Here is a 68,537-nt window from a genome sequence, read left to right on the forward strand (position 1 = left end):
TCACTATCAGTCGCAACAGTGATTCAATCAATGGGTCAAAGGTTGATGTAATCCAAGTTTGTCCTTTATTGGAATGAATAATGAATGGTAATGAAAGATGGAGCTTTAAACCAGACACCACTTTTAGAGTACGATTATAAGAACCGTTTTGGAATCCCCATTCTATGTAATATCAGCAGAACTTTTGTGGTCCAGCAGGAAATCTGAATCACTCTTATACTCTCTGGCCTCAGGGAGTAATTGAGCAAGACAAATTCTTTTAATTCAATAGGTGCTTTGTATAATGAAAAACCACTTGTGGCACAAGGTGGGCAGCAGGCACCATCAATTTCTAACATGTTGGAAATTTTCACTTCAAATATATATTTTTTTAAATGACTGTATTTTCCAAGGCACATAACATATTTCTCAAAAATACTTAGCTGTTAAAATAACTTTGTCTCATACACGTGTGAAATAGCTAGAAAATCTTGAATTTTCTGTAGTATTGGGTCCTATTCAGTGTCATGATAAATGTTTGCTCAATCAAATTTATCAAAGAGACAATTCTAGGGTGAAAAAGAAAATCAATTCCTTAACTTTATGTGAAACAAAACTGTTGCTCTATGTATAACATGATAAAGAGGAGCTTCAGACCAATGTGCTGCTGAGCAGACTCTAGAAGATATCATTAAAAAGCAACACAGGAAAGAAAATAGAATGATGAATTTCAAGGTGATCAAGGTTTATAGGTAATCATATATTAGCAGTAGATGCACATGGTAAAGCTAATGTTGATGGCAGATAGGTGTCTCCATCTATTTCATTTCAAATAGGAACATGGCAGTATTAGCCTCTCCTCCTACTAATTTCCCACAATTTTGCCAAGAATTCTATTCAATAGAGTTAGAAAAGGAGTACCAGCAAAAACCAAACAAATCTACGTTTGAAGGGGGATGAAAGTAAGTGTAGAACTGTATTCATGAAATGTGTTATTTAATCTTTACTGCTCTTCAATCAATCCACTGGATAAACAGTGGTCAGTGTTAGTAAAGAGGCCATTTTTACATCAGTCATTATTTAGACTAAACATGGATTATTAGGACTCAAGAATCTCCTTGACAATATAGGAAAGACAGTGAGCGATTTTATTTCCTATTTTTTATTTCTTACATGACTGTTCTACTAGTGTTGAAGCTTCATAATTAATCACATGTGAAAGACTTCTCTATGATTCAGTTGGCCTATTGAAGAAGGAAGAATCAAAAAAAAAATTTTCACTAAATGAACTTTCAAACATCAAGTTTATTGCTGGTTTTGCAGCATATAGTTCAAGAATGTTAGTAAATTGCTTCTGAAATGGAGTAAAATATGGCTTCATATTTCTATGAAAACTGTCTCCCCTTGTTTCTTTTCCACTCTCTTATGTATATAGATATTTAATTTACAAATAAAACTCTTCCTATTCTTCTCTTAGTGTGGCTTTAATGGCCTTTAAAAAAAAAATCCTTAGAAGGTAATACTGGCATTTGAAGACTGGGAAATAAAATTGATTCATTTTGAACTCTCTCAAAAGCCTCCCAATTCCTCATTTATACTTCTAGTTTTAGCAAGAAAATCTGAATCCTGTGCTTAGGTAAATTCCATCCAGGTGATGAAAAATGAAATTAATATATTAGGCAAATTGTGACTAGTTCTGGGCATTAAGTCAATCCTATCATGACTTCTATTATGTCCTTTAAAGAAAAGTGTGATCAGTGACTTCCTTGAGGTCTCTAGGGCCTTTCTTTTTGAGAAGTGAAAAAGACCTTAGTCATTGCACTTATATATTGAGAATGATCTGACCTAAGCATAGTGCTGTGGGGAAGCTGTGTTTTACTTAAAGTGGTGGGTTATTTTTTCAATAATTTCAGTGAACTTGCAGAGAAATTCTATATTGAATTTAATTATAAGCTGACAAATATTTCCATTAGTGAATTAAATAGGATGATGGAAACATGATTTTGATCCTGTTTTAGTTACAGAGAAATCAAATATTTGCTACTTCAGATTCTTTTTATCACTTGCTAATGACATTGGGAATTTGTTCTAGTGACTCCACGGAGTTTACAGGGAGACATGCCCTGTATTCTGGAAGTAAGTGACCTATGGTCTTCTCATGTAGTCCAGCGGTTTCAGTGACTTGGAGCACATAAGTAGGTAGGTACCACTGACAGCTATCAGTAGTCCAAAGAAAAAGAGTCCTTTGTTTATCACCTGTAAAAAAAGAGCAAGAACTTTCATTCTATTTGTGTAGAGATTAAAATCTTGTGAAAGACTTCATTCTTAAATGACACTGTATACAATTTCCTTTTTGTTCTTTAACCTGTAATAGTGATTTAATTGCATGACCACTAGGTGAAGTCCTGCAGTGGCTGGTAAACTCAAGAATTTGGAGCTTCCTGCCTCCCTCTCTCCCTTCCCTCTCTCTTCGCAGAAACTCCTGAGTCCATGTGTTCTGTATAAAGAATTCTTAGCAATCAGCCTTTGTTCAGCCATAAAAAAAAAATTCACAGTTGAGAAAAAAGAACTATGAACTCTGTCTTGGAAGAAGCCACAAATGATTTAGTCACTGCTCAGACATTGCACAAAGTGTCCCTGAGAAGAGTGATGAGTACAGTGGCCTCTGTGACTTGGAAGACGCACATTCAAAGACTTAAACATGCATCTTCACCACCTACAGTCTATCAACCACATAAACCGAGGCTCAATCTAATCTGGGTTGCGTGCACTCCCGTATCATCTGGCCTCTATCACTGCACTAATAAGTCCTACATTCTAACTGCCTATCACTGTCTCTTTCCCCTCAGGACTTTTAGCTCCTTGAGGGTAGGAACCTTATTTTATTCATCTGTGTATGAATAAAGCTTGATTCACTCCAATCTAGCCTCTACACAGCAAAGTAATCTTTCTAAAATCCACACCTGAGACTATGAGCCGCCTTCGTCTTCCTGTTTTCCTCAGAATAATATTCAAGATGCTTCAGGTCCTGCTTACTATTCCAGCTTCACTTCTAGCCATTCTCACACATATGTGCTTCTTCCAGCTCCACTGAAATAACTTGCCATTCCCACTCTGAATGTGTGAGAGGTTTCTTCAACCTCCACACCCCCCTCCCTGGGCCCATGCCTATTCTCCTCCAGGGCAGTGCCTCTGCACTGCAGGTGTCCATTTTGGCCACTAGTCTCTGAGCCATGCAAAGGACAGGGGCTACATCACCATGCCCAGCTCAGTGTCTACATACTAAATAGAACTATTTATTTAGTGAATGAAGTTGTAAAATCTCCACAGTGGAAGATCAGGAATCTGAATCTCCAGTTAATGGCATCTGTGAATCAGTTGCCCAAAATTAATGTGGTATAGCCTTATATCGGAATTAGATCGTGTTTTATAAGTGATTTGATTCTGTCTAATTTTATAAATTAAACCCATAAGAGTCTTGCATGAAGCAAAAGTCAATTGCTAAATAAAAGGAAAAGGTCATATTGCTAAAATAAGGTAGAAAGTTTAGAAATGTTAGCATAAATTTATTTTTTGAATTTCTTCTCTTCAAGAGTTGCCTCTTCTTTGTAATTTTGTTCATGAGGCATTCTGCCACCTGTGTACCCAGGATTTTTTTTTTATTTGGAAGACAAACATTTTGTGTCTGTTGCATTATTTCCTTATTTGCCTGAGGTAAACATAACCATAATGCTGTGAACTTTGACACATCAGATTAAAAATGTGTAATCTCTTCCAACCTTTTTTTGCCAATGCCAACGCAGCACTGCTTCATGGTACCTTATTCTGGAAAATGTGACCTGTAAGAAAGTTTTTAAAGTATTTTTGTGTATTCTTTAATGGCTAAACAGAAGATCAAAATGAGGAAAAGTCTTAAATCCAGGCCTTACCATGGTGTAAAGAGGAATAAAGGTAGATGGCATAATAGCATGAAGAAATCTCTCTATGTTCTTTTGGAAGATGAACCACCTTGAGTTGACATGTGCTCGCATCTGCAATAATGTAAGGCATCTCAAAGAAGACCTTGAGCAAATGACTTTTAATTGTTTACTACAACATATTATCACACTTCATTGCCATTCGCCACAAAGCCAGACTCAAAGTAGTCAAATAAATTCTCATTTACAATCCTTTTCAGTCATTTCCAATCCTTTTCAGTCAAGGTCAGAGGACAATAACTTGAAAAGGTAGAGCAATTACGCAGAACCTGTTAGAGAACTCTATTTGCTCGGGGGTATTTCAGCAAGGGTTTGTGTGTATGGATCTGTGAGTAGTCTGTGAGCCCACAGATTTGACTAATTCCTGTTACTTCCTGGTCAGTTTGGAACACTATCTATGGCAAGAAGAGATCTGTTTAAAGCTATGCCTGTCTTGATCTGTACTTGTTTTTAAAGGCAAGATACGTCAATGAGATTTCCAGTATCTTATAGAAATTACTTCACCACATATGAAATAATTCTGCTCAAGTTGAAGTCTACTTTATTTCTTTCTGTCTTCAGGAGAGATGGAAAACAGCTATACTCTTTTAAAATTTTTTATCTTGTAAATTGTTTCATTTGAGTATTTAAAAGCTATAACCATAACCATTTACTGTGAGCTTTTCATGTGACTGGCTAAAAATGGAATTGTGTTTTTCTTCTGAGTATTAATCTACCGACTGAATTTCCTTGGTATTACATATTTCTTTCAGTGCAAAAAACCCCAAAGGATAGTCAATGCTATTTTAAGTTTGTAACTTACAGTGTGACGAATGGAAAGGTTATTCAATGGGTCTTAAATTTTCCAAATATGTTAACACATATCAAAAATATTTTTTCATTAAAATAGCATATTACTAATTCTACTAAATGTCTCAGGCTTGAACCAATGAATTATCAGATATTGAAACCAGACATTTTGTCATTTTTGTTACCTCCTAAATGTCCCTGAAACATAGATGGAGTTATTGTGTGAGGGTCATTATCACTGTCTTTATAGTCACAGTTCAACCCTGTGTAAGGAATGCTCTGTGTGTGTGTGTGTGTGTCTTCTTTTGGCACCTATTCTTATGCAGCATGCATGAAATGGGACTGGAACAAAGAAACATTAAAGAAAAGAATGTTTGTTAGAATATCAGTGCATGACCTCATTGAATAGAATCCAGCCTTCTTATTTACCTCTATGTAATTGTACATGGATAGGTCTGAAATCGCATGGTCATCTGGAATTCTTAATCTTGAGAATTCAGGAAGACACATACCTAGAAACCAAGTTAAATAATATATCTTTTCCAAAACAGCCTGTAAACAACGTGCTAGACCCTACACAGTTCAAATTAAATGCTGTATTCTCTACCAATGTTCTCTCTAACCTTTTAAAACTATGAACAGCAAGGTTGTATGACCAACAATCTATGAAAACTGAGCAATAACACATGGGTATTTCCCATTGCCTATGATTTAATAAAACTTATGATAAAGTTATCATAATATATACTAGATTAGTAAATCATTATTTTTTTATTTCACAAATGGAAAGCAGTTCATATAAATGACTGTAAATGACCCCAGATTCTGAGAATTTGCCACTCCCCTTTTTGTTCTTCCTTTTGACCACATGTACATTTGTTTCATTTGTACCGAAGTCACCTTATTAACTTAAACATCAGCTCCCCCGTTATTCTGTTATCTCCCAGAGGCAAGCCTCATATTTTATTCATGTTTGAAAACTTAACCTGGTATATGATAGATACTGAATAAATATTTGATAAGTTAATGACTAATATAACTTCACAGGGCTAAACAACTCTAGTTTTGGGGAAGCCATTTCTAAAGTCAGAGAACATGGGTGCATGTCCCAGCTTCACCACTTTCTAGCTACGTGACTTAGGGCAGATTACTTAACCATCTAATCTTAAATTTCCTGTCGTAAAATAGGGACAAGAATAGTACCTCTGCCCCATGTTTTCCATGAGATAATGTGTTAAAAAACATAGCAAGATACCTAACACATATTACATGTTCAGTGATGTTAGTGGTTATTATTGTCATAATTATTGTTTTATCTTCATTCTCTTGTAACTAAAACCAGTATTGACAGTATGTTCTGTTATATGAGCCCTCCATCTATCTCCACCATTGTCATCACATGCTAACCAATCACATGAGGGCTAAGAAGGGAGGAAACAAAACACCTCTGGATCCTGAGCATCTTAGTGAGATAACTGGAAAAGAAAGGAAGAAAACCAGTAGAAATTTACCCTGGAACCTATAATTTCTTCAGATTCAGACACCACAGTGTTCACTGACTCCCTATAACACTATAAAACAAAATTTACTTTGTTCTAGGATTTTTTTTTAACTTTTTTTTCTTGAGGTATAGTTGATATACAATATTATATGAGTTATGAGTGTACAACATAGTGATTCACAGTTTTTAAAGGTTATACTCCACTTATAGTTATAAAATATTGGCTATATTCCCTGTTGTACAATATACCCTTGTAGCTTATTTATATTTTACCTCATAGTTTGTAACTCTTAATCTCCTTCCCCTATCTGGCCCCTTTCCGCATCCTTCTACCCACTGCTAACCACTAGTTTATATCTGTGAGTTAGGCTTTTTTTTTTTTTTAAAGCTTTACACAAATCATTTAATTTAACCTTCACAACTCTCTGAAGTTGGTATTATCCCCAGCTTATTGATGGAAAAAAAATCTGAGACTTTAAAAAGATAAAGTGATTTGTTCAAGGTCACAGGGCTAATAAGTTGGCAAGTCAAGGATGGAATCTGGGTATAGATTCAAAGCTGGTTCTCTAAGTCTATGCCTTACCTGAAACAGGTTTAAATTCAGAGGTGACCTTTGAGAATGTGTGATGCTGAGAAGCAGTAAAAGTTATCCAGTTCTCAGGCTACTGTTTCCAATTTCTTTTACAGATGAAAATTATGTACATTTAATTTAACTTACTTTCAGAATTATATATAAAATTTAAAACTTCAATATTTGTAAAATTATATTTGTGGAATTAATTTTAATCAAAAGGCAAATGGAAATATCAGATATAAACTTTGATAAGGTAACAAGCAAGAAAATGCTGGAGCTTCTAAAAGTGTTTCTGAGGGCATGCTGTAGGGGATGTAGGCATGGGTGTTAACCAGGTTGTGAGGGAAAGAAAGGAGTATATCTCTGCCAAACTGTGGTACTCAGAAATTTTATCTTTGTATAGATCGCTGCATAGACCTCCACGTAAAAATTTAAACCATCTTTTCCTCTCTGGGTGTTCCTTGTCTGATATGGGCAACAACAGTGGCATAGACTGTTAATAGAAAAGTTTATTATCATGCACAGGAAATATGCCTCATGGTTTGTACTCTTCCAGAATCAGAAACAGGTGTACAATTACTCAGCAAGGCTAGTCCATGTTCAATTGGGAAATTTTACTTACTAAGGTCATTACTGAATTTATCCATTAACTCATCAAACACCAAGCAGTCTTCAAATCCCTAAAACAAGAAAAAAATGGGAAAAAATAAACTGGAAATAATAGATGCTTCTTAGCGATTTTGAATAGACCTTTCATTGGTGTGTATAATTCACAGGATGTGTACCCTCAACCAGCACATAACAGCTGAATAGTTACACTTGGCATTGAATTCTGATTAAAAAGACCACTGTCTGCATGTTTGATGGTTTTGTCTTTGCCCAATTTATTATATATATAATTTAGAATATGATCAAAATTTTAAATTACTTGTAATTTTGACAATTCCATTGCTTCTTCAAGAAGCAAAAATAATCATATTCTTCCATGAGCATTAGAACAATATTTAAACTATTCAGGGCTTTAAGACTCACATTTAGAGCAATTTAATGACAGGATAGAACTCTCATATTAACTTACTTTCTATAAACCAAGATTAAAGCAGATTTCCAATCAACAAATCCACAAAATTAGTAATGTACTATGCTAAATGCAGTAGGGAGAAGACAATAAAAAACTATGTTTCCTACATTCTAGGAATTAAAACTATGGTTTTAAGACAATATAAAAATATGTAAAGGTTAATAAATACAATATTTCTTTATCAGTTATACATATTATACTTGAAGCAAATAAATTTGTCAGTTATATAGGCTGTTAATGCTATAGAAATTTAGAAATGAGAGGTACCATATAGGGATGAGATACTCTTAAATTCTTTAATTGATTCATTTATTTCTGGAGAATTCCTATGAAATAGGTACTATTAAAATCTGAATTTTAGATTCACTTCCTTTAGATAAGGAAGTAAAGATAAGTTAGTTGCATGAGAACATATTCTAATAAATCATGAAGCCAGGCTTTGAACCAGGGAGTTCTGATGCCAGAGTCTAGGCATTTATCCACTATGCTAAAACTGATGTTTTCTTATTTTTTAAAAAATTTAATTATAGTTGACTTACAATATTATATTTGTTTCAGGTATACAACATAATGATTTGATATTTTTATAGACTATACTCCATATAAAGTTATTATAAAATATAGGCTATATACCCTGTGCTGTATATTACATCCTTGTATCTTACTTATTTTATTCCTCATAGTTTGTACCTCTTAATCCCCTTCCTCTATCTTGCCCCTCCCCCAACCCGTCTACCCACTGGTAACAACCAGTTTGTTCTCTGTATCTGTGAGTCTGCTTCTGTTTTGTTGTATTTGTTCATTTGCTTTATTTTTTAGATTCCAGATATAAGTGAAAATACACAGTATTTGTCTTTCTTTGTCTGACTTATTTCACTAACCATAATACCATCCAAGTCCATCTACATTGTTGCAAATGGCAAAATTTCATTTTTTTTAATGGTTGAAAATATTCTATTTTATATACTTACCACTTCTTCTTTATCCATCCAATTGTTAATGGACACTTAGGTTGCTTCCATATCTCGGCTCTTGTAAATAATGCTGATATGAACATGGGGTGCATATATCTTTTCAAATTAGCATTTTCATTTTCTTTGGATATATACCATGAGTGGAATTGCTAGATCATATGGTAGTTCTATTTTTAATTTTTTGAGTAACCTCCATACTGTTTTCCATAGTGGCAGCACCAATTTACATTCCCAACAACAGTGTACTGAGAATTCCCTTTTCTCCACATCCTTGACAACCCTTGTTCTTTGTTGTCTTTTTGACGATAGCATTCTGACAACTATGAGGTGATATCTCATGGTGGTTTTGATTTGCATTTCCCTGATGATTAGTGATGTTGAGCATCTTTTCATATACCTGTTGGCCATCTGTATGTCTTCTTTGGAAAAATGCCTATTCAGGTCTTCTGCCCATGTCTTTAACCAGATTGTTTGTCTTCTTGATATTGAGTTCCATGAGTTTTTAATATTTTTGGATATTAACCCCTTACCAGACATCACATTTGCAAAGATCTCCCAATCAGTAGGTTGCATTTTCCTTTTGTTGATGGTTTCCTACACTATGCAAAAGCTTTTAAGTTTGATTAGGTCCCACTTGTTTATTTTGCTTTTGTTTCTCTTGCTTGAGGAGACAGATCCAAAAATATATCACTAAGACCTTGGAGAGAGTGTTCGGCCTTGTTTTTTCCTAAGAGTTTTATGGTTTCATATCCTACACTTAAATCTTTAATCCATTTTGAGGTTTTTTTGTATATAGTATGAGAAAATATTCTAATTTCATTCTTTTACATGTAGCTGCCCATTTTTGCCAACACCACTTATTGAAGAGACTGTCATTTCCCCAGTGTATATTTGTCTCCTTTGTCATAGATTAATTGACCATATGGGCATGAGTTTATTTCTGGGCTCTCTGTTCCATTGATCTATGCATCTGTTTTTGTGCCATTACCATACTGCTTTGATTATTATAGCTTTGTAGTATAGCCTGAAGTCAGGGACCATGATACCTCCAGCTTTCTTCTTTTCTCTAAAGATTGCTTTGGCTGTTAGGGGGTCTTTTGTAGTTTCTTACAAATTTTAGGATTTTTTTTCTAGTTCTGTGGAAAATGTCATGAATATTTCTATAGGAATTAAATTTGTAGATTGCTTTGGGTAGTATGGACATTTTAACAACATTAATTCTTCCAATTTATGAACACACCATATCTTTCTATTTATTTTTATCCTCTTTAATTTTCTTTATCAGTGTCTTATAGTTTTCAGAGTATAAGTCTTTCACCACCTTGGTTAAATTCATTTCTATGTGTTTTATTATTTTGGGTGCAATTCTAGTGGTCTTATTTTCTTGCTTTCTCTTTCTAATTGTTCATTATTAGTGCATAGAAAAGCAACAGATTTCTGTATATTAATCTTGTATCCTGCAACTTTACTGAATTCATTTATTAGTTCTAATATTTTTTTGGTGAAAACTTTAGGGTTTTCTATATATAATATGTCATCAGCAAATAGTGACAGTTTTACTTCTTCCTTTCCAATTTGGATGCCTTTTATCTCTTCTACTCGTCTGATTGCTATGGCTAGGGTTAAATAGAAATGATGAGTGTGGACATCTTTGTCCTATTCCTGATCTTAGAGAAAAGCTTTCAGTTTCTCACTGCTGAGTATGATGTTATGTGTGGGTTTGTCATAAATGGCCTTTATTATGTTGAGATATGTCCCCTCTATACAAAATTTGTTCAGAGTTTTTATCAGAATGGATGTTTAATTTTGTCAAATGCCTTCTCTACATCTACTGAGATGGTCATGTGATTTTTATCCTTTGTTTTGGTAATGTCATTTATCACACTGGTTGATTTGCAGACATTGAACCATACTTGTATTACAGGGTTAAATCCCAGTTTATCATAGTATATGATTTTTTTTAATTTATTGTTGAATTTAGTTTGCTAATATTTTGTTGAAAATTTTTGCATCTATATTCATCAGAGATATTGGTCTGTAATTTTCTTTTTTTTTTTTTTTGTAGTGTCTTTGTATATTTTGGTATCAGGGTAATGCTGGTCTCAGAATGAATTTGGGAGTGTTCCCTCCTCTTCAATTTTTTGGAAAATGTTTGGTAGAATTCATCTGTGAAGTTATCAGTTCTGGACTTTTGTTTGTTGGGTGTTTTTGATTATTGATTTAGTTTCATTACTAATAATCAGTCTGTTCAGATTACCTATTTCTTCCTGATTCAGTCTTGGGAGATTGTATGCTTCTAGAAATCTGTCTCTTTCTTTCATGTTGTCCAATCTGTTGGCATATTCATAGTATTCTCCTATGATTGTATTTCTCTGATAATGGTTATAACTTCTCCTCTTTCATTTATTATTTTTTCTATTTGGATCCGTTCTCTTTTTTTCTTAGTGAGCCTGGATAAAGGTTTATCAATTTTGTTTATCTTTTTAAAAAACCAGCCCTTGTTTTCATTGATATTTTCTATTGTTTTTTATTTGGTGGGGGGGGTCTCTATTTCATTTACTTCAACTCTGATCTTTTTTGTTTCCTTCTTTCTGCTGACTTTTGACTTTGTTTTTTCTTCTTTTTCTAATTCCTTCAGATGGTAAGATAGGCTGTTTGAGACCTTTCTTTCTTTCTTTCCTTCTTTCTTTCTCTCTTTCTTTTTTTTGAGGTAGGCCTGAATTGCTATAAACTTCCCTTTTAGAACTTCTTTTGCTGTCCTGCAGATTTCTATTAAGTCCCCTGGTTTAATGTGTCATTTAAGGCCACTGTTTCCTTATAGATTTTCTGTCTGGATGATACATCCACTGAGGTAAGTGGAATGTTAAAGTCCCCTACTATTATTGTATTACTGTCAGCTTCTCCCTTTATGTCTGTAAATATTCACTTTATATATTTAGGTGCTCCTATATTAGGTGCATATATGTTTACAATTTTTATATCATCTTCCTGTATTGACCCTTTATCATTATATAATGCTCTTCTTTGTCTTTTATTATAGACTTTGTTTTAAAATTTACTTTGTCTGATACGAGTATTGCTGCCCAGCTTTCCTTTTGTTTCCATCCCCTTGCTTTCAATCTGTGTGTGTGTCTTTAGCTCTGAAGTGAGTCTCTTGTAGGCAGTATACAGATGGATCTTGTTTTTTAATCCAATTAGCCATCCTATGTCTTCTGACTAGAGCATTTAATCCAATGACATTTAATATGATTATTAATAGGTACATACTTATTGCCATTTTATTACTTGTTTTCTGGTAGTTCTTCTTTGTTCTTTTCTTCTTTTTTGGTCCCTTCCTTTGTGGTTTGATTAGTTTGTGTTATGTTTGTGTCCCTTTCTCTCTAATTTTTGTGTATCTATTGTAGATTTTTGATATGTGGTTACCATGGAGTCCATACATGTTGACCTATAACTATACCTATTTGTTTTAAACCGATAGTCATTTAAGTTCAAACATTCTAAAAAAGCTATATTTTTTTACTCCTCCCCCCATGTTTTGTGTTTTTGATGTTATATTTTACATCTTCAGGCCTATCCTTTAACTGTTTACTGTAATTATACTTGATTTTATAGTTTTGTCTTTTAATCTTTGTACTAGCTTATTTAAGTGATTGATCTACTGCTTTTACCATACACCTGCCTTTACCAGTGGGATTTTTCCCTTCTTATGTTTTCTTATTTCTTTTTACAGCCTTTTCCTTTTTATTTAAAGATGACCCTTTAACATTTCTTGTAAGGTCAATTTAGTAATGATGAACTCTTTTAGTTTTTACTTGCCTGGGAAACTATCCTTCAATTCTGAACAATAACCTTGCTGGGTAGAGTATTCTTAGTTGTAGGTTTTTTCCTTTCAGCACTTTAAACATATGCCACTCCCTTCTGGCCTGCAAATTTGCTGCTGAAAAATTAGCTGGTGTGATTGCCTTATGGGGATTCCCTTGTTTATGACTCTGTTTTTCTCTTGCTGCCTTTAAAATTCTTTCTTTAATTTTGCCATTTTCATTATGATATGTCTTAGTGTGGGTTTTTTGGGGTTCATCTTGTTTGGGACTCTCTTTGCTTCCTGTAGCTGGATATCTGTTTTCTTCTTCAGGTTAGGGAAGCTTTCAGCCATAATTTCATCAAATACATTTTCTACCCCTTTCTCTCTTCTTCTGGGACCCTTATAATGTGAATTTTAGTATGCTTGATATTGTCCCAGAGGTCTCATTTTTAAGAATTTGTTTTTCTTTTTGCTGTTCTGATTTTGGGATTTCCATTATTCTTTCATTCAGATCACATATGCATTCTTCTATACCACCCAATCTGTTGTTGATTCCCTCTAGTGTATTTTACATTTCAGTTCTTATATTCTTTATCTCTGACTGGTTTTTTCTTATATTTTCTAAATCTCTGTTGAAGTTTTCAGTGAATGCATTCATTCTACTCCCAAGTTTGGTGAGCATCCTTATGACCATTTCTTTGAACACTTTAAAAGGTTAATTACTTATCTCTGTTTCATTAAGGCATTTTTCAAGGGTTTTACTTGTTCTTTTGTTTGAAACATATTCCTCCATTTTCTCATTTTGTTTACCTTTCTCTGTTTGTCTCTGCGAAATTATGTGAAAATTACCTATGCTGGTCTTGAAGGCATGTCCTGTGATGTCCTATTCAGTCTGCATGTGCTCAGTGGCTTTGGTGGGAGAGCTGTGCCTGAAGTGAACATGGGCCACACCTTCCCCTAGGGTGTGCTGGCAGCCACCACCTTGGTGGGAAATAGGGCTGGATTCAGAGGGGCTAGAGCCAGATCCAGGTGCAACCAAAGCTTCTCCTAGGCTCAATGACAGTCACTGCCCTATGGGGTAGGGTTTGAGGCTCAAGGGACTGGAGTAGAAGCCCTGAGGATGTTGGGTTTCTGCTGAGTGTGATGGCAATCTCTGCCTTGGTTGAGGACATGGCCAGATTCCTAAGGGCTTGGAGCCACACTTCTAAGCTGGTTCTGCTTTTTCCCCAGGTGTACACACCTTGGTTAGAGGCAGGGTGGGGGCTACAGGGGTTGGAGCCACACTGCTGAGCTGATTCCATTCCTTCCCTGTTATGTGCATGTTTATTGACAACAGCAGCCTCCACCTTAGTGGGGAACAGCACGAGAGTAGGAGGTGCTGGAGCAGGAGCCCAGTGTAGGCTTGGGGGCACACTGGGGCAGTCCTGGCAGGCCAGCCAAAGCACCTAGCAGTTGTCAATCTGCTGCCTCCATGCTGGGATTGGGAGCAAGCAAGTCTGTGCACATGCTCTTCAAGAGCAGGGGCTCAGTTTCTTACTCCCCACTGGTAAGCCCCACTGGTTTTCAAACCAGCTAAGAGGTCTCATTTTTCCTGGTGTTGAACCTCAGACCTGGGGTGTCTAATATGCGGCTCAAACTCCTCACTCCCTAGGGAGGATCCCCAAACCGGTGATATCCTCCTTCTCTTCTGGGTCACCCACTAGGGGTGTGTGTCCTGACTAGATCACTTCTCCTCCCCTCCTACCAGACTCTATGTGATCCTTTCTTTATAGCCTTGGTTTTAGAAAGGCTATTCTGCTAGTCTTCAGGTTGTTCACAGTGAGTTTCTCTATGTGTAGCTGTAGTTTTGATGTGTTCATGTGAGGAGGTAAGCTCAGGGTACTCCTACTCTGCCAACTTGATCCCGCCTCTCTTGTTATGTTTTTATAAAACAAAATGTTTACCACCACTTTGCTGAAAATATAAAATTGATTAGATTCATAAGCTATTTATTCTTGGAATATATCCCATTCACCAAAACAATATAAGACTATGGTTATAAAACTATTAGTAATCAAACACACATGCACATAGAATAGTTGTCTAAACAATTATTTTAGAATTCCTTGAAACTGATGTTCAATATTTGAACACTATTCCTCTTCTGAAATATTTTTCTAGCCAGAATTGTAAAATTTCCATGAAAGCAGTAGTATTCAATGTCTAGTCTGTTTCATCATTTTATTTAACTCTATCAATTGTGTTTTCCTGTGGAATGAAGAAGCAGAGGAAAAAAAGATAATTTGGGATATCTTTCTTTTTTGATACTAACATCATAATCTCTAGAAAAAATATACTTTAAAAATTGTCTTGAATTGCTGATAGTTAAGTTTCCAAATTTCAAGTTATCAATACATTTTCTAACTGAACAGAAAACTATCTTATGCTTCATGCTTTGTTATATATTAAATATTACTGGGTCAAGTAATCCAAGAATTGACTATATTTAGAGATCAATCTAGTTAAAAGCTGGTATGGTTGCTGAATTGATTGTTTTCTCACAGATTATGTGGGGATAGTTTTAAACATGTTTTTTCATTCAAGACTTTTTAGTTGAGACTGACCCAGAAAAATTTAAGGGACTTACCTACTGAAAAAGAACTTACCGCATTCATTCCTTGCCCAAAAAAGGGCACTATGGCATGAGCTGCATCTCCCATCAACACACAGTGTGATTTAAAGTGAAAAGAAGAGCACTTAATGGATATCATGGGCTGGGCGGGCAACAGAAAGAAATCTTGTGCCAGGGCTTGCCTTCAGAGGAAAATAATCAAAATGTAAAAATTTTAAGGTGGATATTAAATATTGCATAATTCTTTCAGATTTACTGGCTTTGTTAACATAACATTTCATTGAAAAGTTCATGAGAATGCCAGGAAGAAAACAGGAAGAAAACTGAAGTTTCTTCTAGTTCCCAAATTCCATTGTCTTAATTACATTCTTAATTTGCAACAATGTTAATCACATCCAAAAAGAACAAGTTTCTCTGCATTTGAATAACTTGAAATATGTCTGTGTTATATGTGTTATATGTCATGAAAATTTCATTATCAAGCACAATTTTCAACTACACTGATATGGTTTAGGTTTCCTTGGAAAAAATCAAGAGGCAGTTGTGCATTTGATTAACACACACAACAAACAAAATTAAGTTAATGTGAATCCATATGTATTTGGAAATGAACAACTGTAATTAAGCTAATATCTGTCAAACATCTACAGAGGTTTCATGGAAGCTATAGGTTGAGAAGTTGTACATACACTAGAGGATCTTAAATCTAGCGGGAGAGGCAAGAAATAGCCACAGAACAAGTTCTGAAAGTATCTAAGGGCTAAATTTTGGTGTACAGAGATTTCCCTGAAAAGTCAGAGAAGGAGAAACCAACGTAGGCAATTGAATTGTTCTGCAGGAAAGGATGAGAACTGACAATTTTTAAAAGATCTGCTATGGGTTGGCAATGGACTATCCCTTTTACGTAATTAGCTCATTTAATTTTCAAAATTGCCCTAAAAGTTAGGTATCCTGATATCTATTTTAATTATGAAAAATCTGAGATTCAAGGAAGTCAGGGACAAGAGCAGTATTAAAATCTTGCTTTTTCTTCAGAATTTGCTGCTTCCATGAAGATGTCACTGGAGGTAGGAAGTGAGCTAGATTCCAGAACGGAGGGACCGTGGGAGAGAGGCACTGAGTGAGAACAAACGACAAGGTCCATATGGAGGTGATGTTGATGTGGGCTAGAGGAGCTGAGACTCATAAGCCAGACAGCTAATATAATTAGCTATCAACTTGGAGAAATTTATATGTGCCTGGCCCTGTGCTGAATGATTTATAGGCACGATCCCCTTTACTCCTCACAACAACCCTTTGGGGCAGGTACTACTATCATCACTATTTTACTGTGAGGGGCATGAGACTTAGGAAAACTTATACAGCTAGCAACAAGTGGACTTGAGACGAGGTTGCCAGCTATTTCTGCCATGACACAGATTTGTGTTCCCACCAGCAGGAGGAAGCACAGCCAAGCCCTAAGGGGCCTGAGTGCCCGCACAGGATACATAAAAGGCCCAGGGACATTGGTGACTTGTCTTTCCCAGGGAAACTGCCCTAGCCTGGCTTTTTTCAGAATTCCTGTTCACAGCACAAGATACTCTTGGACTTTTGCTATAATCTAGGCTTCCTGTCCAGGTTACTGCATGATCGGTCAAAAACAAAAACTGAAATAAGGTACATTAGCCTTTATTTGAATTTTGAATAACTCAGACCAAGGGGCAAAAGGCATAATTGTACATCTTGAAACTTACTTTCCAATTAGAGGGATAGAATCCGGAAAGTACTTCTGAAAGAAATCCAGCACATCACTACCAGTTAGCAGTTTTTCAAACTCTTCAAAGGGCATGAACAAAGTACACGTGAAAGATTTGTTCTGTGAGTAGAAGAGGAACAGTGTGAGAGAGATCGGGGGCCAGGCAATGCTAATACTAAGGAAGATTCCTAAATCTCACAGCGCTCGCTGTGGCTCAGGGGACTCTGGGAGGAATGTCCAAGCAGACGGGAAAGGCAACCTCTCTTTCTTCCCTCCCTCTCACGGAAAAGCTCAGGGTGCTCCCCAGCTTCTTGGTTATTAGGAGAATTTCTATACTGTAAACTCCAGATATTTTCACCAAGCAAGCACTACACTCCTTAGATTATTAATAGGCTGGTTGGATTTGATTTCTCCTCATTTTTTTCTTTATTGTTGTTCCATTTAAGATGTTAAGACATTAAGGTACTGGACCCCAGGACTGTTAACAAGAGGAAGAAAAAAAGAAGGAAAGTAAAAGGCCAACCAGAGAAATATAAATAGGTATATCATAGATAATAATAACTATACATGTATATATTATATATTTATATAGCAAAAAAGTCTCTAGGGTCTAATGAAAGCACAGCCTTGCTCTTCTGAGATAATGTATGTTCCAATGTCCTCCAGACCTTATAGGATGAAAAATACTTCCTAATATATAACCTAAATCTCTTTAGCTTTACTTGGGGACCATTTCTTCCTTCACTGTCTTGGGAGAGGTGGCGGTCAGGTACCACTACACGTAAACCCCCATTAGTCATCCGTATATGTTAAGCATCCTTTCCAAAGTAAATATTTTGGATTCTTTCAAGTTTTTCCTCAGTATCCCCAAAGTTTGAGATATAATCGCTAAATAGCCTAAACAATGACAAAGTTGATTACATATATGCGTACAGAGTATAAAAGTAACGAAAAATATTCATTATATGTGTAAAATGACACTTGATAAGAACTTTTATACTACCGTGTTAGGAAGTGCAATCATCATAAAGGTATCTCTAGGCCAAATATGCAGGTAATTAGGTTCCATGGCATACTGCAGGGAGAAAACGTATGTACAATTAGTGTATTAATGTAGCACCTCTGCATTAACAAATAAATAAGCACATTGACTCCGTTTATTTTATAATTGTTTCCACAGCAATTTAAATCAGCTTCACATGCCTGGTGATGTGCACATCCATTGCTACATAAAGCAGAAGTGGTCTTAGAAAAGACTTTGTGTTCTGTCATTATCAACTCAGCCTTAGGTGAGTTTTTGATACCATGTATAATATAATTCAAGGTTTGAGAACATGCTACAAGATGGTCTTTCTCTCTCTCTCTCCTCTATTTCCATGGACACACATGCATATACACATGCATAAATATGTATACCTACATATATAAAATATATATTCTATACACACATAAACTATGTGTGTGTGTATGTCTGTATACATAGGTAATATTTTTATACTTTATTTTTTACCTTATTTGGGTACTTATTTGTATAAACAGAAAAGTCCTAAGTTTAAATTTCATGGACAAAACAAAGTTTTTCAAACAAGCCTCTTATCACTTGTTTACTATAATGTAAGTAGTAGAGAGAAGTGCTCTCTCTTTAGCAGCACCACTACAAGGCAATAGCAGCCTGAGTAGATATTTATTGCTTGGGTACATGAATTGACCCAAAGACCCAACTGACCCAAACCACTGAAGTTTCCAGGGGTATTACATACATAAAAATGTGCAATCAGTTTTCCAACTATATTGTTTGTATTACTTTCTATAAATGTTTAGAGAGTACCTACCATGCATATGTCTTACGTGGTAAAAAGACTACAGAAAGTACATGTTAGTCTCCTAGCTAACATTTTCACACTTTTTTTATAGTTATTGTATCTCAGGAGATGAAACTGTTTCTTCCTGACTTTTTTTTATCCCCAGAGCCCCAAAGAAAGCCCAATACACAGACAAAGAAATGAATAAGTGAATAACACTTTGACCCTAAAAATCTCACAAGGTGGTTGAACAGGCAAGATATATATATATGAAAAGCCAAAAAACTTCTAACAACAACTCAAGTGGTAGAGAGACAAAATGATTTGGTACTTAGGTAGAAGTTTAGGACATAAAAGCTGGGCAGGTAAGACAATTGTGGGGCTGGAGTGGTTAAAACAAGGGATTTGTAGGTTAGGTAGGAAGTGAAGGACAGTGGCTCTGAGTGGGAGTGAACCTGCTAAGCAGAGTGGAGGAGGCACAAATGAGCCCAATGCCTTACTGGGTAACCAGGCTACCAGCCTGGACAAGGTGAACGTCCTTGCTTTTCCCTCTTGCTACTTTTGACCACTCTACTTTGTGTTGATAAATATGATACCAAGAACACTCTGATATTCATACATATTTCATGACCCTCTTTAAATTTTCAGCTTCTTCATTCCAAGTCATGCTCTCGATAGATATCCTAATGCAACAGCACTCCCAAGGTCGGGTTTGTCAGAATCCCCATTGGTCTTCTCACTAGAAGTCCCTCCAAACATAAAGTCTAAGCAAAGACAGTTTGCTCGCTGTGGGAAAACAGCTTTAAGATGAGCTCCCACATAATTCCCAAAAGCACTTCCCTAATACTCATCCAACTATGTCACTCACCCAATCTCTCACCCCTACTTCAACTGTCAGAGATGGCATGAAAGTGTCTTCCACAGTAAAAAAAGAAAAAAAAGAAAGGAAGGAAGGAAAGAAGGAAGGAAGAGAGGCAGGAAGGGAGGCAAGGAGGGAGGGAGGGTGGAGGGAGGGAGGGAGGAAGGCAGGGAGGTAGGGAGGGAGGAATGAGGAAAGGAAAAGGAAAAGGGAAAGGGAAAGGAAGAACGAAAGAGAAAAGGGACAAGGCAAGGGAAAGGAAAGAAGAAAGAATCGAGAGAAAGTTTCATAGAGTTGTTTTTGGGCCATGTCAAAATATTCCCATGTCTGGTCACATTACTATGTCAAAACAACATTTCTTAAAAGAGTAGAAACTTTCTATAAATCAATAATTGTTAGTATTAAATAAGAACACCTAGAAAATAAATGGCTATCTTAAATCTACATTAGTAGGCATGATCCTGCTCAACTAAGGGACAATTTTTCAACAGAATCCTATTATCCTATAATTCAGATTATCAGATCCTGGGCCATTAGAATATGACCCAGCTGAAAACCATAAAATGTCAATGACAGATTAGTAAATACTTTTTTGACCAGGAGGAAGAAATAGAAAGACATAAGATGCTAAAATATGGATTTGCCTGGTTGACAGTTTAGTATATAAGTGGTATATAATACCACTATCCCAAACTAGCAAGCTATTTTATAGATGTCTGAATTTCAAATAGGATAGATTAAATCAGTACCTTAAAATGTATGTTTTATGTGCAAATCAAGTATTTAACGAAAGCTGTTTACTTTTTACTACTTATAAGCCAAGATCCTCATTGCTTCTGTTAGCATTTTAATTTTCCTTAATAAATTCCTACACATTTTCTTATGACAATACACAATATACACACTACATATTTGCCTCTGGCCACATACGGTTTAACATGGGAACCAGGGAATGAGAAACATGCAATGCAAATCTCTTTGTAACAGCTTGCTGTTCACTTTATTTAATAACTATTTTTATTTAATCATGAGTATAAGAACTCTGGATTGTAAGTACACATAGTTGATTTCTAACCCCTTTTTTTTTCCCAAGAGATAATAGAAAAATGGTATTATTGTGTAAGACAAATCCTATGTGTTTCCAATAAGGTATTGTAATTCCTCTCCTTTCTTTCCCAGTCAAGAAAACATATCAAAATTAAGAGAATGAGAGTGATATTATTAAGGGGATACCTGTATATCCAAATTATTATTAATTACAAAGTATATGGGGCAGATCTTAAAATGGATCAAGATATGCTGCTGAGAACAACTGCACTGGAATCCACTTCTATACTAACATGGGGCGGGGACGGCGGGGAGCGGTACGGAGAGTTGTAGAAAGGAGAAAAGAAAGGGAAAGGACTTACATCCCCATTCTTAGGTGGAATAGTCAACTCCATGTACCCATGAGGAATGTATTGTTGACTGTAATCAAAGCGGGGTTTCTTCATGAGGTGAGTTCTGACAGTGGAATAGGCTCCATCACATCCTACAATGAGGTCACAGGGGACATCTTTGGGAACCTTGTCATGTCTGAAAAATAAAATAAATCATCAAAAAAATGTCTAGCAATAAAAATGAAGTACCTCTATTGGGTATAAAAGGTAGTGACTTAATGGGGCTACTACTCACTTTTACATATCTGATTTAGAGCTTTGAGTCAGTCGCTATACAGTGAAGATAACACTTGCCCCAGGCATGGATTTGCTTATAAGAATAAGGATAACATACAGTCATACTGATTAATAAAGACATGCTGGGTCACAGAAGCATGATTAAGAGTTGAGTTTCCTGCATGCAGGAAGAGAACCTTGAATAGAAGGCAAAGTGTTTCAAATGGAAGGAAAGTATGAACAACCACAGGGATGTGACCAGAATCTTCTAGGAGCCACACATTTGTCTTGAACAGAGGGGATCAGAATAAGAATTTAAGAAAAGAATACAATTGGGAACGGAGGAGAAGAGAATTTTGAATATGAAGACAAAAGTTTTAAATACATTATTCTGGCAAATGGAAGAAAACAATTTTTTTTTTTTCCATTGGGGAGATGGTGTATGAAGAGTGGTAATTTAAGATAATTTACTTAGGAGTGGAAACATTGCAGTGGAGCCAGAATGCAGAAGGGAGAGAAATGCGGACAAGGTGACTGTAGTAGCCTACCTGTGTGGGGATGAGAGCCCAAGGATGGCAGTGCTCAGGAAGAAGGAAGACATAGGCTGTGAGGCAAACAGGAAGTATGAAAGATTGGGGAATGTTTACAGGTCTAGTGGGAGAAAATAAGAAAAGGGGTACATCAAGAATGATTTTAATTATTTGGGTAATAGAACCAGGGAAGTCAGGAGTGGGAGATGCTTAGATGTGTTTGAGATTATGGCTAAGAAGTACTTGTGAAGGTGTTTAATGGGAAATTAATATTAATTAGGATTGAAATAAGGATTGAGAATGAAGATAAAGGCCTGGCCTGGAGAGGTTGATCATAGAAACATGAATTACAAGTAGTTATTGAATGTACTGTGAATTCATGACATATCCCACTAGTGGAGGAAATGGAGTCAGCCAAGGGGAGGCAGACAAAAAGTATTCAGAAGGAGAAGCAGGGCAGTGGAGGGTCATCTGTTTCGAGGGAGGAGAGTGTTTGAAGCAGAGTACAGTTACCAGGGTCAAATACCGTAAGAAGATGAGTGAGCAGGAGAATCAGGAAGAGTCACTGGTGCTAGTATTCAGAAGGCATCTAAGATCTATATAATATAAAATTACTTGATTCTAGAAACTACTTGAATTACCCAGTTAGTAATCATTTAACTTTTTCAAAAGAGCCAAAGAACAAAGTTTACAGGTACAGTTCTCCATTTCAACCCTTCACCACTGAAGTCAAAAGTCTGACTGGTGATTACCCAAGCACTGTGATCATTCCTTCCTCAGGATTACATTTCAACAGCCTGTGGCCAAAGTACACCTTTGCATTGGGATATTTCTCAACAGCTGAGGAAACAAAGAAAAAAAAATACTAATAGAAATGAAATTCCAATTCTTATTTCACTTAAATTGAAATTTTAATTATTGTCTGAGAACAGTGTGATAGAGATACTTATTCTTAATGTAAAAATGAATTAGTTAAAATGTAATTTGACAGCTATATGACAAATGTTCCAGGATAATTTGGTAGTAAAAGAGACGGATAAAAATCAACTATCCACCTCTCAAAAAAAAAAAAAAAAAAAAACCCCAGCTAATTCCATTATGCAAATTCTTACAGCACTGTAATTGTTGGCACCCTAGGAAATGGTGCAGTCATCACATATTTTAAAACTTTTCCCCAACTTAAGGCTTAATTTGTGATTGGAAATATTCAATCAAACTTCTTTTTTCATACTATGTCTGACTCTATATTTCTTTTTAGCAAGTCTTCTAGACTTCTGACTCAGTTTGTCATAAATATAGATTATTGATACTAATTTTTTTGGTAATCAAACACTGGAACAGTTAGGGGGAAATGAGTAAGAAGATTTGAAACTTCTCAATAAATAGAATCAAATTATTTTAGTACTTTTTTGCCTGCTAACAATCTATAGTGAATTTCATTTTCTGAATTATTAATATGTTCTTATCATAGTAGGAAAATATTGTTTTTGTTCCTACTAATTCTCATGTGCAGGAGATCTTTAGCGGCTATTTATTGTTCTTAAAGCTACAAATCAGAATGCAGGTGTTAGAGCTGGAATAGACCTCAGAGATGATTTATTTCAAAACTCTTCATCTTATAAATGGAGTAACCAAGATCCTGGAGGGAAAGGTAAGATGCCTGAGATCACACAAAGTGAAAAATTTAGGAAAAATAAGCCAGAGGTCTGACTTCCAATTCAATATTCCTATCTGTACTTCTCTCGCCTTTTCATCTCAGGTTTTCTCTTTTTTTGTTCTTCTTTGCTTGAGTTTGATTTGGGGTTTGAAAACTTTAAGATTCTTGGACATGGGATTGGAAGCTTTGGAATATTGAAATCTGAGGTCTATTCCAGCTCTGACACTTGCATTCTGATTATCTATGTTTAAGAAATCTTTTGACAAATAACTTGGAGAAATCAGAGCTTACCTGAACCACTATGGGTATGCTTTACCAATACAAACACAAAATGTGTTTGTGGAATCAACCTTTTCATAAATTTTATTTTATTTTCAAATTAAACGTATAGTAATACATCCCAAAGAATTTTCCATGGAGCACTAGCCCTGTGATACGCTCCCTGAAATAACAGTTCTGTAGTCAAAGTCATTAGAGAAATGTTCATACTCTGACCCTCCTGGCTGTGCTGTCCTGGTCCCCAGACATATGTGGCTATTGAAATGTGGCTGGTTTGAATGGGGACGTGATGCCCCACTGGGTTTTGACAACTTAGCGTGCGCACACGCGCGTGTGCACACACACACAAAACAATAAAATGTCTCATGAGTAGCTTTCTCACGTTGATTATACATTGAAATGATAATATTTTGGATATATTAGGTTAAATATACAATTAAAATTAATTTCACCTATTTCTTTTTAGGTTTTCTAATGTGGTTAATATAAAGTTTTAAATTATGCATGTGGCTGGCATTTGTGGTCACATCTTAGAGAGCATTGCTCTGGAAAATCCACACTGCGACAAATAGAATAAAGGCCCTAAGAAGTACTATACGAAAAGACTTTTTAAAACTAATTTGATGCAGGGTTTAAAATTTACTTGACCACATATCCTTTTCCTGTTTGTTTTATTTAGCAATTATTAACATTCCACCAAATAATAAACCATGAAACAATCCTACATGAAAAGTTGAGGCAGGGAAATGATTTAGTTACAGTACTTCAGAGGGGAGCCTATTCTGTCAGAAGGAATGAGCATTTATCTGTGGAATGGGTGGCTCACACAGCTGATGCCATGTAAAGGAATAGAGCTGTGTGAAAGAACTTTCTATGCCAAACAAAGTTTAGAAGTCAAGAGATTCAGCATTCTTGTTATTAACATATCTATGTCATTTGTGAAATTGCATGCTGTGCAGTGCATCCCTACTGAAAAACAGGGGAACATGCAAGATTGGATCTTCCCCATGTTCTAGCTCCTTATTATTAGTAGGTGTTTCTTATATAATACTGGAGGCAGTGACTGTAAGAGTTAAAAGCATGGACTTTGGAATAGACAGACTCAAGTTCAAGTCCAGATTCTACTACTTATTAACAGTGTAACCTGCTGCACTGTGGAGCTTGCTAAGCCTCCTTTACCATCTATAAAACTGAGGTAAAAATAATTACCATTTCACAGAGTTGTTTAGAGGGTTATACAAGTTGATGCAATATAAAGCAGTTAACATAGTGCCTCGTGCATCAATGAATATTTTCTATTATTTTTATCTTAATAAATTCATAGGATACTTTTAAGAGATTGTTTTAGGTCCACTATGCTACTTTTTTAAAAAGCTGTTTTGTAGTTTCTTTTCTAAGATCAACATGACTATATCAAGCAACCTAGCTCACCCCCACCTACCTACTCATCCAAAAGTTAGTCTTACAAATACAAGTAAAGAAATGGAATTAAGAAGGATACTAAGCCCTATTTCTTAAGTACCTGGTGAATCAACTATAGTGACCTTCCCCATCACTCCTCCTCCCAGTTCAATTCACTTCAACAGATATGTTGCAAACTCACCGTGGATAGGGGACTGTGGAGAAACACAGATAAATCATTGGAAGCTCTGCTCTCCAAAAATCAGAGGCTGCTGGAATGCATTAAGAGGGACTGATTGATTTAAAATATAGTAAATATACTAATGGCATGCTTTGCATGGAATGAATCTGTTTAGTACAAATGCTGAAGAAGAGAAAAAACTATGATCAAGAGCTACATGGAATGTGATTAGATTGATTATCCAAGCTACAAATTTAATTTGCAATCCAGGGGCTTTTCACTTAATGGGTAGGTCTTTTTAGTTACACACAAAGAATCTTCAGGCTTATATACACCTTTCTCTTTCTCAACCTCCTATACCCTGCATCTGTTTTGTCTCCTACAAATATCTTGAATCTACACCTCCCCGCAAACACTTGGCTATAGCTTTAGTCCGGGGTCTTGTTTTTGCACACAGGGCTTATCATAATACTCTAAAACTTGCAGCCTTCTATCAGCCTTCACACTATTGCTTTTCATTTTTCTAATGAGGAAATCTAATCATGTCTCTTTGAAAATTATTATATTTGTATATCTACTGTTCCACTAGACCATGAGTGCTCACTCCTCATGAGTTCTTCACTGAGGAGTGAGCACTCATTTAATCCAGTGCCTAGAATACAATAGGAATTCAATACATGCTGAACAAATGATTTTTATTTAGACCATTGATAGATGAAAAAGAGATGCTGGAAGATGTATTACCACTACTTTTAAAGAAACACTTTGTATTATACATAGTCTTGCTCTTAATAACCCATAAAAAGGAAGAGTAAACAAATCTCAACAAATCATGTGACAAGATTAGTCTCATGTGTTTTACTGAAAATGACAACTGGTGAATGAAGTATTGGACTTACCAGTCAACAGATCCTTGTTTAGATTTTCTCTGCTTATAGAAAGAATATACTGCAAGAAAAATATAGTAGATACTGTTCGTTTCTGGAGAATGGACAAATATGCTTCTATGTTATTCACTCAGCAATAGGAAATATTAATTATTTAGCCGAAGGTTGCAAGCTCAGTTTTATAACCATTTAACTAAGTAGCCTTTTTTCTATAAACACTTTAATCAAATACTTGTAATACAGGACTTCCCTGGTAGCACAATGGTTAAGAAGCTGCCTGCCAATGCAGGGGACACGGGTTCGAGCCCTGGTCTGGGAAGATCCAGCACACCACAGAGCAACTAAGTCCATGCACCACAACTACTGAACCTGTGCTCTAGAGCACGTGAGCTACAACTATTGAAGCCCGCATGCCTAGAGCACATACTCCTCAACAAGAGAAGCCACCGCAATGAGAAGCTTGAGTACAGCAACAAAGAGTAGCTCCCACTCTCCACAGCTACAGAAAGCCTGTGCAGAACAACAGAGACCCAACACAGCCAATAAATATAAATATTAATTAATTAATTTATAAAAAATGAAAAAATACACAATGTAATACAATGTTCAAGTTTAAAGTTAGGCTTTTTCAAAGTTTGATACTATAAAAAAAAACCTTTTTCTGGTAGCAAAAACATTATTTTCACTAAGATAGTTTTATTTTAACAATCAGACATAAATCTCATATACTCATCTTAGGTTTCCAAATCCAGCTGTGTAAAAAACTTCAGAAATGACAGCAATACTAGAATAAATGTACTATTTCCCAAAGAAGTGACTTTGAAAGCCTTCATTTCAATGTGAAAGGCTGTGTGTGTGTCTGGTGTGATTGTGAAGGGGTGAGTGTTGGTAGGTGTAGATGGACCCCAGCCGGGACATACGTTGGCTGTTTCTGACTTCATAGGGCCAACTGTTCCATGAGGCATGTTCAGAACAGTGCATATAGCCCGTGATACTTTTAGGGGTTCGTGAAAAAAATTTTAGTTTATTTTAAAATCAGAAGAAAAAAATAAATATAATGAGTATGTATAAGAATGAATCCAGTCTGGATTATATTAAAGATTAATATAATCTTTATATCAATGCACTCATATAATCTAATTTTTAATATTTATTGTTTTACAGAGAAAGGGTCTCATGAAGGCAAAAGTGCCTATCTAAGGCTCATGGAAGTCATAATGCAGTCTTGCAATTCAGGGCAAGTCTATTGCTTTAAAAATTTAAAACATACAATTTTCCAAATTATGGGATATTACAACATTTAACACAAGTATGGTAATTTATTAATCTTCACCTCATTCAAATATAGGCATTTAAAATTAACACCTAAATCTACACTTGGTGTAAAAATAACTTGGTCATGCTGCAGAGGCAGTGACTGAGGAGGAGCTTCCTGTGTCTTTGCTATAAATTAAAATTAACAGGGACCTCTTAACTCTCTACCTCATGGTTCTGTTTTCCAGTCTTCTACATTATTAATCATTGCACTTCAATAGAAACCACAGTTGTTATTCAAAGTATATTAGGCAACATTCAAGTTATGAAGGCTTATTAATGTGAGGAAAATATTCTTTCCCTATCAGTTGATCTCTATCAGGCTTAGTTGAGATAATCTGGACACTACTCATCCCGGAACCAATAGACACACTGGTCCTGCAGGAAGACCAGGGAGAGTCCTGGTCTAATCTACTCCATGTCTTTGGGCAGTATCCTATTATAACCAAAAGTTAGAATCACTCACATCAAGCCTCTCTTCTCCAACACATATTCTAAAAGGCTTATCTTGTGAAGAATAAGTAAGAATAAGAACAAACAAGTCAAGAGCTATAAAGTGGCCCTTGTAACCAAACCTAAAGGAAGCAGGATAATCTCCTTTGGAGATTTGTAAGACAATAGCTGCAGTGCTGACTTTTTCAAATATGTTAGGAAAAAATGTTCACATTCTAGTCCGGAAAGCCTTTAAATAAGAATGTTTTCTAGTAAGGGGGCATGTTTCTCTATTTTCGGTATAGGAGTTTAGGAATAAGAATTGGGGGAACTCTGACCTGCTCTGTATATTAGAGAATATTTTAATATTTGGCAATTGGGGAGGGAAATGGGAGGAACCAGCAAGACAGTCGCGGCAAGGGAAAGAGGGAAGAGAAAATAACAGCTGGGAGAGGGAGGCTCAGAGAAGGGGTTATAGAAAGGATTTCAGAGGTCAAATTGTACGCACTAGGGATTTATAAATTTTTTGCTGTGCCCTTCGTCAATGTGGGCCTTCCATGACCCCCAGGTCTTTAGCATATTCATGTGTATTTTGAGTGAGTTCTTTTTGTGGGAATTGGTGAAAAGGGTGAGTTTCATATACGGCCATGGTATACAGCCAATACTAGAGGAGAGGGAGTGGACATCAAGAGGCAGCAGAGGACAATAGGTAGGCTCCCTGAGCATTTGAAGAAATCCTGGGATCGTGGGGATGGCTTTGCACTTCCACAGGCTGTGGAATTGAGCTATTCAAAGCAATTTTATACAGTTCTTAAAAGATAAGGAGTCCCCATGTTCGACTTCAATATGAAAATTGTGATGCAAATCTATAAATTTACCATTAACTCACTCAGTTCTTAATGACTGAGAAATGGCAAGATTTATGATGAAGGATCATTTCCTCCTTCTGTATTGAAGGCCCTGAAATGAGAACTCCCGCCTACACGTTCCCCTTGCTGGGGAGTCATTGGTGATGAAACTGCCCCTCGCTCTCTCTCATTCTCTCTCGATGAGGGTAAGGAAGTCAATTTTAGCCTCAGGTCCATGTGACTCTTTTCATCTATCTTTCCTGTTATTTTGAACATATCTTACTCCATGATCTATTCATACTTTATTGGTTCAATTTCTGGGGAAGAGATGGGTATGATGAATTGGAATTCCTCAGCACAATCAATGTTAATCCAAGAGAAAGGTGGGATGACTATTCTGAGTCACTCTTATTTTAGCAAAAAGAAATAGTGTAACTAAGCGGTACTACCAGCACTCCTGTGAGGGCCTCCTACACCATGCGGGCTGGCTGTTGTCTGTAAGGAAACCTGTCTTGTTTCTCCCTTGACGTTGACCTCATGTAATCATGCAGCCTGTTTCCTTATCTTTAAAGCAAGGTGGTTGGAGTCAATGCATCTAAAGCTGCTGATCGCTGTGAGATTCTGTTACTCAAAAGTGCCTTTGCAAGTTTTTTCATCCAATGCACGCCTGACACTTAAAAATTTACACTTTTTAGAAAGCTGGTCTCACCCAATGTCCCTCCATAGATAGACTGTCACTTAATTGGGACAATGCTATTTCGCTGCCAATTTAAGATTTAAACAAAATGTGTTTCAAGCCTCACTTTCTCTTCTCTGAAAATGAAAGGTTTCCTCCCTCTCTGAACCATACAGCTGAGTGCTCATGACATCACTCAGTTGAGTTCTTTTTGCAATGGACTTGATTATTATCTGTCCTCCCCAAGTTGCAAGCTCCTCTCCTGTTCCTGAGCAACTAGCACAGTGCAAGGCCCACTGGAGCACAATTATTGTTTACAGAAAAGATACATTTAGTTAGTGTAGTTTATACTTGACTTGCATGTATAAATCTTACTTGCCTATTAAGAAGAGGCAATTCTTTTCTTTCTTATAGCACCAAGCCCAATTTGGGGCCAGTTAAACAGGCCATATTCATTATCTGAAGACATTTATCTGACTATGGATGGTCAGGGGACTCTCTTTCCCTTCCTTCTCCTGCCAGGCGAATGTATTAAGACTCTGTACCTAAGTTTTCATAATGCCAAAATAAGCAGGTTATTACCTCTAAAAAGTCATTAAATAGAAAACTTTAGTCCTTCCCCATCACCCCATCATCGCCACTTAGTTGTTAGAATGTTTTACTTTTCAGCTAATTTTTAAATGCACCCAAAATTTACCATCTAAACCATTTTTAAACATACAGTTAGATGGCATTAAATACATTTACGTTGTTGTGTGTGCTACTATCAGATCCATCCATCCACAGAACTCTCCATCTTATAAAACTGAAACTCTGTCCCCATTAAATAACAACTCCCCATTCCCCTCTTCCTCCAGGCCCTGGCAGCCACCATTCTATGGTGTTTCTATGACTATAACTACTCTAGTACCTTACATAAGTGGAATTATATAGTACCTATCATTTTGTGACTGGCTTATTTAATTTAATCTAAAGTATACAAGGTTTATCTGTGTTGTAGAATGTCAGAATTTCCTTCTTTTTAAAGGCTGAAGAGTTGTTTTCTATTCCATTTTATGTTGTATAGAAAACCTACTCTTCTCCCATGTGTTTCTCCTTTACTCTCATATTACCACACACACAACAATTCTGACACCAGATGTGTGGGAGTTTTCCTCAAACCAAGCAATTCTCTGCAACTCTAGCTGGGTGTCCTACAGTTTATTCTGACACTACCAACTTGGAGATGGCATCAGGTTCCACAGGTTAAGAGCTTAGCCCCACAAGACCTTTCCCCCACTTCAGATGCCAGTTGCAGATGCAGTTTGTCCCCTGTGTTTCTGACTAACCAGCTATAAATCAGAAGTTCCCATGATCCCCTTTTCAGGTTCAATCAGTTTGCTGGAGTGGCTCACAGAATTCAGGAAAACAGTTTACTGACATTTACCAATTTGTTATAAAATAATACGATAAAGGATACAGATGAACATCTAGATGGAAGAGATGCATAGGACAGTATGTATTTGCTACCTCTAGGTGTGCCACTCTCCCAGTACCTCCATGTATTCATGAACCTGGAAGCTCTCTGGGCCCCATACTTTGGGGATTTTTATGGAGGCTTTATCACATGGGCATGATGGGTAATTAGCTCCATTTCCAGCCCCTCTCCCGCTCTGGAGAATGGGGGTTGGGTTTGAAAGTTCCAAGCTTCTAATCATGGCTTGGTCTTTCTGGTGACTGACCCCCATCTGGGAGTCCATCCAGAGTCACCTGGAAAGATACTGCTATCACCTAGGAAATTCCAAAGGATTTAGGAACTCTGTGTAAGGAACCAAAGACCAAATATTAGAACAAATGATGCTCCTAATGTTCCTATCACTTAGGAAATTACAAGGGTTTTAGGAGCCCGGTGTCAGGAACCAGAGCAGAGGCCTATATATATATTTTTCTATTATCTCATATATGTATATACAACATTTTGTTTATCTATCCACCCATCAATGGACATTTTGCTTGCTTTCACCTGTTGACTATTGAGAATAATGGTTCTATGACCACGGGTGTTCAAATATCTCTTCCAAACCCTGCTTTCAGTTCTTCTGAATATATACCTAGAATTGGAATTGCTGGATCATATGGTAGCTCTATTTTTAATTTTTTGAGGAACTACCACACTGTTTTCTACAGTGGCTGCACCAGCTTACATTCTCACCAACAGGGTACAAGTTTCCTATTTCTCCACATCCTTACCAACACTTATTTTCTGATAGTAGCCGTCCTAATTAATCAGCACAAGATCCACAAAGACGTTGTTCCCATGAGCATATGTGCTTTATTTCTCGCTACCCAAAGTGTGGTCCATGGACCAGCAGCATGGATACCACCTGGGTGTATTTGGATTGCAGAACCTCAGCCTCCATCCCAGTTCTATAGAATCAGACTCTGTATTTTAACAAGACCCCAGGTGAGTCTGAGAAGCGCCGATCTACCTGCAATGGAAGCTCTGCACAGGATCAGTGTCAGAAGAATATGAACCTCACTTAGGCTCTGCAAAATGAGGCACTGCTGGTGAAAGCAACCTGGGGTTTTCTATGGTTGACAGATTCATGGTACATTCATTCTCTCTCTCAAAGAAATAAACTTAGAAAGTGTAATCAGATAAAAATAAATACTTTGCCCAACTCTGTACGCTACTATTTAAAAGACAAGAAGAAAAACATAGCAGGGTAATGGATTTTCTTTTGTAAACTCTACATCATCATCTGGTCTCAGCATTTCCAGTTCATTTTATACATTGTATTATAACTAACTTTGGGGCAAGAGAGTCAGTCAGGGGGAGGCAATAGCATCACAAAACTTAAGTTTGCATGGTGTTGTTCTTGCATAGTGTGCTTAACAGTATATACATGGTAATATCTATCAAACTGAAAGGAGATGGGAGGGACAGAGCATCCTAGGCCAGTATGAGAAAGCATAGAGGTATAAAACAGCCTAATAGCAATAACAGTAATAACTATTGTTGAACGGTTATTAGGGACTGGGCCCTTTCCAAGCACCTCCTATGAATTAACTAGTATGTGTCGTTGAATTCTAAATAGACAAGCAATGTCAAAGATTGGGCTCTAGAAGAAAGGCAGGGCCAACAAGCAAGTAACAGGTTCCAGACATTAGACTCAGTTCCTACCATTTTACAAAAAAAAGTATCTCCAGGTAAACCTACCTGAGACTTTGTTCCATAGGGAATTGCAGACTTTTTTCCTGAAAGAGAGTGAATCATTCTTGCTCTCATGGGGACACCTTGGGATACAATCTGAAGTAAAATTAGAAATATTGATTTCAATTTCCATAACGTGGCATCATGCAAATAAGATAGATATTGATTTTAAAATGTGATTATTCAAATATTTTCAAAAAATCAAAAAGCAATGTAAAGGTCCATGGGAACACAGTATGGTAGAAACAATAAATAAAAACTATATTCCTGCAAATTTTAGTTTTTAGGGTTTTTTTAACCTTTAGATTGTAGAATAGACTTCAAGCTTATCTGGTCTAAATCAAATATTATAAGCAAGGAAATGGTTCATTGTCAGAGAGATTAAGTTATTTTTCTCATAATCACAAAAGAGAGTATTGCATGAGGAATAAATTTCAGGCTTGCTGAAATCCAGTGCAAAATGCTTTCCTACACATGCCTAAGAAAAATGTGGAAGTGCAAATGGCAGTTATATTGACTTATCATTTCAAAGACACACTGTTTCAAAAGTACTATCAATAAAATTGTATTATTTCTCTTCATATTTCCAAGATACATGATAGTGAGAAGTTTAGCAAAATTGAGTCTATATGAGGAAAATCTACAACAGGCACAATCTTTATCCAAATACTGAGAGCTCATTGGTTTCAGAATTCAGAAGTTTTCAAATTTTAGATAGGTAATGTAGTGCATATGTAGGTATTATATGACACACAGAGGAGTCTAGGGCACCAACCCATAACACAATACTTATTTAGTAAAACATATTCACACTAAATGAGATTTTTTTTTAAAAGCGTATAAAAAGCCTCACATCAGGTCAAGTTTGCTGCCGGATGGGTGATGCAAAAGCTTTCTAGTCGCAGAGATTTTGGAGTTACAGAATTATGAATATGAGATTATGGACCTAAGTGATCAAAAGAATGGAAGTTGCCTGCCTCCTCTCACCCCAGATGCCATCTCAGATCATACTTCTGTAGTCAGAGATTCACCATCCTGTTGAGAGCCCAGTGTCAGAAGTGATGATCAAGTTCCCACCTGATACAATATCCGCCTGCCCCACAATATGCTCTGGTTCCCCCCAGGTGCCTCAGGTGTGAAATGTTCACCCTGTTGTGAAATTTAGAAATTTGAAAACCTTTTTAAAATTAGTTCTCATGAAGAGGTTTTTTAGCATTAAGTGGTGCTTTGAAGTAAGAGAAACCAAGACCGTGCAATTATTGAAAAACAGCAGGTGTTATCTTCTTTAAGGAAAATGCATTAAGAAGGTACCTGGTCTTCCAGGCCAATGGCTTTCAAGGCTTGTCGTCCTCTATAAGAAAGGGCCAGATTAATGCTTCTTCCATGTCCAAATTTAGTCACTCGAATATCTAAGATATTGGAAGTAGACCCCATGTTACACACACTTCCTTATATCCTAAAACAGGATGAGCATATAGCACCTGAAACAGTGGTGCCATCTGGACAAAATTAAAAGAACTTGTTAACTCTTTTAAAGGAAACACAGTCATAAATTTGCATTAAATTAAATTTGGACAGTTGAGGTTTTTAATGAAATCTAACAGTTCATCTTAAAAAATTTTTTTTCTTTTTAAAATCTAAGAAGTCAAAGAATCAGGACATCTCATATTGTTCAGTATTGTCTTACCTTCTCTAGCTTCATATACATTAACTTGGAAGTTCCTCTTGGCAAGGAAGCATGCATTTAATGATCCAACCTAGAAATCAAAGCAATTTTTTTCATATTTTTATCTGATTCCACAAATATAGGGAATTTTTGCTGGCTATATGCAACATCATGTGTGGCCATAGCCACAGTCATCATATTGATTTACTCAATCACTACTGGAAAATACCATTTGCAAAAATAATGGGATTAAATCAAGATTAAACAGTATAATTTTCAAGGAAGTTTTGGTTTTCTTTTTTTTTTTACTTTTGTATGAGGTGTAATGTTCGTACAGAACAATCATAAACCATGTGCACAGTTTACACAATAATTAGAAAGCTAACCCCCATATAGCCACTCTGATCAAAAAGTAGAACATTGCCCATCCCCAAACTCCTCCCCAGTTACAATCCCCCAACTTTCACCTAGGGGTACACATTCTGACTTTTGTGATAACAAACCTTTGCTTCTTTATGGTTTTACCACATAGGCATACATCCCTAGGCCATATAATTTAATTTCTCCTGCTTTTGAATCAGATAATTAGAATCACACGTGTATTTTTTTGCAGGTGCTTCTTTAGCTATAATATGCTGATGAGATCCATCCATATGATTGCACGTAAACTCCAGGTCATCCATTTTCATTACTGTATGATTCTTCATTGTGTGAAATCTCACAGACTATTTAACCATTTTACTGTTGAAGGACATTTGAGTTGTTTATGGCCTGAGAATATTAAATTTCCAGTTTTACTGGGATATAACTGATATGTAAATTATATAAATTTAAAGTATACAGCATAATGATTTGATATATGTGTATATTGTGAAATGATGGCCTGGGAAGATTAGCAATGCTGCAAAGAACATTTCTGTACCTGTATCCTGGTACACGTGTGCATCTTTTTTCTCTAGGGTTTTATGCACAGAAGTGGAATCCCTGGTTAAAGGTTTATGTATCTTCACATTTATTATACCAAACTGTTTCAAAATTTTATACTGTGTTTTCCTACCGCAGCTTCTGAGAGTTCATCTTTGCCACCACTTGGTGTTTCAAACTTTTAAACACAGTAGTGGTTGGGTAAGGTGAGGAGGAGTACAGGTTTAATTTACATAAATAGACTTATTACTAAAGAGATTGAACATTTTTCCATATATCAATTACCTATTTGGATTTCCTCTTTTGTAAAAAGTATCTGTCTTTATTTTCTGTTCGATTGTCTGGTTTTTTCCTATCAATCATTTGAGTTATTCAGAGATCTGAGTACAGAGCCTGTCATTTTTAAACGTTGCAAATATCTTCTTCCATTCTGTGCCTTGCTTTTTAAACTATATAGCACCTTTAATGATGAGAATCTCTTTATTTTAATGTAGCCACATTTATCAATCTTTTACATTATTATTAATGCATTTGGTATCCTGCTTAAGAAATCTTCCCCTACTTTGAGATTATGACAACTTTTTCATTTATTGTCTTCTCAGAGCTTTATAGTGTTGCCCTCTTAATGGCTTTATACAGGTTGCAGTGATTTATTTACAGCCTCACCACTGGCAAAGTAAATTTGATAACACCATCTATATTTAATTATCACACTCAAGTTTTCAGCAGCATTCAATATGGTTAACTAATCTTTCTTCTTGAAACACTAACCTTCTTTCATTTTCTGCTTTTTTCCATACATCTCTGGCCAGTTCCTCTTTCTCTCTTTCATCCTTGCAAAGAAGGACAATCAAATGTTGGAGTTTCTTAAGCCTCCATCCTGGTCCATCTTCCACATCCATGGTGATGCAAAAACTTACATCTCCTATTCAGATCTCTTTGTTGAGCTCATGCATATAGATGTGTAATTGATGTAGATTTTAAATATCTCAAAGCACCTCAGAATCAGCAGATACAAACTGAAACTTGTGATCCTGTCAATTCTCTTCACATGGGTTGGATGGGATGTCTCAATGAATGACATCTCTTCCATCCAGTTGCTCAAGCTAGAAATATAAGAATCATCTATGGCACCTCCCTCTCCCTCATTCTACACATCCAATCCATTCCAAGTTCTGCCAATTCTACCCTGTAATGTTTCTCCATCTATCCATCTTTTTTCATTTCACCATTCTGCTTCTAGTTATCATAATCTTTGTGCTTGATTAATCAATTTCCTGTCTATTCTACCAGCATCCATCTGACTTCTTGACCATTAATTCTCCACAAGCAGCCATTTGGTGTTCTCTACATCTGTCTCTCTATTTCTGCCTTGCAAACAGGTTGATTTGTACCATTTTTCTATATTCCACACATATGTTTCAACAGAATTTTTGATAGACTTGTGAAGCTAGAAGGACAAAATCTGGAGTTTAGGACACATACCCTAACCTCTTGCTCAGGAGGGTCTAATAAATGTCCAGGCTTTCAGTTAGGACCCTAAACAAGTATATCTTAGAAGTAGGGTAAACTGAAAATGAATCAATGATCAAAGGGACCAAAATAGGTTTAACAATCATCTCTAGCCCTGATTGGATTTTGTTCATCTGGGGTTGCTCATAACCACAGGCATCTGACAAAAGCAAATATAATCCTCTCAGAGACCATGCTGGATTTGGAAATTGGCATTAAAGAAGTTCAGCATATTTAGAAGTATTAACCAACGAAAGCAATATATCTAATATGTGAAACAACCTGAGTAGACATTTTTATGCATGTACTAATGCAAATATGTTGAATATATATTATATGTATATTATAAATATAGATATAAATATATTGAAGAGAGCACAAGACAATATGACAATGTCTTTTACTATAGGCCAAATCCTATTCAAATGAACTTTGGCAAGGATTTCACATTTTTTATTTCATTGGAATGATTTAAATATGCTAGGGATAAAAGATTTGAATGTCATTTGTAAACTGTGTTTGAGAGAAATAAATACATCATTTTGTTTAAAAAAAAAAAAAAAAAAAAGAAACCTGAGACTGCAAGCCACCTGGCAGAGTTCCCTTACTCTCCTGCTCCCTCCCCCACCCTACCCCCTTCCCAATAAAACGTCTTGCTTTGTCAGCAAAAAAAAAAAAAAAAAAAAAATCCTCTCAGAGAAAAATGACATCATCGTAGGCCTAAGATTTTCTCCATAATATTTTTAAACTATGGAGATAACGTCTCTGTTCTGCCCCAGCTTTGCTAGCCTTCTTTCAGCTGCTTGCACTCATTGTGTTCTCCCTCACCAAAAGATTTCTGTGGCTAACAATCTTCTCTTTCCTATTTTTCCAGTAAATGCCCCTTCATCCTCAGCTCTCCACTCAGCTTTACTTCCTTAAGAAAGCTTTCCTCAGCCACTCTGCCTCAACCCCCTTCTTATGAGTTCTTATAGTGCTACAGACTTTTCCTTTGAGAAGTGTTAAGGGTTGAATTGTGGCTCCCCAAATTCATAGGTTAAAGTCCTAACCACAGTACCTCAGAGTGCAACCTTATTTGGAGACAAGGTCTTTACAGAATTAAGTTAAAATCCAATATGATGGAAGTCTTTATAAAAAGGGGAATTTGGGCACTGAAACAGTCAGAGGGAAGATATGTGAAGAGACACAGGGAGAAGACGTCCATCTACAAGCCTAGGAGAGAGACCCAGAACAGATCTTTCTTTCACAGCCCTCAGAAGGAGCCAACCCTCTTAACACCTTGATTTTAGACTTCCAGGCTTCAGAACTGTGAAACAATAAATACCTGTTTTTTAAACCACTTGTTTGTGGTACTCTGTAAAGGGCTTATCACAATTGAAAGTTTATAACCTTAGGGTGATTCTGTAATCACTACCCCACTAAACTGCAAACTGTTTCTGCTCCCCATTTTATCCCTGGCCAAAACCACTGTGTTTGCAGCATAGTAAGTACCCAATCAATATTTGTTGAATGTATAAATGAATGGTAGAGATTACATTTTTAAATAAAATTTGTAATCAAACCAAGCCAAATTTTATTGAGCGTGTGTTATGTATAATTTAATCTGCTAAATTTTAGGGTCAAATTAAGCACTCAGGCCCAGTGACACCTAATTTAGTTAAGAAGAGAAAAAAAAATGTATAAACTAATCAATGTTTAGTAAATTTTATATAAAAATTTTGCAGGTCCCCCACATTATCTGAATTTCAAATATAGGTTTGTTAAAAAATATATAATAAATTGAATCATACAACATTTACATGTATTTTAAAAATAATTTGTTTTAGTCATATAATTTTATACCATTTGGCCAATGTTGTGTGCGTATAGATTGAGAGACTTTTCTTGCAAAATAATTCTGGGCCCAGAGGTGGAAATCAATATTAAAGAAAGAAAGAAAAAGAAAGGACTAAATGAAGTCTTAGAGAACACACAACACACAATAAAGGGATTAATTTTGCCTTAAGGGATCTAGCAGATTGTATTTTTCAAGGATGGTCATAACAATATCTCTTCTGTCATGTTATCTCAACACTCCTTCAGCAAAAAAATGGAGTTTATTTATTCACTTTCTTGAATCCAGGAGGGCCTGTGATAGCCTTGACCAATGTAATGCAATAGAAGTGACAAGAACCATTTCCAGGCATAGAGCTTCACTGGCCTAGAAGCTTCTGGTTTCCTGCTTTTTGGAAGCCAATGGTCATATGAGAGGAGTACCAGTGTGGAGGTTGCTATGTGTGAGAAACCCAAGTCATATGGACAGGTCACATGCAGTTGCTCTAGTTAAGAGCCTCAGCTGAGCTCATCAACAGGCAACACCAACTGCCAGCCATGGGAGTGCACCATTGTGGACATCCAGCTTAGTCAAGCCTTTAGATGCCTACAGCCCCCAGGCACATGATAGAACACTCATAGAACTGTGAGGCATAGTAACAGACTGTTGTTTCAGGCCACTAAGTTTTGGGGGTAGTTTGTTACACAGCAATAGATAGCCAGAACAAAGGGAGTGGTAAAAACTTCCTGAAGAAGATTAGTTTTTACTTGAGTTGAAGAATGAGACTATTTTGACATGTAGAGAAGAAGCAAATTAATAAAGAGTATGAATCCTTTGCAAGTCTAAAAACAACTTTCAAGAGACACAGAAAAATGATAATTTGAAAGCTATTTATTGATTTCTAAGTATTACAAGAATCTTTGCTAGGCATTAAAAGTGATCCAAAGATAATACACGATGGCTGCCCCAAGGGAGTTCACAGTCTTGGCTGGATCTTCATTTTTTTCAAATATTCTTCATGTATTTATTTAGCACATATATACCGATTGTTTTTCTATGTGCCAGCTCTGTGCTAGGTGCTAGGGATATAGTCGAGAGCAAGATAGATCCAGGCCTCTCAAGGGGATTACAGTTGATTATAACACAAGGTAGGAGGGAAAGTACAGCTATGAGAGTATAGAGAAAGGACCCTTAACCCAAATGTAGGGTTATCGAGTGAGATAGGGTATGACTTCTCAGGAAAAAAGGAAGTCTAAGCTGAGACTGAAAGGATGAGTGGGAGTCAGCCAAACAAGTGTGGGTGGGTCAGGAGGAAGAGGGTTTTAAGGAAAAGGAACACATGATAAAGATTAAAAATAACTACCAGAAAGAAAAAAACAGAGAAATTTGTTTAAAGAAACAGTAATAATAATGTACAAACCCAACTGAGGTAGAAGATAGATGGGCTTCAGGCTAGGCATTTACAACTGGCCTCTTCACACCTCTGGGGTGAGAAGATGAGCTCCAGGCTGCACATCCATTACCAGCCCCCTGTTTACATTTCCTAAGGCAAGAAACAACTGGGCTCCAGATTACATATTTATAACTGGACTCCTGTCTATATTTTGAGATCTGCACCTCGATATAAGAAATAGCAACAGAAATAGGGTAAATAACTGGACATTTGGACACTTTTATGGCAGGGACAGAGAGTGGCTAAACCCTGTTAAGAGATCAAGAGGGCATACCTTCCCCACCTTTGGGACAAGGGAGACACTACACATATATAAAAGCTTTCATTAGGTCAAAAAGGCAGGGGATGCCAGACCATAATGTCTTGCTATCTCTCTCCCAGAGGCCTTTGCGATAGGATCCATCTTAATTGAGGGGTGCGTGTGCACCCAGGGGAGGGTCCAGAGGCAAATTAACCCTGGGGTCAAAACATTATGATTGGCCAAGAAGAATACAAAGACCCGGAAGATTACCCCTTTATAAAGAATTTAAACTCCCTAAAGGCACGACTCTGGGGACTCTCCCCCTGAGCTTGCCCATGCGTCTTTCTGCATGTACTTTGCTTTTTCAATAAACTTTTTTACTTTTCTCTTTATCTTCTGCCTCCCCACCTGAATTCATTCTTGACAAGGCAGGCAAGAACTAGGGACCCAGGCCCTAGCCACTGACCCCCGTGGTCCAGTGGTTAGGACTCCCAGTCAGGGAACTAAGAATCAAGATCTTGTTTCTAGCTACTGCTCCCTGCTGCTTGCTGCAAGCTGCCACAGCTTACTGCTGCCTGTGTCCAAAATCACAACAAGTAGTGGTTATGTATCATTCATTCATTGTTCTAACTCATTTAATCTTCTCTGCAGCCATATGAAATAGATACTTTATTATCTTGTTTTACAGATATGGAAATTGAGGCACAGAAAAGTTAAGCAGCTCACATAAGATAACATAGCTAGTGAGCGTTGGAGTTGGTGTCAAGATTCAGATTGATCCAACCTGGGTCCAGAACACAGGCTCTTAATCAGTAAAGTAGAAGTATGGGTGAACAACATACAGTTGAAGATTGAAACCATGAATTAATAGTAACAGCAAGATTTGAGGTTTTGTTATATTTTTTCCTTGTAGCATTGAACATCCTGGATTTTATGGAGAGGAAGAAAACCACTCGAATCAAGCAAAGTGAGATTCAGCCATAGGGATGGAATAGAAAACAAGGAGTTGAAGTATTACTTGGATTGATGAGCAGTAACAATTAAGTTGGATGAGATGGAAGGAAAACAGAGAGGGCTGATGAATGGGGGCAGTAGGAGGTCCCTGTGAAGAACAGATGTAGCAAAAGCAACTGAATGAGAGAGCTAGGAAGTTAGGAGGCTCTGAACACAGCCTAGGCTTGTGGGTTCTCAGGTTTTGAACAGATAATAGTGTCCTAGATATGACACTATTATCATAGATGAGGCAGTGCTATGGAATGACAAGGTTCAGGTCCAGGCTGTGGTCGTGGGACTTGGAGGCTGAAGTACAATGGAAGTGGAATGCACTGAAAGCACAGAAATCTAGGAACTGATAGCTAGGGAATTGGATGAGTCAGCAATGTAAACTTGGATAGTTACTCAGGATGATGGCAGGGCTGGGGTACAGAAAAAGTCTTCACTATTAGGTGGAAGTGGCCTAGAGATTCATTGATGACAATATTGAGGGGACAAAGAAAATATAAGTAGTGTAAGTAGCCTCAAAGCCTCCACATAAAAATGGAGACAGAAAGGGCTGGAAGTTGCGATGTAGAGTAAGGGTACCATGGCAACTCCCAATCTTGAGATACTTGAGCTGCGGGAGAAGGCTGCAAGACAGTTGCTGTCCTCAGGTTTAAGCTAAGGCCAGGAGCCTAAGGGGAAATGCAATAAGTAAAGTGAAAATACTGGACATTTTGCATACCAAAAAACAGATCCAGTGGACTCTGTGGGAGATTTTGGAAGGGAAGGTAGCAAAGAGAATTTCAGCAGGGAGACAGGAATCACAGAGCTGGATGAGGGTACATCTGGGAGGGCATGCTTACCTAGAGGAGCTCTGAGAGGTGAGGCTGGTGGGCTCTCAGCAGCCCCAGGTAGATGTGGGGATTAAGGAGAGGGCCTTGCACCTGGACAGTGTTTAGGGGACCTAACAGTACAGTTGTGTAGGCACAGGAGGACCTGAGTCCTCTTCTACTATTTACCCCACACGAGTTTTATTTCCTCTGCTCCAAGGCAACTTAGCATCTAAGCACTTAGATATTCTTTTTCTTAATAATCTGATGATTCAGGGCTTGTGTCTCCTCTCACCATGGATACTGCAGCCACCTAACTTGCTTCATGTTATTCGATTTCTGGAGACTGTGATGGTTATTTTGTAGTCAGTCCCTATTTAAACCATTAAGTGTGTGGAAAGTTCAAATATTTAATTTTGCAAAGCAATTCACATTTTAATATCCTGGAAGGCCAACCAAGAAATCCATGTTGAATTGTTTTGTTAAATAAATATGCTACGGGTAAGGGGTGGTAAATAGGCAGAACATAGAGGATTTTTAGGACATTGAAAATACCCCGTATGATTATACATTTGTCCAAACCCACAGAATGTACAACACCAAGAGTGAACCACAAGGTAAACTGGGAACTTTGAGTGATAATGATGTATCAATATAGGTTCATCAATTGCAACAAATATACCATTCTGGTGGGGGAGGTTGATAATGGGGCCAGAGGTATATGGGAAATCTCTGTATCCCCCTTAATTTTGCTGTGAACCTTAAACTGCTCTGAAAAAATATAGTCATAATAAGTAAGTAAATAAATAAACAAACTATTTTTAACTATGTAGCCACTACTTAAATTGAGACCACACTACGTGTTAACATTTGGTGTGTCTGAAGAGATCATTACAAATTGCTTCCCTCTTACTCCCTCAATCTGAAGTGACTTCACCTTATATTGCTGTCATCATTTTCTCATCAGTGATCAAGATATCTCAGCTGACCTTACGACTTTGTGCTTGGCATAAAAAAACTGTGTGTCTTAACATCTTTTTCATGACTTTCTGCACTCCTTTCCAGTGAGGCCCTGGACTCTTTTGTGTTTCACTAATCACAGCTCCTTTGATTTCACCACAGGTGATTTCCTTCTGTTACACACAAGCATCTTCTTAAATCTCTTTTTTCCTCTCCCAATTTCTTCCAGCTTATGAAAAGTTACCTGCCTATCTTCCTTTCTCCTGTGAGTTAAAGAATATCTAGTAAGGGCAATAGTAGTAAGTTGTATCAAGAAAAAGAAAAACTGTAAGCTAACAATAAAGTTCATACAATAAAATAAATTTCTTCCAAAGGCTAAATTGCTCTATAGCATTAGGAAAAAATATAGATGGGATTAAAGGCTGGATAGAATAAGTCTCACTGAAGGAAAAGAGAAAGGTTTGTGAAACTCCCCTTTCTTTCACAATGTTACAATCATAACTGCTTCTTTTATGCTTATGGAAGCAGGATAGGAGAAGGACATTGATCAGGAGACCAACAAGGTCAGGAAAGTTGGAATGAGGCTAGAGGAAGTAATTTAGAAATGAGTTTTTCTTATTGGGAAGTAGGGCAGGGAGAAAGGCAGTAGGATACACATGCCACAATCTAAACAACAAAAGATCAGTGAACCTAAGATAAGGAAATGATGTAACCAAGCAGGACCCTATAGGTCCTTCCCAAGGCATGTGCTCTCCCACATCCTCTGATTTAGCTCCTCTCTGAAGTACCTAGATAACAGTATCTGATGCACATTTCCTGAGTTGTTTTACAGATGTGAAAACCCCCCACCAAATGGAAGATGTTAACTACTTGATGGCCATGGGCACAAAACCCCAAGACCTCCTAAAGCCTAAGGATTGATCATGTTAACCCTTGTGATACCACCCTGTTACCTCACCATCAGTCAACCAGAGAATTTTGTGCACGAGCTGATCACATACCCTGTGGTAACAACTCCCCCTCACCTGGCCTTTAAAAATGATTTGCAGAAACCCTGGAGGGAGTTTAGGCTTTGGGTGGTATGAGCCACCCATCTCCTTGCAAGGCCCTGTAATAAACCTTCCTCTGCTCCAAACTCTGACATTTCATTTTGTTTGGCTTCACTGTGTATCAGGCACACAAACTTGCCTTCGGTGACAATGATGGAAAAGTGAAGAAATTGAGATTCAGAAGCAAGAAATCCATTCATCTGTTTCCTGGGAATTCAACTTGAATTATAGAGTAAATGAGCTGTAGCAAATGATGTACAAACAAGAGTCTCAGAGACTGGGTTCAGAAGAGATTCAGTTTCTCATTTCGATCTGCTGCTTTTCAGAATAGAAATTTATAGATAATTTTTAAAATATTTTTTAATACCACAAACACTGTGGGTCACCTGAAATATTTATTAATGGTCTATAGTCCACTGGTTTTGAGCCAAGTCTAGAATTTATTGATACTGGCTCAGAAGAATTTCAGCCCTATTCAACTTTTCTGTTTCTACCAGGCAGTAGAGCCTAGATTCAGAACAACTTGTCTTTGCTACCTTTTGTTCTATATTCTCTCCATTGACTCTTGCTCTACCTTTCATTGGTAAGGACAATTTTAATATTTCCTCCAACAGCTCATATTTTTATTTCCTCTACTGGGATAGGAGAAAGCCTAATATGTTCCTAAGCTGAACATTAATTATCTGCATTTTGAACACTGCACCACCATAGTTTCAGTCATAACTTTCTGAATTCTTTTTAAAGGGCTTCTCTACTGAGCTATGGAAATTTGTCTTCCTATCCTTTTTTTGTAACAGCGCTGTTTCAGGGGATAATTTTGGCTTGATACCTGGATGCCTGTTTCTGAGTTTTGTTGGCTTTTTGAAAAATTGTCTTTCCTTATAGTTTGGTGAGTGGCTTGGTAACAAAATAAGATTTGGGGAGAAAAGGACAGGGGAATTCAGCTGCAGCTGTGAACATGTTCTTTTCTCCTAGCTTGTTATTGAAAATTGGGGAATCACTTTTAACCATTTTATGTGTGTGTATCCAAAGAGCACGGACTGTTTCTGGATTGTCAATGAGGATACTTAATCTTAAAAATAAAAATTATTTAAACATTGTCTTACACAAAAAAAATTAAGAGGTTCAGTTTCAAGTCAATGGTGAGCCAATGGCCTACTTTTACAGGTTTGTTATGTTACTTTTCTTTGACTAAACTCTGATTCCAGAATCTGGGGAGATGAAGCTGACTCAGGTGGAGATTCTCCTTCAACCCTTTCTAAGGTTGGCAAGTGTTGATCCCTGTCTCTCCAACACTTCCTATGTGTTTGCCAGTCGAGCATGTATCAATGGTTCCTCATGAGGCAGAGGGAAAAGAAGGAACTTCAGATGGTATGGACACAACAGGATTGAATATAATCTTGTTTCATGAAAATATCAAGTGCTATAGAGGATGAAGGCCAGTAGGATCTCTTATGTATTGCTCTCAATGATCTCAAGTTGAGTATTCACATATTTGACAAATCAGCAATTCCTCTTCAAGGCATATATCCAAGAAAAACTCCAGGAGACACATGCCAGAATATCCAGAGCCATAGTTTTCATAACTAAAAACAAACAAAATACTGGAAACAGCCTAAATAGCCATCACAGAGGAATGGACAAATAAATTATGGTATATTTACACAATAAAATACTACAATATGAATATATTAGTAATACTATAAGTAAAAAGAACATGTCCCAGATGACTTCATACTACATGATACTCATATAATAAAGACAACTACAACTAAACCACAGATACATGTATATACACAATTATTAGAAGTATACATATTATTTATGTGTGTACATATATGATCAGCATATACCATATATACATAAAACTTTTATATGTATTTATAAAAGTAGAGAATAATAAACACAAGATTCAGGGCATTGTAATGGGTGGGAGAGAAGCACAGAGGTTGTTATATCAATTCTAGGTTGAGTAATGAGTACTGCTGCTTCTTATTATTAATAAACACATCAAAGAATAAACAAAAATGACTTCTCCAAGACCAGTCATAATAAGGTGTCCAATTCTGTATAACTAAGGTTTCAATAAAACTAAAAGAAAAACATATTGGTAGATATTATATAAATTCAGCTAGAAGGATTAGTAACATGGCTAATAAAGTACTTTTCGGACTCACTGTAACTTTATTTCTCCTTCTCACTTTGTGTAAAATGCACTTAATCAGGAATTAAGTGCCTTCTTTAATTGTCACACAGGCAAAAAGTCTAACAAGACATAAAGATATAAATGGAAAGGAAATGTGTGTACGTCATTCTGAGCCCACCACGAACTCTCAGGTTAAGGCACAGCTGGTTCCCGTGCACCAATAGGCAAGGAGGGTGGTAAGAGGAGACAAGAAACTAGGGAGGGTTAGGTGCCTGGGAGCAAACAGCAGTTTTTATGCCAGTCCTTCGAGTTAAGCCTGGACAGAGCTCAGACAGTTCTATTAAGGACATGGACAATTTTGAAAAATCTCTGTATTTGTTTTGAAGCACCAATAGTCCACAGTAGTAAACAGTTCTGATCATAAAATAATTTGTAAATTAAATGTGTTATTAACTGGTCTAACCTTTTTGTGCTTAAGCAGAGCTCTGAGGAGATTCCTTGGTTACATAATTATGGATTTACCCAATTTATTTTTCTTCCGTTTTTCCACTTTGTCTTGTGTAACTTCCTTCTTTAAAGATCATGTGCTTTGACCCCACCCTGGCCCATTATACTGATGCCTCGCTTACCAATTTAAAAGATAATTTGAAATTTTCTTTTCTATAAATGTTGAGATATGCTTCTCAGACATTCAGCAGGTGTGCCTTTTTCTAATAGGATTTAGTAACTTTCTGCTGATTCCTATGTGACCTCTCCAGCAATGATTGTTCAAGTGTCCAATGATCATGAGAAAACTGTACCTTTTAATTTATAAATGTCTTAACAGGAAGAGGCATCATGATAATAAAAATGTCATACATTTTGTGCCTTTTAATATAATGTGTTTGAAATTAACCTGATAATATAATGTTAAACATATGTCAACTATTTTTGACCTAAGGAAGCATATAAAACTCTCCCTAAGAATCAGAGTTTGTTTCAGAGTCTATCACCAAACAAACGTTAATAAAGCCTGTTACTACCTCCTACTCATGGAACTATAGCTTGGTCTCTGAGGAATTTGATCTTTGAACAGAACAATGTAATAAGAACCAGACTAACTTCACTTACTCTGAAATAAGCAAATAAAGTGTCTTCATACTTTGTAACTATTACATCTGCTAGAATTGTGTTATGCCAAATGTTGTTTTATTATTTAAAACTTACTCTGATTTCTCTGACCTGTATTATCAGAGTTTGGTCTCCGATAAGAGGACCAAACTAAGGCAAAGCAATAGTCTTGATTTTCCCTGCTTTGATGATGAGAAGATGAATGCCCCGTAGTTTCAAGTAGGGGCTCTTAGAAAAGCTTGTAAATGAGTTTTTCTCTAGCCTAGATCCTTCTCCAGAATATTATCTCTGACTACTGAACCTCTCTTCCTGGGTGTCTTACAGGAATCTTCAATTTAACTTATTACCACTCCTCAACCTCCAAACCCTTCTCCTCCTCTGTATTCCTTCTCTTAGTGAATGGTAACTCTGCCCACTATTTCATCCAACTAGGATACCTTGGAGAATATTTATTGCCCCTCCCTCCCTACCAATATACATTTAATTAGGTGAAAAGTCCTATTTATTGTACCTCTTGACTCTCTCTCAAAATAGATCTCCTACCCATACCTTCCACCCTTCTTATATGGGGCCCTCATTCCCTTCACCTGGACTACTACAAGTTTTCTAGTAAATCTCCCTCCCCCCAGTCTCTACCTATTTAAGCCATACTTCCACCAGAGCTAGTTATCGTCTAAAACAGAAATTGAACGACACATTTTCTTTCTTAAAATCCTTTATTGGCTCCCTATAAGTCTTTAGAAAAAAAATCCCAAATTTTCAACATGGCATAAAAGATTCTTACATGTGACTCCAGCTTCTCTCTCCAGCTCATTTTTTGCTATTCCCATGCACTGTCTGTAAGAGGTATACCAAAGTCACTGTTAATTTCCTGAATATGCCATGCACTTTTATACTTATGTGCCTTTGAATCTAATGTTCCCTTTGCTTGGACTATTTTTTTCTGCTTTAGCCTTCATTCAAGACTCATGTCCTCTGTGCAATTTCTCTCAGTATCTCTCCTACTCCAAAAGACTTGACTTTTCTTCTTTAATTCCAAGGATATATATATATATATATGTATGTATTTTAACATCTCTCATAATTAACTAAATTATTTATTTACATTCCTGTCTGACTTTTCCACTAGGCTGTGAGTGCCCAGGGAATAGTGATATGTGTATGGCTTGTATTTTATCAGTCTTTCTATTTCTGGTTCAGACCTGATACTTAGTAAATAACTTAACATTTTTTAATAAAAAAAATTAGAAAATACAGATAAACATGAGGAAAACAGTAGTCACCCACAATCTTACCACCAGGGAGAACCATTTTTAACATTTTCTATGTATGTAAAGCAAATGATGTTTCTTTTAAAAAAGGTAGCAGGATATAAATTTTATTTTATAATTTCCTTTAAAAAAATGAATAGTACGCTGTGAATATATTTCCAAGTCATAAAATATTTTAAATCATAATACTTAATAATGCATTACATTTCATTGTATGCAATGCCGTTATATTTATGCATTTGAGTTCTTTTCATTTTTTAGGATTATAAATAATTGCATGGTACCCACTGAGTTCTTTTGATAGTCACAGTGACAGTCCATCAAAGTACAAGTCTTTTTCTTTTTTTATCATTATGTGTATTGTTATGTGCATTTTACCACAGTTAAAAAATTTTTTTAAAGTCTCTGGAGCCCACTTAGTCCCTCAATTGCATCCTCATCAGCACCCATCTTCCAGTCCTCACAGTGCTGATGGCCCCAGTATTCCAGGACTGATTGTCTAGACAATCTCCTCACTGGGTGAAGAAGACAAGTAAATGAGGTGGTGGGGATGAAATCTTAAAAGCTCTCCAGTGAAGACAATCCTCAGGACTGAACCCAGCAGCTCTTTCAACTGGTAACAATTCTCAAGCACAAGTCTTAGTGACAGGGACCAAACTCCAGAAACTTCTGAGATCCACACCCTCTTTCTGTCTGCCCCATCGGTTCTTTGGCCTTAGTCTTAGGGAGGAATGGAATACATATAACAGGCTAACGAGAAAGGAGGTAGCAGAGACTCTGAGATAAGTTGAGGAGCGGATTTTGATTGCCTGGAGTGTGGGAGGAGTTTGCTCTATCTTCTTGGGTTTGTTTTTGGAATAGCTGCAAAGTACATGAAAAAGATTGAAAGTGAGTTAAGATTTTTAGAAGGTTTTGTTACAGGTTTTGAACATACTCCAGATTTGGTGTTTCTAAGAGGCCACATTAAAGATTCTAATGTTCTTAATTCCCCTCAGGTTGAAGGACAATCCTTCCTCTAAATGCAATGCCTAGCTGAGGCTGACTTTGAGAAAGAGCTGATGCTGCTTTCTGCAATTCCCCCATATTTTTAAGACTATCAGCATATACTTTTTTCAAATTGTCTTGCAGAAAAAAGTACCAATTTAGATTATCATCAACAGTGGAGGAGTGCTCTTTTCTCTTTGAGTGGACAGATAGATGCATAGATGGATGGATAGATGTGGATGGACCGGTGGACAGAGTATTTTGGAACCAATGAAAAGGGAAGCAAAACACGTTCTTTACAGGCAGTTAACAAAACTTGGATCTGTCTAAAGTTACTGCTTCCATTCCAAATACTGCTCATCAGGTGGCAAATGAAGTAAACTCTGAACAAGGAATTCTGTTTTATGTAGGTGAGAACAGGACTTATGAGGCACCTTAGAAGTCCATCAGGGTAGCAAAAAAAAAAAAACTCAAAATGTTAGTCAGGCCTGTTAGAGAAATATAGATACATGAGCAAGATAGCTGGAAGAAAACTTGTTTGGTGAGAGGAAATGGAGCACAAACAAAACTACAAAAGAAGTTGAAGAAAGCTAGTAGAGTAAGATGAAAACTTGTCCCTAGCCACTGAGCAAATTCAGAATGATGTCTGTGGCCACAAAGAAATCCACTCCACTTCTGTTTGTGGAAGGTGTTAGATCTCAGGGCAGTAATAAAGGTTTTTCATACATAGGTTTTAGTGCCTGAGGAGTAGAAAATAAGAGTGGAGTGAATAGAGTTTTGTTTATTTTAATATTAATAAAATAATAATAAAGGCAATTAAGTTATTTACATGGTTTGTCTCATCAATATTTATGTACATTAAAAAGTACACACTTGAACCAACTATATATAGACCTATATATATGGAACTATATATAGACCTTGACTTATGAAACATCTGATGGTTTATATATGTCTAGAATATTTATTTTGGAGAAAGTGAAAATTCTGAGCGACATTTCAATTCTGTTTTTATGAAGACTAGGTTCAGAACAGCGCTACGGATCTGTGAGTAAGGAAGTATGAAAAAGAAGCAGCATAATTGTAGAGTTAAAAGACTTAGGGACCTAGTTTTAGCCCATGATGAAGAAACTGAGACCTAGAGAGGGTAAGATTTCCTGGGCTTCCAGCTGATTGCAGCCTCTCCTGCGCAGTCTCCTCACTGTCTACTGCTGTTTCTATCCAACTGAGCCGAGTGAAGAGTAAGCTGTGAGATGGAAAGATCCTAGGGAGACAGGACAGAAAACACTGTCTAGGGACAATTTGGCATCAGGACGATTTTGAGCCTATAAATCTGTGATGGAATTTAACACCTATAGATGTGAGAGATAACCTCTAATAGAATCAGGGTCAAGCAGTTTCAAAGGCAATTTCATCATTAGAGGCCACTAACTTGACTTGAATACAGGGCACAATTAACAACAGTAAGTCACAAAATGTGCGAGTCTCCTTACCCCGATGTTTTGAATGACTTTACCCTCTAAATAGCTCTTAATGGAGAATTTTGCTGGGTCAGACATAAGGAGAATGGAGTGGGGGTGCTTGTCAGCAGGGGAGACAGAAGAAATGCTTCCATGCTACCCTAAAACACATCTTCAAAGTGTGTTCTAGAACGATGCACACACCGCAACAGCAGGCGACAGCTAAGGCTGGAATGCTTAATAGTCCTTTCAGATAAAACTCTAAACTTTAGCCAAAAAATGACAGCTGTAGTTGTCACTGAAATCCCTGATTATTTCCATCATATCTGTAAACATTGAAAATAGTCACCTCAGAAGCAGCATTTCTGAATACCGAGGACCTGAATACCTACATATCCTAAGGACACGCAGGTTAGATGGCCTTTCTCTTGACGTCTCTGGCTTGTCACTTTGTGAAGAAAACACATCTCACTCTAACACAAAGTAAGGCAGCCTTGTGTGGCACTTTCTCCCCCTAGGTCGACTTGTGAGAATTGGAAAACTGTAAAACTCCTTCCAGCCTGAAAAGTAGAGATCGTTTTTCAAATCGTTTTTCGTGTTCATCCTTCAAAGGACTGCATTCCTTATGACTCCATTTTGATGAAAGACATTGTCTTTCTTTTAATTGCCCATAACTTCTGAGAGCATGATCCCCCACTTTGTTCTGAAAGCAAACTCACGCACACAAAATATTTTAGTGTGTTTCACAGTATAAGGCACTGGGATAACCTTTATAAAAGGAAAGGGAGCAGAACCCAAAGATAAGAAAATATTTAGAGTCATGAAGTTAAAAACCTCCTATGGGGAATAAACTACGCATATCTATAACTTTAACAGAATGCCTTCTGTGATAAAGAAAGGCAAGCAAACTCCTGTGCGCATTTGCAGGAAGAGCTGCTCCCCCAGCTTCCAGGAGGTAATCGCCATTGCAGGGGGAGGGGTTGGGAGCAGTGTTTCACACAAGAAACAAGATAACTAAGTCAACACAGTGATTTTCCTAAATATTCAGGTTAACGTTCCTGAAAAACTGTTTTAACATCTTTTTCCACTCTTAGCTTAAACTTTCACCAATTTATGGTCACAGTTTACAGTTTCTTTCACCATCAGTTTCTCAGTAAGATTCTTTCATTGATCTATTGGTTCCTTCTGACCTCTTTGACTCGACACATCTTCAAAGAATAGAAATCAGTTGGTTAATTACAGAATCAGATGACCACTACATTAGAGGAAAGACAAATTTTAAGGGTAATCTTTCACTAGGCAAGGCACCATTGGGAAAAAAAATAAGTTCACTATATTCTTTGGACTTCTGAGTAAACGTTCTCAGCTCTGTTGCAATTTTTACCCCTGGGGCCCAGAGATAGCCTTTAATGTATTAGACAGTAGGAGGGACTAGAATCAGTCCATGGGGAGGAAGAGAATGGGAAAGCTGAAAAAAAAACAAGGAAGTAGATGGGCAAGAAAATAATTTTGTCCTTTATGTATTGAATTTAACCTTCCTGAATTGTTGTATTTAACCAATGTTTTTTTTCTTAATTTCCTCAATATTCAGATTTTCATCCATTATGAAATTTCCTTTACCTTCATACCATTAAGAAGAGTTCTTCATCCCTCTCATTTTATCCATCTCATTGCATCCATCAAATACTAACTAAATAATGACATTAAGCAATATTAGGCATGGTTCCAGCCATAAGAGTCTATATCCTAGTTGAAGTAGATATTTAATAAATAGTTTCCCTGTTTGCCAAAAACAAAGTGTATAATTTCAGAACTTATAGATAATATAAAAAACAAAAAACAGGGAAAGGATGAAGCCAGGCAGGTAGACAGGCTCAGTTCCAGTAGGGCCTTTGGTGTGGAGTTTGGATTTTATTTTACTTGTAATGGGAAACCATTGGAAGGTTTAAAGCAAAGAGTGATAATTATCACACTAATGGTTTAAAAGGTCTATTTTGGCTGCTGTGTGACTGCCCATGGATAAGAGTAGAAGCTGGGAGACCACTTAGGAGGAGGTTGCTGGAGTATGGATGAAGGATGATGATGGCCTGGACTAGGATGGCAGCAATGGCCAGAACTGAAATATATTTTGGATATAGAGCCACCAAGGCTTGTGGTAGAGTGAAAGAGGAACGGGGGTTTGCATAAAATGATAAAAAAAAAAGAATCAAAAATGATTCCTAGGCATGGACCTGAGCAATAAGGTGAATCGAATTTCTTTGCAGAGGAATTTTTTGTTGCTTCTTAATAGATGTGTACTAATTTATGTCTTCCATTTTCTAGCACATGCAGGTGTGCCCAGATAATTCAGTGATTACATGACGAAGAGTTCAAGTGTTATTCAGGGAGAAATCTGTGGGTGATTCCTACATTAATATGCCTTCCAAAATCATATATCCAATCATATATTTGTTATCTCCCCCTTGGACTTCTAAGGGACATTTTAAGACATATCGCTGCTGCCACCCTAGTCCAAGTCTTGGGCAAACCCAACAGCCTCTTAACTGCTCTAGCTGGTCTTCTTACAATTTCCCCAATTCTTGTCTACATAACAGCCTAAGGAATCTTAAAACCACAGCTTGCTTTCCTACCTAAAATCCTCCAGTGGCTTTCCATTGCATCTAGGATAAAATCTGTCTGCCTTGCCCTCTAAGATCCTAGGATCTCTGACTAGTTCATTCTCCCAAGCCTCAGCAGCTACTCTTCTCTAGTCTCATTCTTTCTGCCTTCCTGTCTGCTCCAAGAAAGTGCCCAGCTCATTATCGCCTCAGTGTTTCTCATCTTACAGTCATTCATCTCCCCAAAATGCTTTCTGCAGTCCTTCACATGGTTGCTTCCTGCTCATTATCCAGGTCATGTATCTCCTCCTCAGAAATATTGTCCCTGACCACTCTTTAAATGGGTGCGCATTAAGACACTACAGCCTTACCCTGCTTGCATTTCTTTTAGTGCTTAGGTCTCACTGAATTTATTTATTTGTTTTCTTCTCCATTGTCTTTCTCCTTCCTGAATGCTCACCACTGTATCCCTAGTACCTAAAACAATGTTGGCACATAGCTGGCACCCAATAAGGTTTTGTTCAAGACATGAATTCTCATTTTATGCAAAATTTAGACAGGAAACAATTAGATGGAAGCCTGATGTGAAGTATGAAGAAATGACAACATACATCACATGCACTGCCAACACAGCATGAGGTAGCATTTCTTAGCATTTTGAAATTTAGAACCAGAAATATTAGAACTGTCATCATACTTTGGGGAAAACACAAGAAGGAAGGCAAAACAAAAGTCAGAATTAGCACAAACTGTATACCTCTATGTGCGGTATAAAATATACTGATCTATATACAACCTAGAACAGTGTCTGGCACATATTAGCCCCTCAATAAATTTTTGCTGAGTAAATGAATGAATGAATACCTATGAGCTAAAAGCCTGCAAATGATTAGACCAAAGGCAAAACCAAAATCATTAAACTTTAACTAATGGGGATGTTTTTACTCCAAAATAGGAGTTCTGCTAAGGGATGGGAAAATACAGCTTAGTTGAGGCAGCCCCACCTTAAGCAGAACTAGCTTTCGTATAACAACAATGGAAGCAGAGAAGAGACTCCCCCCTACTACATCTTGCTAGATGTGGACCCATCTCAGCCCATTCATCTCACCTGCTCAATGAGATGGGAGGCCTCACTCCACCACCTTAGGACCAGCTCCACTGGACCAGCCAAATAAGGTGACTAAATAGGTATTAACCCCAATTACTCAAGTAACTAGTGAACATTCAACATGATAATTTTGCATTAACTTCATGTTTCTTGACACTTTTATTCTTATTAGACAGTATAAACTGAGTTATTAACCAAAGGGGGCAAATGTTTTGATTAAAATGACTGTTTACACTAATATCTGTTTTAAAATGTAGCCAATTTGGGGATTAATCAAATTCAATTTGCTTTATTTTCTATTTTTAAAAATGCTATACCAAACAAACAAGGGAAAACAGACAGCTTTGTATTTAACGGAAATAAAAAAGCTTTTCTAGAAAAGAGCAAACTAATACCACATTTTAAAAAGGTATATTTAAATATCAGAAAAGTTTCAAAAGAAAGTGAGTAATCCTTACAAGTGATTAATAATAATCATTAAGATAAGTGAAATAGGTGAGGAAGATTAGAGGTACAAAATTCCACCAACAAGATAAATGAGTCACAGGATGAAATGTACATTGTGAGGAATATAGTCAGTAATAATGTAATATCTTTGTATGACAATGAAGGTGCTCAAAAACTACAAACTTACAGTTATAATATAAATAAGCACTGGGGGGTGGAGGTGGGGTGTAATGTATAACGTAATTAACACTGCTATGTGTTACATATGAAAGTTGTTAAAGAGAGTAAATCCTAAGAGTTCTTATTACAAGGAAAAAAATATATTTTCTTTTTCTTTTATTTTGTAGCTATATGAGATGAGGAGTGTTCACTAAACTTATTGCAGCAATCATTTCATGATGTATATGTCAAATCATGCTGTACACTTTAAACTTATGTAGTACTGTATGTTAATTATACGTCAATAAAACTGAAAGAAAAATATAAAAGCAGTAATCTCTGAAAAGCAAACAAAAAAAGAGTAATGAAAATTAATATAATACCACAAACAGGAATAATATATACAAATAGATTCTTACCAAGCCACCACCAATGACAGCTATATTTTTCCTTTGAATGTCAGAAGAATCCATCATTGCCGAAGTGTTTTTGATAATTGTTGCAGGTCTTGTCACGAAGGAAACTATCTCCTACACAGTGATTTCCCCCAGTCTTTATTCTGCCCAAAGCCCTGCATTTGTGAGCCAGCAGCGGTAGTTGAGCAGGGCTAATTTTCCTTGAACTGAGAAGGTAGCATTTAACCCATTAGTTGCCATGGGACGATCAGCTCAACTTTAGGAAAAAAGGCAATAATCAAATTTTGGAAAACTCCAGCCAAGTGAAGACACTATCTTACATGTAAGACCGAATTTTTAAAGCATGGTTTTACAGATTTTCTTCTTCCTTTTCTATACTGTGTATTGTTACTTTCGTTTTCATCATAACTAACCATGAATGAAACTTCCCTGGTCTCCATGTCTCAGAGCATCTTACACTTCTCTTAGTAAAATGGCTTGGTTTCATAATTGATCTGTGGATTGTTCTTGTTATTAAGACTGGTCAGGAATTTCACCTAAACAGTCCTCATGGATTGTCTTTAACAGACTCTACCAGGTAAAACATTTTTTCATAGTCTTTAATATTCTCCTGAGCAAGATTTTGAATTATATGACTGACAATACTTCCTTTTTTTGCATCAAATGCTAGAAATGTTAGAATCTAATTTGTGCATTAACGCTAGGGGAGATGGTTAATATTATGCTTTTTGTAAATTCATTCATGACTTCATATTATCTCTCCACCTCTGTGTCTTCTTTCACCCCATTTTAAATGTCTATTTTAAATTTTTGTGCATATTTTTGAATCGACGGTTTTTCAAAAATGGAACATGGTGTGTAAAATAAAGTAAAAACATAAATGAAGTTGTTTCTTTACTTCCTGGTGAGAGCAGGGAAACTACAGAATGGGTTTTCCCTGGTGAGGAACTAGACTTAAACATCATTTAATAGTGACCCCTTGTGGATAAGTATGGTTAGAGTTGCTAGAAAATGTTAGGAATTTTTATTTGTTTATTTAGAATAGGTAATATTACATTCATATGGTATGAAATACAAAAGGCACCAAAGGGTATACAGTGAATAGTCATTTTTCTTCTAACCCTGTCGCTTGGCCACCTATTTCTCCTGCCCAGAGACAACCACTGTTTTGGTGTCTGGGTTTCCCTATTCTTCTGTAAACACTGCTCTCTCTCTCTCTCTCTCTCCCCCCCCCCCACTCCCTCCTCTTCCCTTCCTTTTAATAAATAGTAGCCAATTTCACATACTTTCCCACACTCCATTTTTTATTTACAACATAAACTGAAGAATACTTTAATGTCAATATACAGAGAAGTGTTTCATTTGTTTTTTAAAATTGTGGACTGTAACACAAAAAACTGAAGTACATAAAACAAGTGTACAGTACAATAGCATTGTAAATCAAGCACCCATAGTCACCACTCAGGCTAGGAAAAAAGCATTGCCAGAACCCCAAAAGTTTACATGACCCTTGCCGATCACCACCCCCTTCACAGAGGTAACCACCATTCATACAAGCATCCTTAAAATACTTTAGTTTTGCCTCTTTACCTCTTTTTAAAATTTTACTGTAAATTAATTTATGCTGGGTTTTTTTGCTTTGAAATTATATGCTGGTTATGCATCTTTTTAACTTTCCAAAGCAAACCACAGTTATGTTTCAAAGTATTGTACTAACTTTTACATGACACAGTATATAGAAGTTTCTCTTCTACTACATCCTCATCAACATGTACATCTCTAGTAGATCTAGTTTTTACTGGTCTTGTGGGTGTGTACTCTATCTCAGTCATTTTAATTTGCATTCTTTGATTATTAATGAAGTTGGGTACTTTTTCTCTTGTTCATTCACATTTGCTTTTCTTCCTCTGTATAGTGCTCATTTTTCTTTCGGTTAGTCTTTTTTTTTAACTGATGTTGGATATGAGTTTTATTGTCTATATACACTGCAAATAATTTTTTCCACTCTGTGGCTTGCCTTTTGCTTTCTTAATGATGTCTTTTGACGAAAAGATATTCTGAATTTTAACATATCAAATATATCAACCTTTTCCTTTGTGGGTTTGCTTTGATGGTTATTTATTTGGGAGGGTAGGTACTCATGTTATCTAATTTTCATATAAGCATTTTAAACTGAGTGCTCAAAATTGTATTTGAAAAAAAAACTGCAGGAGGGAGATCAAGATGGAACAATAGAAGGATGTGGAGCTCCCTTCCTCCCACAAATACATCAAAAATACATCTACATGTGGAACAATTCTCACAGAATATCCACTTAATGTTGGCAGAAGATCTCATACAACCAAAGCTGCAAGACAGATTACCATGTAACCACATAGGACAAAAGAAAAAAAAAAAAAAGGAATTGGTAAGGGACCTGCATCCCTGGGAGGGAGCTGTGAAAGAGGAAAGTTTCCCTCACCTTGGGAACACCCTTCAATAGCTGAGATAACAGCCAGGATAGATCAGGAGCTTCAGAGGCTCATAGGAGAGTGCAACAGCTGGATTGTGGCAGGCAGAACAGACAGAGACCAGCACAGACAGTCCAGGCCACCTCCCTGCACTCCCCAGTCTGCTGGTGTGTGGGAGCAGACTACTGAAATTTAGGCTTCAGCAGACAGACTTTGGGAGAGGATTGGGATTGGCTCCATGGAGACAGCCTGAGGGGGCTGGAGTGTGGTCTGAGCAGCAACCACAGGTATACACAGGAAGGGCCCCAGTCCACCATATAATCCCCATTGTTAACACAAGCATGAAAGGAGGGACATGGTCCCACCATAGCAGCCTCATTCCCAGCTTGCTCACAGTGGGCATGGCTCTGCCTATACAAAACCTAGGAGCATGCAAGCAACAGTGGGTTGTCCACATGCAGAAGTGGAGCTGAAATCTGAGCCAGTCCCCAGGGGCTGCATGACTGGGGAAGCAACGCTGAAATCTGAGCCATGTCCCAGCAGCTGTGTGCTCCATGGATTTATGCCACCAGTGGTGGCTTTGTTAGCTCAGCACCTGCTGGACATCCAAATGTATTACTGGTGCTCTCATAGCTGGGGTGGGTCCAGTGATAGCAGCTGCAGTCTTTGTGGGTGGGCACATGCAGAGGCAGGGCTGGATACTGGACTGATTCCATAGCTTCCACAGCAGGTATAAGTGCACAACTATGGTGGTCCCAATGCCTGACTTCAGCAAATCTGCACTGATGAATCTGCACTGGTGGCTTTGTGAACTCAGTGCCTGAAGGCCCCACTCAATATCCAGTGCAGGCTCTGGTCACCACAACACCAATAACATCACCTATCAAGGGGATAATGGTCGGCACATACTGAGGAAACACATGGCAGGCATTCATACTAAAAACAGCCCTGGCACCAAAAATATTAGACTCATGCATGTTACACAGGGATGCTGCCACATAAAAACAGCCCTTCAAGACCTCAGTAGATACCTGTTTCTCCTAAATTCATAGAGAAATATAAGTAAAAGAAGAAGTAGAGGAACCACTCTCAGTTAAAAGATCAAGAGAATTCCCCTGAAAGAACAAACAATGAAACAGACCTCTCCAGTCTACTAGATCTTGAGTTCAAATAAGAGGTAATAAAAATACTGAAGAAATTAAGAAAGGCTATCAATAGAAATGCAGATCACTGTAAAAAAAAAAAAAAAGAAAAGAACTAGAAACTATAAAGAGGAGACAAATAAAATTAGGAAATTCATTTGCCAAAATGAAAGCTGCACTGAAGGCAACAAATAGAAAACTAAATAATGCAGAAGAACGAATAAGTGATCTGCAAGATTAAAAAAATAGAAAACACCCAATCAGAACAGAAGACACAAAGACAAATGAAAAAAGAAATGAAAGCACTATGTGAGACCCATGGGATAATAATATAAAGTGTCCCAATCTACAAATAATAGAGATCTCAGAAGAAAAAAGAGAAAAGGGGATTAAAAATGCATTTAAACAACTTATGGCTGAAAACTTCCCAAATTTAAAGAAAGAAACAGATATCCAAATACAGGAAGCACAGAGGGTCCCAAACAAGGTGAACCCAAACAGACCTACACCAAGACACATTGTAATTAAAATGGCAAAAGTTAAAGATAGAGAGGATTCTAAAGGCAGCAAGAGAAAAACAAAGAGTTAGTTACAAGAGAACCCCCATAAGGCTATTGGCTGATTTCTCTATAGAAAGTTTTCAGGCCAGAAGGGAGAGCAAGATATACTCAAAGTCCCGAAAGAGAAAAACTTGCAACATAGACTATTCTACCCAGCAAGATTATCATTTAGAATAGAAGAGATAAAAATTTCTCAAATAAGCAAAAACTAAAAGGATACAGCAATACTAAAACTATCCTAAAAGAAATATTGAAAGTTCTTCTCCAAATAGAAAAGAAACAAGAATCTATAGGAAAGAGAAAGTCACAACTGGAAAGTAAATCACTCAAGCCAGTACACAGATTTTTAAAACACCAACAAAAGCAAAAAAGTTCTTGTGAAAGTGTTAATAACTAGAATGAACAGCAAAAAGATAAACATGAAGATGTGAAACAGGACATCAAAATCATAAAATGTGGTGGGGGGGGCTAAGAAACACATGTGTTTGAGCCTATATGACTAAGAGTCTAAAACAAGTAGATATAGTAATGAGTTAACATACTTGAAAAACAGGATAACCACAAATCAAAAACATACAACAGATTTCCAGAAACCAAAAAGCATAATGTAAAAGAAATCCATCAAACTACAAAAAGGAAAACAAAAAGAAAAATAAAGAAACAAAGAAGAAAATCAAAATCAACTTGAAAATGAGGTTTAAAAAGGCAAGAAATACATATCTAATCAAATTTACCTTAAAAGTCAATGGAGTCAATGCTCCAACCAAAAAACAGAATGGCAGATTGGATAATAAAACAAGAGCCTACAATTTGCTGCCCTTGTGGTGAAGGACACACATAAATTGAAAGTCAGGGGATGCAAAAAGATATTTCATGCAAACAGAAATGACAAGAAAGCAAGGGTAGCAATACTCATGTCAGACAAAATAGACTTTGAAACAAAGGACATAAAGAAAGATAAAGAAGGACATGCTATTATGATAAAGGGATCAATAAGAGGATATTACACTCATTAACAGAAATGAACCCAATATAGGAGCACCTAAATACATAAAACAAATACTAACAGACATAAAGGGAGAAATTGACAGGAATACTGTAATATTAGGAGACTTTAACACCCCACTAACATCAATGGACACATCTTCAAGATAGAAAATCAGTAAGACAACAGAGATCCTAAGTGACGCAATAGAACAGTTAGACTTACTTGATATTTTCAGGACATTACATCCAAAAAGTCCCAGAATACACATTCTTTTCAAGTGCACATGGAATATTCTCTAGAATGTTCCTACACCACATACTAGGACACAAAACCAGCCTCAACAAATTTAAAGGATAGAAATTATTGCAAGCATCTTTTCTGACTGTAATGGCATGAAACTAGAAATCAACCACAGAAAGAGAAAAGAGGGAAAAAAACCAAATACACAGAGACTAAAAAACATGGAACAAAAAAACCAATGGGTCAGCAATGAAATCAAAGAAGAAATTTAAAAATACCTCAAGACAAATAAAAATGAAAATACAACCACACAAAATCAATAGGATACAGCAGAAGCAATCCTTAGAGGGAGGTTCACAGAGATAGAGGCCTTCCTTAAAAAACAAGAAAAATCTCTAATAAACAATCTAACCTACTACCTAAAAGAATTAGAGGACTTCCCAGGTAACACAGTGGTTAAGAATCTGTCTACCCATGCAAGGGACACAGGTTTGATTCCTTGTCCAGAAAGAGTCCACATGCCGCAGAGCAACTAAGCCCGTGTACCACAACTACTAGCCTGTGCTCTAGAGCCCATGAGCCACAACTACTGAGCCCATGCTCTGCAGCTACTGAAGCCTGTGTACCTAGAGCCTGTGCTCCACAAGAAGAGAAGCCACTGCACTGAGAAGCCCATGCACCTCAGTGAAGAGTAGCCCCTGCTCTCTACAACTAGAGAAAGTCCACTGGCAGCAACAAAAACCCAACACAGCCAAAAATAAATAAATAAATAAATAAACAAATAAACAAACAAATAAAACCTAAAGTCAGCAGAAGGAAGGAAATAATAAAGATCAGAGAGGAAATACATAAAATAGAGATTTTAATAAGTGGAACAAATAAAACCAAGAGTTGGTCTTTTAAAGGACAAAAAAAAACCCCAACAATCTTCTGGCCAGGCTCACAAAGAAGAAAAGAGAGAGGACCTAAATAAGTAAAATAAGAAATGAAAGAGGAGAAATAATGACAGGTACTGAAGAAATAAAAAACAAGCAAAAAACCACACACACACACACACACACACACACACACACACACGAGAACACTATTAACAACTATATGCCAACAAATTGGACAACCATTACTTAATGGACAATTTCTAGAAACATACAGCCCACCAAAAGTGAATCAAGAAGGAAGAGAATTTGAACAGACCAATCACGAGAAGTGAAATAGAATATGCAAAAAAATAAAAATAAAAATAAAAAAAACAAAACTTCCCTGCAAACAAAAGTCTAGGACCAAAGGGCTTCACTGGGGAATTCTCCCAAGCATACAAAGCAGAACTTATACTGACCCTTCTCATACTTTACCAAAAGATTGAAGAGGAAGGAATACTCCCAAAGTCATTCTATGAGGCCACCATCACTCTGATACCAAAATATGACAAAAACACTTCCAAATTATATTAATTACAGGCCAATATTTTTGATGAATACAGATGCACAAATCATCAATAAAATATTATCCAATCAAATCCAACAATACATAAAAACAGATATACACCATGATCAAGTTGGATTAATCCCAAGGTCACAAGGATGGTTCAACATATGCAAATCAATCAACATAATATACCACATCAACAAAAGAAAAGAAAAAAACCACACGATCGTCTCAATAGATGCAGAAAAAGTACTTCATAAAATTCAACATCCATCATGATAAAATCTCTTACCAAAGTGGGTATGGAGCGAACATATCTCAATATAATAAAAGCTATTTATGACAAACACACAGCCAACATAATACTCAATGATGAAAAGTTGAAAGCTTTCCCCTAAAGTCTGGAACAAGACAAGATTGCCCACTCTCATCACTTCTATTCAGCATAGTACTGGAAGTACTAGCCACAGCAATCAGAGAAGAAAAAGAAAAGTACCTAAATTGGAAGGGAAGAGGTAAAATTGTCATTACATGCAGATGACATGATACTATACATAGAAAACCCTAAAGACTCTGCACAAAAACTAGTAGAACTGATTACAGAATTCAGCAAAGCAGCAGGATACAAGATTAACATACAGTAGTCTGCTCTGTGGGAAGACATTTGGGAACCTTTCTGAAACCTTGAAAATGTTGAAGTATGTGGGCCGAGCAATGGGATTCAGAATGTCCTGCTTGAGCAGTGGAGGAGCTGAGGGTGCGGGGCGTGGAGACTAATATCACCCTGTTTGGTCCTGAAGGATGGCTGGTTAGCCAAAGACGGGTAAGATTCCTCAGAGGAGGAACAACCTAACACAGGCACAGCCGCAGAGGGGCCAACAGGTGTGGTGCATAGAGCCTTCCTTATATCACGGTGTTTGGCCCTGGAGGATGACTGGTTAGCCAGATACGGGTAAGATTCCTCAAGGGAGGAACAACCTAAGACAGGCACAGTCGCAGAGGGGCCAACAGGGGTGGGGCACAGACCCCCAATATCTGAGAGAGGTCTCCTGCCCCCAGGGCTGTTTTGCTCTCCAGGCCCAGCTCAAATCCACACCTGCTCAACTCGGACCCAGGAAGTAAACAAAGATAATTGCCTCAGTCATGTGAGGCCCTTGATTGTTTATGGGTGTAACCTGAGAATGTTAGCCCACGAACTCAATAAAAGCAACCTGGGATGAGTCAGCAGGGCTCTTGATCCGAGAGGTCTTGAGCCCCCCGGTCCCACTTTTCTCTTCAGTCTGTGTCTGTGTCTTCTTCAAGCTTGCAGCACCCGTCACTCACCTCGAGTCGCCGAGCTGGTCTCGGCACTGCTCTAAGAACAGGAACAAGACAAGGATGTCCACTCTCACCATTATTATTCAACATAGTTCTGGAAGTTTTAGCCACAGCAATCAGAGAAGAAAAAGAAATCAAAGGAATCCAAATTGGAAAAGAAGAAGTAAAATTGTCACTCTTTGCAGATGACATGATATTATATATAGAAAACCCTAAAGACTCTACCAGAAAACTGCTAGCACTCATTGATGAGTTTAGTAAAGTAGCAGGATACAAAATTAATGCACAGAAATCTCTTGCATTCCTATACACTAACAACGGAAGAGCAGAAAGAGAAATGAAGGAAACTCTCCCATTCACCATTGCAACAAAAAGAATAAAATACCTAGGAATAAACCTGCCTAAGGAGGCAAAAGATCTGTATGCAGAAAACTTTAAGACATTGATGAAAGAAATCAAAGACGACACAAACAGATGGAGGGACATACCATGTTCCTGGATTGGAAGAATCAACATCGTGAAAATGACTGTACTACCCAAAGCAATTTACAGATTCAATACAATCCCAATCAAATTACCAGTGGCATTTTTCACAGAACTAGAGCAAGAAATCTTATGATTTGTATGGAAACACAAAAGACCCCGAATAGCCAAAATAATCTTGAGAAGGAACAATGGAGTTGGTGGAATCAGGCTTCCTGACTTCAAACTATACTACAAGGCCATAGTGATCAAGACAGTATGGTACTGGCACAAAAATAGAAAGGAAGATCAATGGAATAGAATAGAGAACTCAGAGGTAAGCCCAAACACATATGGGCACCTTATCTTTGACAAAGGAGGCACAAATATACAATGGAAAAAAGACAGCCTCTTCAATAAGTGGTGCTGGGAAAATTGGACAGCTACATGTAAAAGAATGAAATTAGAACACTACCTAACACCATACACAAAAATACACTCCAAATGGATTAAAGACCTACATGTAAGGCCAGACACTATCAAACTCCTAGAGGAAAACATAGGCAGAACCCTCTATGACATACATCAAAGCAAGATCCTTTTGGACCCACCTCCTAGAATCATGGAAATAAAATCAAGAATAAACAAATGGGACCTCATGAAACTTAAAAGCTTTTGCAAAGCGAAAGAAACCATAAACAAGACTAAAAGGCAATCCTCAGAATGGGAAAAAATAATTGCCTATGAAACAATGGACAAAGGATTAACCTCCAAAATTTACAAGCAGCTCATGAAGCTTGATACCAAAAAAGCAAATAACCCAATCCACAAATGGGCGGAAGACCTAAATAGACATTTCTCCAAAGAAGACATACAGATGGCCAACAAACACATGAAAAGATGCTTAACATCACTAATCATCAGAGAAATGCAAGTCAAAGCCACAGTGAGGTATCACCTCACACTGATCAGAATGGCCATCATCACAAAATCTGGAAACCACAAATGTTGGAGAGGGTGTGGAGAAAAGGGAACTCTCCTGCACTGTTGGTGGGAATGTAAGTTGGTACAGCCACTATGGAAAACAATTTGGAGGTTCCTTAAAAAACGACAAACTACCATATGATCCAGTAATCCCACTACTGGGCATATACCCAAAGAAAACCATAATCCCAAATGGAACATGTACCATAATGTTTATTGCAGCACTATTTACAATAGCCAGGACATGGAAGCAACCTAAATGCCCATCAACAAATGAATGGATAAAGAAGATGTGGCATATATATATACAATGGAATATTACTCAGCTATAAAAAGGGATGAGATGGGCTCAATGCCAATGAGCACATCCCAGAACCCCTGCTGCCAATGCCCCTGCCTCCTCTGTGAGCCACAGCTGCCCCCCCCACCTCTGCAGGCAACCCTCCAACACCAGCAGAAGAAAACGTTGTTAGACGTGATACAGACTCTGGAAGAGTGATGGGTGCATTCTATCAGAAGGAATCCTTGCATTTATTCAGCAAATTCTGATGAGCAGAGCCTGGGCGGGGTGGATGGTGCCTAGCCTGGGAAGGAGTGGGAGGCGGAAGGGGTGGAGCAGAGGCCCCCCCTTCCCCATCAGTAGCCGCCCCCTCACGCGAGGCGCTCACTCTCTCTGCACATCGTGCCTCCCCTTTTGTTCCCTCCTCCCACCTCCCCGCCTTTCCCCTTCTTTTTTGCTCTGTTGCCTCGCCTCCACCATGCTCCTCGTTTGGACATTGACTGGATGCAAATGACGATCAAAGAGGCGATCTGCCTGAAACTGGAGACCACGCGGTACTGTCCTCGCCTTGGGTTTTGGGAGAACCCCCTGGGGAAGGGCTGTCAGGACAGGAATCGTTACGCAGGGGAGGGTCTGTGGATTCTCCCAGGGGTGGCTCCCAGGCCCCCAGGGCAAGGAAGAGCCAAGCCCGAGAGCGAAAACTCCACCACCCACCACAGGGAGTCCAGACTCAGGCTTTGCTGAAGAGGGGCCGGCCTCGTGCTCTGAGAAACCGTCCGAAGGGGGCGGGCACAGGCTTCATCAGGACCCTCCCACAGAGGGGCTCACGCTGTGTAATTCCTCAGGTCACCATCTCCTGAAGACGGTGAAGCTCAACTAATGAAATATAGATTCCTTGTGGAAATAATTTGACGATAATAAGGAGGAAATCCTGCAAGACAAAACTATTTAAGATTGTTTAAAACTCTAGGGAATGAATATCTCTGGGGCTAATTCCGGGCATATAATAAGCAAGTCAAGGTCACCGTCATTCCCGCTGCCTTCGCTGTAAGAACCTCTTCTTGTAAAGAGGCGGCAGAATTTTAATTGCGAGTAATGCACCGTAACGGATGATGTTGACAGTGTGGCGTGTTTGTCATGTGATAGAATGATGGAAGAGAATTTCATGGATCAAACTTACTCATGCTTCATCTGTGTCTAAAACTTAAAATATGAACCATCACCAGTCTGAGAGGAAGTCTTAGCTGAGAAACAACCAGGGTGAGGGAGGGGCTGGGGTGAGGGATGCTGGCTTCCAGCGGGGCCTCCCCAGGAAGCCTGCCTCCTCCTCCTACGTCCTCACCTCCCAGGGGGTTGGAGTCCACCAGGTGGACTGCATGTTCCTGAGCTGTGGACTGTGCACGCACGTGCATGACTGTCGGCGTGTGTGGACACGAGGACAGGGATGGAGCCGCAGAGCCTCCTGGCTGGCGGCTCTGCTTGAAGTCCTAATTCCCCTCCCTGGCAGGGACACTTGCTCCCAGCGAAGCCCTGTGCTGGAGCCAAATGCTGTGTCATGCTGTGTGCTGAGCAAGGCTAAGGGACCAGAGCCTCCCTGGGGCACCCCTAGGAACTCTAAAGAGAGGTGAAGGTGTAAGAGATGCAGGAAGGATTCGGAAATCTATTCAGAGAGTTTAGCCTCCCGTGGACTTTCTGCATGTACACACTGCTGTCGTCTGAGTGCTTGCTCCGCTCCAGCCCTGTGCTAAATGCTTCCCGTCTACTCCCACAGGAAGTCCTGTTAGCTGCCCAATGAACTCAGTAGCTACCATTATTACCCCATCTTACGGTTGAGGACATTAGGGCCTAAAGAAGTTGTGTAACCTGCTTAGGGTCATGGAAATGCTCTGTGGGTGGAGGGTTTCAATAGGGCCTCTTCTCCTCTTGCTTCTCCCCAGTCCTGCCTCTGCCAGGAGGAATTGGAAGGGAAATGAGATGAAGGGTCCAGGCGTGCAGTTTCTGCAGGTAGTGGTGTATACGCAGTACTGGCATTTCCAGACCGCTGGTGTCTCCTCTTGTAGGTGATGGGCAGTGTTACTATCTAATCAGACATGCTTGCTGAGAGTTGTACCTTTTAAAAAGAGGTATTGTGCATCCCAGTGTTTACTGCAACACTGTTTAAAATAGCCAAGACATGGAAGCAACCTAAATGCCCATCAACAGAGGAATGGATAAAGAAGATGTGGTACATATATACAGTGGGATATTACTCAGCCATAAAAAAGAATGAAATAATGCCATTTGCAGCAGCATGGATGGACCTGGAGATTATCATACTAAGTGAAGTAAGTCAGACAGAGAAGGACAAATACCATATGATACCACTTATATGTAGAATCTAAAAAAACGTTACAAATGAACTTATTTACAAAACAGAAACAGACTCACAGACTTACAGAATGCACTTATGGGAGGGGGGAATAGATTGGGAGTTTGGGATTAACATGTACACACTGCTATATTTAAAATAGATAGGTTAAGAATCTGCCTGCCAATGCAGGGGACACGGGTTCGATCCCTGGGCTGGGAAGATCCCACATGCTGCAGAACAACTAAGCCTGTGCACCACAACTACCGAGCCTGCCCTCTAGAGCCCACGAGCCATAACTACTGAAGCCCGTGCTCCGCAACAAGAGAAGGCACTGCAACGAGAAGCCAGCGCACCGCAACGAAGAGTAGCCCCTGCTTGCCACAGCTAGAGAAAGTCCTCCCGCAGCAATGAAGACCCAATGCAGCCAATAAATAAATAATTTATTTATTTAAAAAAAAAAGCCACAGGCTTTTATTTA

General features: G+C 37.6%; 1 protein-coding gene across 1 annotated transcript; it reads right to left on the reverse strand.

Annotated features, from left to right (window-relative positions):
• Positions 1–1,227: 1,227 nt before the first annotated feature.
• Positions 1,228–56,288, reverse strand: KMO (kynurenine 3-monooxygenase). Its single transcript, XM_057726881.1, has 15 exons — positions 55,865–56,288; positions 34,425–34,494; positions 34,049–34,146; positions 32,744–32,833; positions 26,287–26,335; positions 22,622–22,709; positions 21,094–21,259; positions 18,027–18,098; positions 17,022–17,143; positions 15,323–15,470; positions 7,443–7,500; positions 5,175–5,257; positions 3,909–4,010; positions 3,759–3,818; positions 1,228–2,235 (listed from the first exon to the last, which is right to left on the reverse strand). Exons 1-15 carry the CDS (start codon positions 55,919–55,921, stop codon positions 2,125–2,127), a joined length of 1,374 nt encoding a protein of 457 aa, XP_057582864.1. The 5' UTR covers positions 55,922–56,288; the 3' UTR covers positions 1,228–2,124.
• Between the last annotated feature and the right edge of the window lie 12,249 nt (positions 56,289–68,537).

The sequence above is a fragment of the Hippopotamus amphibius genome, chromosome 3, assembly GCF_030028045.1.
Source record: "Hippopotamus amphibius kiboko isolate mHipAmp2 chromosome 3, mHipAmp2.hap2, whole genome shotgun sequence".
Taxonomy (NCBI): Eukaryota; Metazoa; Chordata; class Mammalia; order Artiodactyla; family Hippopotamidae; genus Hippopotamus; species Hippopotamus amphibius.

Bases quoted from the DNA above. Each gene is read 5' to 3' on its own strand.
- KMO (XM_057726881.1), bottom strand. From the start codon at position 55,921: ATGATGGATTCTTCTGACATTCAAAGGAAAAATATAGCTGTCATTGGT. The intron at 17,144-18,026 runs GTAGTATAAAAG...TTCTACTCACAG, and splicing joins TGATTGCACTTCCTAACACG to AACAAATCTTTCACGTGTAC. The intron at 4,011-5,174 runs GTAAATAAGAAG...ACATTATTGCAG, and splicing joins CCATGTACAATTACATAGAG to ATGCGAGCACATGTCAACTC.